General features: G+C 42.6%; 1 protein-coding gene across 1 annotated transcript; it reads right to left on the reverse strand.

The window, feature by feature from the left end:
- Window positions 1–22,870: 22,870 nt before the first annotated feature.
- STMND1 (stathmin domain containing 1) lies at window positions 22,871–44,919 on the reverse strand. Its single transcript, XM_068994198.1, has 5 exons — window positions 44,839–44,919; window positions 35,572–35,752; window positions 31,883–32,034; window positions 23,842–23,973; window positions 22,871–23,155 (listed from the first exon to the last, which is right to left on the reverse strand). The coding sequence occupies exons 1-5, from the start codon at window positions 44,917–44,919 to the stop codon at window positions 22,871–22,873; spliced, it is 831 nt and encodes a 276-aa protein (XP_068850299.1).
- Between the last annotated feature and the right edge of the window lie 27,170 nt (window positions 44,920–72,089).

Raw genomic sequence — 72,089 nt, forward strand, 5'->3', positions numbered from 1 at the left:
CTTCTTTATCACTACACGCTGGCCCACATTTCACATCTTGCTGTTCCCACAACTAGAACGGGACCGGGACTGACTCTCTCTTGGTCCCAAGGTTAAATAAGCACAGCCAGGGAAGGGCTGTGATTGGTTCAACTGGCGCAAGCACGTCACTCCTGGAGGCAAAAGCCCTCAGATATCTGGAAAAGTTTTATCAAATTATATTGAGCGCTTGACTTTAAATCATCTCCTCTTTTGTGCAATGCAAATCTTGATGATTTCCCAGTGCACGTGTTGCCTTCGGAAAAACGGGTGCTTTGAATACGGTGTTTGCTTCTCTCAACAGAACCTTTCTGGTATGAGTGGAAATATCCATTTCAGCAGAGACATCTGCCATTTTTTAAAAAGTGGGTGGGATATTTTGCTTAAAATCCTGTGTTAAATGCTATTATTTAAAGAATATTTAGTACTGCGAATAATCTATAGATTTAATAAGACTACATTGTCGTTTCTAGCAAGAAAAAAGCTGTTTTAAATATACTTTATATTATTTGAGGAATTAAAGCTGAGGTTTCAGCGGGGGAAGTTGGTAACAGCAGCTCTGGGCTAAGTCCCCATATTTTAAAATAGGAATGAGTGCTGGTAGTATATGTCACCATCCTTGAAAAAGCCAAGTATCGATTGCAACAGAAAAGCAGGCTGGATTCTACCATTAGGTTCAGCCTTGTTGCATTCAAGTCACTTCACAGCAGAAATCTTCCTTTATCTTGTCCACTCCCCACTTCCGGTTCGTCGAGGATGACGAGCACTTCATTCGCAACCACTCCTTTGCCTCCTTGGAAGGATGTGGACTAACTGAAAGATCAAGCAGAAAACCTTGATCTCACGGAGGGTGAGACTTAGAGGAAGACAGGCCTGGATTCAAGTTTTACACATGGCCACTTCCTATGTGGGATTGAATAGGATACTCGACATTACAAAGATTTTATGTTCTCATTTGTAAAATTGGGATGATGCTATTACCCAGAGTTGTTTGGGGTATTTTTTTTTTAAACCTTAAAAATCTTTTTACTGGAATATAGCTGTTTTACTATATTGTGTTAGTTTCTGCTATACAGCACAGTGATCAGATGTATGATTAATGTATACCCCCCACTCTTGAACCTCCCCTGCCACCTCCCCATCCCACCCCCCTGGGGCATCACAGAGCCCTGAACTGAGGTTTTAAAGGAGATTGTCGATGTAAGCCACACGGCACATGACGATTTGGTGGGGGTTGTATTTCGTCCCAGCCATGCTGACCTCCTTCCCTTTGCTGGGTCATCTGACTCCCTCTCGGTCCCCTCTGCTCCCCCAGCACGGGATGGGCAGAGGGCATTGAGGGAGAGGCTGACCACACCCACGTTAGCCTGACTTCCAGGGGCACCGTTAACCCCAGGGATCCCTTCCCTCTATGTTGCTTTCACGTAAACTGCAGGTCACTGTCAGTCGGCTGGCCTGTCACAGGGCGAGCATCCCTCTAACGTGGAATGTCCACCTGTCCTGCGAGTCCAGCACCCTAATGAGGTGAGAAGCTGGCCTTGAGCACAAGATTGCTCTTTTAAAACCTACGACTTAAAAAATAACTAAATAAAATAAAAAAATAAATAAAACCTACGACGTGGGACTCCCCTGGTGGTCCAATGGTTAGAACTTCCAGTGCAGGGGTCAAAGGGTCAGTCCCTGTTTGAGGAACTGAGATTACACAGGCTGCAGGGTGAGGCCAAAAAAGAAATCAATAAAACCCATGACTTAGGCGTTTCAGTCCTGTGTCCTCTCACCTTCCTTGTTTACTTTCTCTCTCTCTCTCTCTTTTTTTTTTTCCAAAGAGGAGGTTGGGAGTGGGTAGGGAGGATGTTATGGGATTTTAGTTCCCCAACCAGGGATTGAACCCAGGCCCTCAGCATGTTAACTTTTGTGTTCATTCCAAGTACCCATGTCCTTGGAGAACATTTCTTAGAAGAAAGATATAGCACTGGTATAAAAGTACAAGCATGACTCGAGGGACTTTGCTCTGTGACATGAGAGGTTGGCTGACCTGGGCCCCAGGAGTGGCAGGAGAGAGAAAAAACTAGCTATCAGAAAGAGCGTCATGTGAACACTCAGGCACCAATATCCTCATCCAAGAAGCTGCTACGAATGTCAAGTGCATCGTCTTTGCTGAGGCAGGCTCAGAGACCAGCCAAACTCTGGGCCGTGCCAGTGGAAGGATGAAACACTACTGTCGTTTTCTCTGCGCGTTAATATCCAGTTTCCTCAGGTGACACGGCTCCTGGTGCGAGAAGAAAGCAAACGTGTCGTTGTCCCTCTCTGACTCTTCATGTAAGGCTTAGTTTTGTGACAGATGAGCCCAGGCTCCTTCCAATGACTTATCCATGTCAACAAAAGTGGCAGAAAGAATCTTTAGGGCAGGACCTCCACTTAGACGTGGATGAACACAGGATACACTGTGGCATTGTGACCTCTTGGATGGTCAAGAATCCTACCCTTTCCAGCACAACTGAAGGGATGACAGTGACGGCTGCCTCTGGAAATTCTATGGAGGTTCCTGAGAATGTCCACACGCGCTGTGAGCAGCTCCACCCAGACCTGTCTGCTGCTGAAACTGTATATTCGTCTAGTCCAGGGCTCAACCGCTCAGGCCTGGGGCCAAGGATGGTCCTATTTCTGTTGAGAAGGGTCAGGAATGCTTTCCATTTAATCCTGTCTCAGATAACATTCAGATGCTTTAGCCCACAAAAATAAATTCAATTCTTGGAGGTCTAATGTGTGTTTGGGTCTTTATATATAGACGATGGGGACTATATTTCAATATTGGCTTTAATAGAAAAAGCAGGCCCTGAGTGTCTGTAAAATGAAGCCAATGAAGCCATTTTAAAGCCTATAATTATCTTGATAATGCAATAGAATGGGAGATGCAATAGAATTCAATAACATAATGTAGATTTTTAAAAATTCAAAAGACAATATTTGGATTGATCATTTAAATACAGTTCAAGCAGGCCTAACTTTATTTCTCACTTAGAAAAAGGTAAGAAAATCGTTTCTGATTGCTGTCGATCCAGGCCATGAATGAATAGCCATTTCTGCCACGGGAAAATTGAATTTCTCTGGAGACCTCTGCATTGTGGCAAAGGCAGCGTATGAATTTGTCCAGAGCGCCGCCTAGTGGAGAGAAGCATTGCTTCAGAAACCTCAGCGGGTGATGGTGTCTAAATCTCTTCTCAAGAGAAATCAAAATTTCTTGTTAATAGAAACAATGTGAAACCCTTTTTTAAATCTCTAGTTTGTAAATGTAAATCTCAGTTTTCTCTAACCTGTAGCCTGGAAATGATTTTTCTAATCTGTTTTTGTTGTTCAGTCAATAAGTTGTGTCTGGCTCTTTGTGCGGACTTCCCGGTCCTTCTCTGTCTTCCTGAGTTTGCTCAAACTCGTGTCCATTGAGTCAGTGAAGCCATCCAACCATCTCACCTTCTGTAGCTCCCTTCTCCTCTTGCCCTCAGTCTTTCCCAGCATCAGGGGTTTCTTTTCCAGTGAGTATAAATGTTTTACCTCAGTAAATACAGCATACTGAATGTAACCAGCCATTTCTTAGGTAAGTCAGAATCCGATCATGCTTTTCGAAATGAGGCCACTGGTTGATTAAATTATAGGTTATAATTATTTAAGTGGCACATTCAGCTGTATATATGTGTGTGTGTGTGTGCAAAGGCATGTATACACAAATGTGTGTAGGGTATATAGTCACTTCCTTATAAAAGCATGGAGAATGTGCTTTGCCACCCATTGGAAAATTTGCCACTCATTGGAAAAGACCCTGATGCTGGGAAAGATTGAAGGCAGGAGGAAAATGGGATGACAGAGGATGAGATGATTGGAAGGCATCACCGACTCGATGGACATGAGTTTGAGTAAACTCCGGGAGTTGGTGATGGAAGGGGAGGCCTGCTGTGCTGCAGTCCTTGGGGTTGCAAAGAGTCAGACACGACTGAGCAACTGAACTGAACCGAACTTGCCACCAAAACTGCCCCGCTCTGCGCCCCTGGGAGTGCAGGGGCCACTGCATATGGGGCTTTGCAGCCTGTGGCTGCAGACTTCAAGCTGTGGTTCTCAACCTTGACTGTATTTTGGAATCCTCAGGAGAGCTTTCAAAAAACAGTGATGCCAGGTCGCACCCCCAGAGACTCTGATTTAATTGGTGTATAGAAGGTGCTGCATATTGGGAATTTTAAAAACTCCCCAGATGATTCTAATGTGCCCTCAGTGTCGGCAATCACAGATTTCAGGAATAACTTCTCCCAAGTGCAGGAACGGCATTATCACTCCTCTGAGATAGCAGAAGTCAGCAAGAAGGAAGAGGGTAATGAAAAGGAGGCTGGGAACTTGCCTGCAAGCTCATGGCCCTGGTGGCTCAGATGGTACAGAATCTACCTGCAACACAGCAGACACGGGTTCAGTTCCTGGACATAACTGAGCGACTGACACATTCATAATTACCTGGTTATTAACTGATTACCTAGTGCTGTTAGCTGGCAATTAACTGGTTACCTGGTGCTACTCACCACCCAGTGTGAGAATAGTGTTATGGGTATTCTTCCGGCCTGCCAGTCACAGGTAGCTGAAAGGAAGAACAGGAGGACATCAAAAAGCTCCAGAAACAAACCTCTCATTGGTTTACAAGCTAGCACTGAAAAGTGTTCACAAAAGGGAAATAAATTAATAAAGAGTATATGTTTAATTTCAGTAGTAATTATATGTGTACAAATAAGCATATCTTCCCTCTTAATTACCATAAAAATTATTTTAATGATATTCAGTGTTAACAGGGCGAGAGTGAAACTCATCTTCCATTGACTGTATCCGCTTTGGAAAATAATTGAGCAGCATGGGTCAGGGCTGATAAAAATGTTTCCTGTTTATCTGAAGAGACGTGATACAAATGAGCTTACAAAACAGAAAGAGACTGACAGAGAACGAACTTACGGTTGCCAGGAGAAGAATGAGGAGAAGGGATAGTTAGAGAGTTTGGGATGGATATGTAGACATTGCTGTATTTAAAATGGGTAACCAACAAGGACCTACTATACAGCACATAGAACTCTGCTCCATATTATATGGCAGCCTCGATGGGAGTTTGGGAGAAAATGGATACATGTCCATGTATGGTTGAGTCCCTTCACTGTTCACCTGAAACTATCACAACACTGTTAATCAGCTATATCCCAATACAAAAATAAAAATTAAAAAAAAAGTTTCCTGTTTAACCACCTAATTCCCCTGAGAATCTGAGGAAACATTTTATAATATGAGAAAATCTACATGGATGAAAAGGTTCATCATAGTTATTCTTAATAGTACAATATGAGAAATAGTCAAAGTATGAACAGTAAGAGAAAGGTTAAAAAGATAAATCACATATCCATTGGGTAGAACATTATGCAGCCATTGTAAACATTGTTAGAAATGAAAATGTTTTGTATCAAAATCTTTATGCTCTAATGCTAAGTAAGGGCTTCCCAGATGGCGCTAGAGGTAAAGAACCCGCCTGCCAATGCAGGAGACCTGAGACTCGGGTTCGATCCCTGGGTTGGGTAGATCCCCTGGAGGAGGGCATGGCAACCCACTCCAGTATTCTTGCCTGGAGAATCCCCACAGACAGAGGAGCCTGGTGGGCTACAGTCCATAGGGTCGCAAAGAGTCGGACAGGACTGAAGTGACTTAGCACACAGCACAGGAGATGAATGAGGGGCATGAATGGAGAGTCCTGGGGCTCTGCAGGCACCTCCAAGCTCTGATTCTGTAAAGTGCTCTTCCTCCCTAAAGAAAGCAGGTGTTACTTAACAAAAACTCCCCCAAAGTGCAAGGAGTTAAACAACTTCAGCCAGATGGACAATTCCAGGAAAAAAAAACCCATCACAAAATGCCAAGAAGACGCAGGAGCAGCAGAGAAAGAGGATCCCTGAACAGGATGCCAATTCTGTTTGATGAGTCAGGAGTAGGACCTAGAAGGTATAGTTTTTGAAAACCACCCAGAAAATGTTGGGAACCAATGAAATTTGACAACTGGTGCTCCAGATGTCCTTTGCTTATCTCCTGCCAAGTGTAAGGTTTCACAAAGTCCTCTCTCATACATCCTGCTCTGCCCACACTCATGCCTCTGGCTTTTTTTTTTTTTTTTTTTTCAGAGCTGAGCTATTTGCAACAATCTATTGAGCTTCAATCTGTATTACCCACTGCATCTCCCATGCTGGTACCGGAACAGTGGTTCCTAAACTTAAGTGTGCGACAGGATAGGCTGGGTGCCGTGATACAACATACAGATCCCCAGATCCCATAACCGGAATTTCTGATGCTGAAGGCTGGGATTGGGGATGAAAACTTGGATTTTTCATCAGGTTCTTCGGGGAGGCTGCTCCTGATGGTCTGGGGCCACACTTTGAGAAGCGCTGTACTGGAAGGGTTGTCCTAAAGCAGATGGTGAGTTTGTCCATCACCTGAAGACTTCCGTGTTTACAGCAGAAAGCCCAGCCACTGAGCAGAGTCCATAGACACTGCGGCTTTTCCAGAGACTTGCTTCTCCTGTTCACATCTCTGGCTCAAGCACACCAAGCACTTCCCCGTGTGCACTAAACGCTACCCCATGCTGTGTTTCTTCACACTTGCAGTCTTTGCAGATACAAGTCTCTCTCTGGAGAGATTTTTCTATTTCTATACTGGGTCAACTCCCACTCATCAGTCAAGATTCTGCTGGAATGTCACTTTCTCCACGAAACCATCACAGGATCCTTCAGAAATAGCATTTTTCTCTCTCTGCTTCTCTGTGCCTCTGATTTGGAATACAGCACATTGCATTTTTTTAAAAAAAGATTTTTTCGATGTGGACCTTTGAAAAAGTTTTTACTGGATTTGTTGCCACATTGCTTCCAGTCTTTCCTTAATGTTTTGGTTTTCTGGCCAAAAGGCATATGGGAACCCATACCCCTTGCCCTGGAAGGTGAAGTCCCAACCACTGGACCATCAGGAAAGTCTTCCAGTGCATTGCATTTTGATCCTCTGAATATCTCGATTATCTGCAGAATTCGCTAATTCATCATAAGGATTTCAAATAAAGATAAATTATATTCTTTATTGCTTACCCTCTCTATCCCAAAGAGCTAGCACAAAAGACATGCTAAATTCACACTTGTTGCCTGAAAGATGGGAGAGTCAAGGACACTATTTAGGCAAACAGTTGTTTGATTTTTTCCTAAAGCCTAAAAGTACTTAAAGTGAAAAAGCAGATTCATTCTTTAGATGGCAGTTGAGCTATCAGTTACCTAGCTCTGGAAACTGTTTAAGGCTGGACATTGTGGGAAATACACAAATTTCCATAATGAACATCCTTAGAATACTATACTGTCTACAGAAGGATTAATGTCACATTTTCCATTCCTTACCCAAACCTCCCAAAAAGACTTTAGCGTTTAAAATCTGATGCAAAAGAGTTTGGGTGTGATTTCTCTCTCCTCTAAGCAAATATACAGCAAATAAAAAATTTTCATCTGACAAGAGAAATGGTTTAATAATACCCACCACATTTGAAATATAGGACATGTAATTTAGAGGATAGAAGCCCAAAATCTTTCCTTTTAATTCATATTAGTGCAAATATTTTAGGGCTTAAAGACAAATGCACGGCCACTGGAGAAACTTAGCCTGTTCACAAAAACAAATTACAGTCATCCATTTTCAGGGCTCTAAAATATTGGCTGCTGCTGCTACTGCTGCTAAGTCGCTTCAGTCGTGTCTGACTCTGTGCGACCCCACCAGGCTCCCCCGTCCCTGGGATTCTCCAGGCAAGAACACTGGAGTGGGTTGCCATTTCCTTCTGCAAAGCATGAAAGTGAAAAGTGAAAGTGACAGTGAAGTCACTCAGTCGTGTCCGACCCTCAGCGACCCCATGGACTGCAGCCTTTCAGGCTCCTCCATCCATGGGATTTTCCAGGCAAGAGTATTGGAGAGGGGTGCCATTGCCTTCTCTGAAAATATTGGCTAGACTGAAAAAATTCCAAATTTATAGATGATTCTAAGTGAAGACGTTCTTCTCTCACTGGCTGGTATTTTACAATACATGTCATCGTGTTCAGCCTTGTAGGATTTATGCCATTAGGAGTCATATCTTCAGATAAAAGCTGGATCAAGGAAAGGGGATAGTTGGAAGAGTATTTGTCGGTGAATGATTCACAGAAAATGAGTTCGTTTCTTCTGAGTTTCAATCTTTTTCAATAAAGACCTTGACCAAGGGCTTGGAGATCTGCCCCTGCTTGTACATACTTCAGAAGGGCAAAGTACTCTATGTCACGAGGGTTAGGTGAGACTGGCCAGCTGAGAAATATTCTGGGATTCAACCACTAATTCATTGTAGAGTAATCAGTCACTCACTCATTGAACAAGTTTTTAACAAGTAATCAATCATTCATTCACTCATTCAACAAGTTTTATTGCCTTCCAATTGCTTGCAAGGCACCCATGTTGGCCCTAAAGATTCAGCAGTGACAAAACAGACACAAGTCTTTTCCTATATGGGTCTTACACTGTAGCTGGGGAAAAAGGAGTAATAAAATGTGTGTGTGTGTATGTGCACATACATGAGTGCACATGTGTGTGCATAAATCACCCCAGAATAAAGCTTGGTGCAGGCTAGAGAATTATGGGAGTGGCTAAACTGTAGTTTCATCCAGGGAAAAGCTCATTGGCTGTCCCACCAGGAGCGGGGGGAAGAGTGACCAATCAGCTGTCTCGGGGAGGAGCCTTCCAGGCAGAGGGAACAAAATGTACAAAGATTCTGCAGTGGGATGAACATAGAGGGACTAGCGTGATTGGAGGGAATGAAGGGAAGAGTATTAGAAAATGAGATCCAAGATAACAGGATGGTGAGGTGGGGGCTGGAGTCTGGTCTTACATGGCCTTGTAGACCTCTATTTTGGCTTTTACTTGGTATGAGATGAGGACTTTGTAATGTTGAGTAGCAAAGTGATAATAAGATCTCTCCTATTTTAGAATTGTCAATCTGGCTGCTGTCTTCAGAGTCAACTGAAGGGAGAGGGGGCAGAAGCAGGGAGATGAATTAGAGGGCTATGACAACAATTCAGGTGAGAGATGGCTTTGGCTCAGACAGGGATTTAGTGTAGGTGGTGAAAAGTGATCAGACTCTGGATATAGTTTGAAAGAAGAGCTGACAGGATCTGCTAAAGGACCAGGTAGAAAACGTGAGAGAAAGAGAGAAGTCATGGATGCTGTCAGGTTTTGTTTGGGGAGGAGTGGAGAAGGGAATGGCTTTGAGAAGGAGAGAGCTCTATTTGGAACGTGTTGAGATGCTGATGGCACAGCCAAATGAAGCCTAGACTTAAGGAAGATATAAATTTGGCGATCCTCTGCATGTAGCTGGTATTTAAAGCCATCAGACAGAATGAATGCTATGAAGGTGAGTATTGTAAAGTAATAATAATAAGCAGAAACAACAATTAAGTAGAGTTGGGAAACCTGGAGGAGGAGCTCTCTCACCCTGGGACATGCTTGACCGAGCAGGAAGAAAAAGACTCCTTTCCCGGCAAGGACTCAGCCAAAAGCTATGGACTCTTTGTTTACTACAGCCCTGCCGACTTTCTTTTCCTCTTATAAAAGGCTTCCATTGCTCTGGGGCAGGGTGGGGTGGGGGCTTGCATGTGGCCTGCCATGGTTGCACACCCCAAATTTAAATTCTCTGTTGATCCCAACTTAACCCATTTTTGCTGGAGAAATGTCTGGTAGTCTGTTTGTTTCAGGTCAAAATTGTGTAGCTAGAAAAGAGGACAAGTACAAAGTAAATGTTCTGAGCTCTCTAGTGGAAAAGATCCGGGGCATAAGAAAGTCAAGGAACCAAATGAAGAAGTGAAGGATGTAGGAAGGATCTTCCACAAGGACATTGAAATCATCAAGAATTAAGAGAAGTGTTGGAGAATGTAATAGTGACCCAGAAGCTAAAATATTCATGAGATAGACCATCCAAAGTTTTGATTATTATACAATCAAGTAGAAGGACTGAAAAATGCTATAAACGCCAATAGATTGTTAGTCTACAGTGGAGACACATATTGACTTCTATTAACTATCCTTTAGTGCCATCTGCTGGACACAGACCAAAGCAAATCACTACAGAAGGATGAACCTTTTAAACAAAGTCCTTGTGATTAAGAAAATTTCACAGAAAATAAAAAAGTTCTTAGTGTACTGAGAGTAATTAGATAGTCACTTTGCAATTTCACCAAGCTTTGTTTCTTAAATATCTAAGGAAAAAATAGAGACAAGGGGATGTATAAAGAGGGAAGCAGAATTTGGAGGTTAAAAAGTAGGCACACGAAGGGAAAAAAAGAAGTGGAAATGAGACGGATTGTTTAATTAGTCTATGATTTGTCCTTTGGAAAATATCCACTTTAGAAATTGGGACTTATACTATCCAGTTTTGAAAGTCTCATGTGTACATGTGCTTTCCCCTCCCCAAGAGGTTAAATTTTCATAATCAGGTCCCCCATCTTACATATTGCTAGTGACATGCCTAGCCTACCACTGTATTTAGGACAGGGCCCGGCAAAGAGCAGATGCTTAATATTCAAAGACTGGAGTAAGAAGAAACAACAGTAAAGATATTTTAAACAGACTCACGGATAAGGAAAACAGGCCTAGTGGTTACCAATGGGGAGAAGGAATGAGGGAGGGGCAAGAAAGGGGTATGGGATTAAGAGATACAAACAACTCTATGTGAAATAGATAAGCAACAGGCTTATATTGTAGCACAGGGAAATACAGCCATTATTTTGTAGTAACTTTAAATGGAGTAGAATCTATAAAAATAGTGAATCACTATTTTGGATACCTGAAACTAACATAGTACTGTAAGTGAACTATACTTCAGTTAAGAAAAGAGTGAAGACCGTTGTACAACAATATGAATATACTTCTTACCAAATTGTGCACTAAAACATGTTAAGATGGTGCATATTATGTGATTTTCAACGCACAAACTTAAAACTATAAAATAATCTTATTTATTATTTTTTAAAAGATTTTTAAAAATGTAGACCACTTTTAAAGTCTTTATGGACACACAGTATTGCTTCTGTGTTATGTTTTGGTTTCTTGGCCCTGAGGTGTGTGGGATCTTCTTAGCTCCCTGGCTAGGGATCCCACACTTCCTGAGTTGGAAGACGAAGTCTTAACCATTGGACCACCGGGGAAGCCCCATCCTTGTAGTGATGGAAATAGCCTGGATCTTGATTGAATTGATGTTAATATCCTGGTTGTGGTATTGTATTATACCACAGTTTTGTAGGATGTTACCGTGGGAAAGTAGATAAAGGGCACATTGTATTTCGCTGTATTATTTCTTACAATTGCAAAATAAAAAGTTCAATTAAAAAAGACTATCTAATAGAATGATTTGACATTGACAATAAACTGCCTCAAGACCAGAGCATGAATAAATTAGATGTTGCTTTGTTGTAGACAGGGTTGCACTAGAGAAGTTCCTCTTTCTAGCACCTAATTGGCAGGCCCCTAGCACCTGAAGTCAAGGACTAAGGTCCAAGTGAATTTCTCTACATCAGCTGCAGCTGGTAATTGCTTGTTTGTTTTTTTTCTGTGTGGATTTCCCTCATTCAAGTTGTACAGATTTCAACAACTCTAGAAGGACAGAGGGATAAATGGTCCTTTCTTGGAGAATTAAATAAAATAAATGGTTCCAAGTATTCTGGACTAATCAGCAATTGCTCATTGCCATAATATTCCTCTGGAAATTGAACTTTCCTGCATTGGTGAAAATGAAAATGTTCATTTTATAGAATTTATGAGATGAAATTTAAGACTATTAAGCTGGCATTTTGGTGTTGACTGTAAAATTGTTTGCAATAACTTACTGACAAATTGAAAATAACCAAAACCTCTAACAAACAGGCATTGGTTAAATGTATGATAGCATATTTCAACTTTTTAAAAATTGCTAACTCCTTAAGTGGTTTAAAAAGTATATTTTTATAATTTTGAATGGCATGTGAGGAAAAAAACCCCTCATTTTAAATTTAAAATATGAAACACACATTTTAGGGTCAATATATTAAGGATTACGTTAGAAAATTTCTTAAAAATATAATAGATGAATCATGTGTGGAGATTATTAGTTAGTAAAAATAGATAGGGAGTCTTAAACAAACAGTGCATATGTACCCTAAATATTTTGTTTCAACCTAAAATAATTATATATACTTTCACTTGAAAATGAAAGTATAAATGTTTTACTTTCTCTTGAAAATGGACTTCCTTGGTGGCTCAGACGGTAAAGAACCTGCCTGCAATTCAGTAGACCCAGGTTCAATACGTGGGTCAGGAAGATCCCCTGGAGAATGGCAACCCACTCCAGTACTCTTGCCTGAAGAATTCCATGGACAGAGGAGACTGGCAGGCGACTGTCCATGGGGACGTAAAGAGTTGGGCACAACTGAGCGACTAATATTTTCACTTGAAAGTACTTTGCTGTAACACGAAAGCATGGTTGGAATTCTTACAAAGATCACATTGTAATGCATTACCTATAATTGTAGGTTTAGTTTCCTTGAATTGGAGGGTGAAATTTGTACATTTTGTGAAACCATATGAATAGAAGCTTCAAAGATTTTTTTTTGCAATCTTGTCTATTCCTTTAGATCATATTTAAGAAAAAATGCTTTTCAAAATTAAACGTAAAAGCTAGTAGTTGGACTGGATGCCACAGGCTTATGAGCCTTCTAGACGAAAGAAAGAGCCCAGAGACAGTGACAGAGACATCAACCGCTACTGGACAAAGAGATGCAACCGCTGTGTGAACAACTGCTCTATGTGTCTGAACCAAAAGGTCTCTGTTTCTATGTGTCTGAAACAAAAGGTCGTAGAGTGACACCCCACCTGAACAGCAGACAGACAGTAAGAGCAGGCAAGACACAATCACAACCATCACTGCTTGAGGGACAAGGAGACTGCCCTTTATATGGGGAATCAATGTCAGGTTTTCCCATCAGTCACCAGGGAAACCAGTGTCTGGGGCAAGCACGTAGGCAGTTACTGATTAAGACTTATAATTAAGAGGACCGGATAGGCATGTGAGTGAGGCAGGCACTGACAAAGCAGGAGATGTACAAAGAGCAAGGGAACCGCCGTTTTGAATGGTCTCACCATATTCCAGTACAAATGGCAATAAATTAGGTTTCAGAAGAGATATAATCAACTCTTGGTAGATATTCAGCTTGATCCTTGGGTGCAGGGGTAATTAATTGAACCTGCTGGAAAGTGGTCTTTTAGTCATAAATGAGCAGCTTTCCATGGGCATGGCTGGGTCGTCTTATGGAGTGAATGAAAATGTAGGGTAAACGTGAGTGTGCACTACCCGGAGGGATTGTTAAACTCAGGTTGCTCAGCCCTGTGATTTGATACAGAAGGTCTGGAGAGGGTCTGAGAACCTGCATTTATTACAAGTTCCCAAGTAGGGGGTCACAGGCTGAGAACCACTGGCACGGGTCAGTCCCATCAGTTCAGTTCAGTTCAGTCCAGTCGCTCAGTTGTATCTAACTCTTTGCAACCCCATGGCCTGCAGCACACCAGGCCTCCCTGTCCATCACCAACACCTAGAGTTTACTCAAACTCAGGTCCATTGAGTTGGTGATGCCATCCAACCATCTCACCCTCTGTCGTCCCCTTCTCCTCCCAACTTCAATCTTTCTCAGCATCAGGGTCTTTTCAAGTGAGTCAGTTCTTCACATCAGGTGGCAAAAGGATTGGAGTTTCAGCCTCAATATCAGTCCTTCCAATGAATATTCAGGACTGATTTCCTTTAGGATGGACTGGTTGGATCTCCTTGCAGTCCAAGGGACTCTCAAGAGCCTTCTCCAAAATCACAGTTCAAAAGCATCAATTCTTCAGCGCTCAGCTTTCTTTATAGTCCAACTCTCACACCCATACATGACTACTGGAAAAACCATAGCTTTGACTAGATGGACCTTGGCAAAGTAATGTCTCTGCTTTTTAATATGCTATTTAGGTTGGTCATAACTTTTCTTCCAAGGAGCAAGCGTCTTTTAATTTCATGGGTGCAGCCACCATATACAATGATTTTGGAGCCCCAAAAAATAAAGTCAGCCACTGTTTCCACTGGTTCCCCTTCTATTTGCCATGAAGTGATGGGACCAAATGTCATGATCTTCGTTTTCTGAATGTTGAGCTTTAAGCCAACTTTTTCACTCTCCTCTTTCACTTTCATCAAGAGGCTTTTTAGTTCCTCTTCACTTTCTGCCATAAGGGTGGTGTCATCTGCATATCTGAGGTTATTGATATTTCTCCTGGTAATCTTGATTCCAGCTTGTGCTTCATCCAGTCCAGCGTTTCTCATGATGTACTCTGCATATAAGTTAAATAAGCAGGGTGACGATAGTCTTGACACACTCCTTTCCCGAATTGAAACCAGTCTGTTGTTCAATGTCCAAATTCTAACTGTTGCTTCTTGACCTACATACAGATTTCTCAGGAGTCAGGTCAGGTGGTCTGGTATTCCCATCTCTTTAAGAATTTTCCACAGTTTGGTGTGATGGTTAAGGGCTAATACTCTAGGATTTAACAAGTGAGCACTGCTTTTCCTCCTTAAGGACGATAAAGCAATATCCTCCTTTTAAAGTAATATGTTTGGTTCAGGAATTAAATTGTATTCCATAGAGAGGAAATGTACATATTAATTACTAGAAATGATTATTGCTTTCATGATCCTGACGTTTAGAATGACTGCATTTGGTGCTTAAAATAGCTGATCACTTTATTTTCCTGACAGTAATTTCTTGTTTCTAAATGACAAAAGAAAAATGTATGGATCTTTAACTGCAAACATTCTTCTGTCAGTAACACTTTGCAAAGGCAGGTAGCCTTTATCCCCAATCAATGAAAAGGTCCATGGAGTCAAAACTATGGTGTTTGCAGTAGTCATGTATCGATGTGAGAGTTGGACCATAAAGAAGGTTGAGCACCAAAGAATTGATCCTTTTGAATTGTGGTGCTGGGGAAGACTCTTGGGGTCCCTTGGACTCCAAGGAGAGCAAACCAATCAATCCTAAAGGAAATCAACCCTGAATGTTCATTGGAAGGACTAATGCTAAAGCTGAAGCTCCAATACTTTGGCCACCTGATGCGAAGAGCTGACTCATTGGAAAAGACCCTGATGCTGGGCAAGAGGGAGAGCAGGAAAAGAGGATGACAGAGGAAGAGCTGGTTGGATGGCATCATTGATTCAGTGGACATGGGTTTGAGCAAACTCTGGGAGATAGTGGAGAACAGGGAAACCTGGTGTGTTGCAGCCCATGGGGTTGCAAATAGTTGGAGTCAGCTTAGCCACTGAACAACTACAACAATGAAAAGCCAACTGGAATGTAAGATATAACGGCTGCCTTTTTGAAACATTTTATCTCGTGGACTTTTCAGGCATATTTGAGATCTCAGGGTGCAGAATGCAAACTGTGATAAGGGGAATGCAGCTTCCTGGACAGGGTGAGAATCTCGAGATAAATTTGCAAGACGGATCTTCTGCCCTCTGAGGGGCAGTGACCAAGAATAAGGACAATAGGAAGTAGGGTCCTGGGTGAGCAAGCAGCTGTCTGCCCTCCCAGTGGTGTAGGTTGCTGTTATAAGGAGCAATGTTCAAATTATTTTACTTACCAACTTGCCAAAAAACAGAAACAGAAATGTGTTTATGATCATCTTTAGGGATGAGAGTCCCTAAACACATAACAGGGAAACTAAACAATGCTACATCATTCAGAATGATATAGTGGGAGCAGATTTATTTACATGAAAAGATATTGTACTTCTGAGTTGAGAAATGCAAGTTATAAAACAGTTTATGTTGTATGAGTCCATTTATGGCAGGAAATAAAAATCAAAATACATACAGTCAAATATTTCTAGTAGTTTTCTTGATAGGAGGGGAAAATATTGGATTCTTGGTATGTTTTGGTTCCTATGTTTTTCAGTGCATATTGCCTATAACATATTACTTATGGGATTTAGAAAAATGAAAACAAAGAGGTGGGTATTATTTTTAAGAAGCAGATAGGAGTGACAGAGAGACCATAACAGTTATCTCCCACAGTTTGTTTTAAAATAATGCCTTTATTGATCTCCTGAGACAAACATTCCACCGTCCTACAAGAAGGTTTGCATATATAACTTATGTGGATGCAAAAGTGATCTGTCCGCTGACACACTGCAGCATTAAACATCTTTAGTATGTGGCATTTACTATATAATTACTCCCTCAAATACTAGCTATTTACTGATAATGAAATAACAAACACAGAAATAGGCACAGTCATAAATTACTGGTAGTCACCATAGCAACACCCTATGAGAAATTCTATTTTTGTCCTTGTGATTACAAAAGTACTTTTGCTAACAGTCTTACATGGTGTATATTTTAAATATATGTGAAATATTTTTAAATTCACCTTTTATACATTATTTTAACTAAACATAAATTATCACGTTTTTTTTTTTCTCCCAGAAAAAACTGGAGGATTTTTTGCTTGATATCAAAGTACCTTCTATTAGACACAGCAAGGCCATCTTTCACAAGGAAATCAATATAGGCATTTTTAAGCTGCCTTCAATTAAAATTATTATAAAGACATTTGCCTAATCTCACCTTCCTGACTCATAACTTCTGAAGGTTGTGGTTTGGTTTTAACTGAAATACCCTGGTGATTGTTCAGAACTTCATTATAAGAATGAGAAAACCAATTATGTTACTTCAGTAGATAAAATTAACATTATTCCTAGAGACTATATTTTAGAAATCTCAGTCCTTACTGTTTAGTATGAATCATCTTTAAAAAAGAAAGAAGGTTGATCCTGGTAAAAAGTCATGTTTACATTTGAAGTGGTTGGTTTTGCTTTGTTCATTTTTTAAATTTTGCAGGGATGGGGTTGGTGGCTTATTGGAGGCAGAGTGGGTTCAAACACAAACCTTGTGCCCTGCTGATGCCGGTGGCTCTGGGAAGGCAGGAAGGACTAAGCCTCTGAACCTCCTTCACTTCTTCCCTAAACCATCAGACGGTTTCATGAGTAGTAACACGCCCAGAGTTTTTGGGCTTCCCAGGTGGCACAGTGGTAAAGAATCTGTCTGTCAGTGCAGGAAATGCAAGACACGGGTTTGATCCCTGGGTCAGGAAGATCCCCTGGAGAAGGAAATGGCAACCTGCTCCAATATTCTTGCCTGGAGAATTCCTTGGACAGAGGAGCCTGGCGGGCTAGAGTCCATGGAGTCACAAAGAGTCAGATGTGGCTGAGTGCACACACAGCACATGTCTAGAGTTTTAGGGCTATACCCAGTATCCAGGTAACTCATTGCATCTCTCTCTTTCCATTCTGTTAAAATGAATGGTCTTGCTAAGAAAATATATGGCTTATCATCTAGGGTGTACTACTCCTTGGCATGTTTAACTATATATAGAGAGGTTTCAAGCCAGGATATCAATGATAATGCTCACATCTATATTGTATATATATTTTAAAATAATTTTATTCATTTATTATTATTATTTTGGGACTGTGTTGGGTCTTCACGGCTGCTCGAGCTTTTCTCTCGGTGCTGTGAGCGGGGGCTCTTCTCGAGTTGTGGTGCTCTGGCTTCTCATTGCACTGGTGTCTCTTGTTGCTGAACACAGGCTCTAGAGTGCTTGGGCTTCAGTAGTTGAGGCTCCCCAGCTCTAGAGCACAGGCTCAATAGTTATGGTGCATGGGCTGAGTTGCTCTGTGGCACGTGGGATCCTCCCGGTTCAGGGATAGAACCTGTGTCTATTGCACTGGCAGGCGGACTCTTTAGCACTGAGCCACCAGGGAAGCCCTATAATTACATTTATTTTAGCTCAATAAACATGCCTATAAATAGCATAGGCACAAACATAAGATTTCAAAGGAAAGTATTATTTGGGTATTTAGCAAATTTGAAGACTGATTTAACTTTCAACAATTACTGTAAATTTGCATTGAATGTATTTTTAGTCAATTAAAGTTTCTTATTTGCATAGGTCTGAATGATACTCCAACTCTTCCAAAGTGTCCCAGCACAATCATTTTATAGTAGTCAATCATTACCTACTTTAATATTTCACATGATTAGGATTGGCACATGTCACCGCAAGATCATCTCTGTAGAAAAACCCATGGACAGATGAAAAACATCTTGTAGCCCACATAGGATTTTATGTCAATAATATGCTATAAATATTGACATATACTAGCTTGCACAGTACTTTTAAACACAGTATTTTATCTGGTACAACTCTGAAAAGGGTGATTCCAAATTAACATATAAAGTAAGGTGGATTAATAACCTCAGATATGCAGATGACACCACCCTATGGCAGAAAGTGAAGAAGAACTAAAAAGCCTCTTGATGAAAGTGAAAGAGGAGAATGAAAAAGTTGGCTTAAAGCTCAACATTCAGAAAACAAAGATCATGGCATCTGGTCCCATCACTTCATGGCAAATAGATGGGGAAACAGTGGAAACAGTGTCAGACTTTATTTTTTGGGGCTCCAAAATCACTGCAGATGGTAACTGCAGCCATGAAATTAAAAGACGCTTACTCCTTGGAAGAAAAGTTATGACCAACCTAGATAGCATATTCAAAATCTTTGCCTACTAAGGTCCGTCTAGTCAAGGCTATGGTTTTTCCAGTGGTCAGGTATGGATGTGAGAGTTGGACTGTGAAGAAGGCTGAGCGCCGAAGAATTGATGCTTTTGAACCGTGGTGTTGGAGAAGACTCTTGAGAGTCCCTTGGACTGCAAGGAGATCCAACCAGTCCATTCTGAAGATCAGCCCTGGGATTTCTTTGGAAGAAATGATGCTAAAGCTGAAACTCCAGTACTTTGGCCACCTCATGGGAAGAGTTGACTCATTGGAAAAGACTCTGATGCTGGGAGGGATTGGGGGCAGGAGGAGAAGGGGATGACCAAGGATGAGATGGCTGAATGGCATCACTGACTCAATGGACATGAATCTGAGTGAACTCTGGGAGCTGGTGATGGACAGGGAGGCCTGGCGTGCTGCGATTCATGGGGTCCCAAAGAGTCAGACACGACTGAGTGACTGAATTGAACTGAACTGAAGGTGGATTAGGCAATAAAGAATCTGCCTGCAATGCAGGAGACCTGGGTTCAATCCCTGGGTCAGGAAGATCCCCTGGAGAAGGGAATGGCAACCCACTCCAGTATTCTTACCTGGAAAATCCCATGGTCAGAAGAGTCTGGCGGGCTATAGTCCATGAGGTCGCAAAAAGTTGGACATGACTGAGCGACTAACACTTTCACAAAAGAGGCACAGGAAGCCTATAGGGCTTTCCAAGTTACCATTGTAAAAAGTAGACGCTGATTCTTAAAGTTTTGGTTCTGAAATGAGTTTTGAAAGAAGCCTCCCCACCAGCACCACCATACATCAGCTTAAGGAGTCCTCAGTCCTACAGGCTGTAGGAAGACGTGGTGTCCATCATCCCAAAGGGAATGTACAAACAGGAGGCTCCCAGTGGTCTTCTGCTCAGGTCAGCACTGCCTCCAGCCATGGTTCCCCAGCCACCTCCTGGGCTCTGTTTGGCTTTTGGAGAGTGGATGGGTGTAATGACTCATCCACTGAAGAAATATTTACACAGCCGTATATCATGTGCTAGGCACTTTCCAAGGCACAAAACCACAACCGAGGTCAAGATGAGCCCATCGTCTGCCCTGTTAGAACCGACACATCTGGTGGGGAAGATGGACGTGCATCAGCTAATTCCTACAGAGGTGTGACACTGAGTAACCCAGAATACCAAAGGGCAACTATGAGAGAGGGCCATCAACCCAGACCAGGGGCGTCAGAGGAAGTGGTGTCTGAGTGGAGAAACAAGAGGGTATTAGTCAAGCAAAGCCATGAGACGGGGCGAGGGGAAGGAGGGGGCAGCACAAAGGCCCAAAGGCTAGGGAGTGTGTGAAGTTTGAAGGAAGCAGAAATTCAGCAGAAGTGAATTATGAAAGCGCAGGGTCTTACCAGTCAGAAAAAAAAGTCTGGACTTTACCTCGATCATGGAAGGGAACCAACAAAGGTTTTCAGCAGAAGACCATTGAATAAATACTGATAAGACTCTTTTTTCAGTATTAAAAAAAAGTCAGGCTTTTTTTACTGTCAGAAAAAAATTGCACAATGTGAGAGTTGAGAGTAGAGTTTTACTGGGGACAGATGAGGACTGTAGCCCAGGAGACAGCATTTCAGATAGCTTGAGAAACTCCTCCGAGGCTGCGAGACGAGTAGCTAGGATGTATAAGAGTTTTACAATAAAGGGCAGGTAGTTTGGACATCAAAAGATCACTGTTAATTAAAGAAACTAGATGTGTCAAGTTAAGGAATTTAGTACTTTTCTATGTATGGGAAGATGCAAGAGCCTGCGCTCACGGAAATCATGCCTTTGATATGCATCTCAGCTATCTGGGGCCGTTTCCTGTATTTTCAGATCCTGAGTTTCCTCAGGGCTCATTGTAGGGAGTGGCTTCAATCTGATGGCTGCTCAGTTCAGTTCAATCACTCAGTCGTGTCTGACTCTGCGACCCCATGAATCGCAGCACGCCAGGCCTCCCTGTCCATCACGAGCTCCCAGAGTTCACTCAGATTCACGTTCATCTTCATCGAGTCAGTGATGCCATCCAGCCATCTCATCCTCGGTCGTCCCTTTCTCCTCCTGCCCCCAATCCCTCCCAGCATCAGAGTCTTTTCCAATGAGTCAACTCTTCCCATGAGGTGGCCAAAGTACTGGAGTTTCAGCTTTAGCATCATTTCTTCCAAAGAAATCCCAGGGTTGATCTCCTTCAGAATGGACTGGTTGGATCTCCTTGCAGTCCAAGGGACTCTCAAGAGTCTTCTCCAACACCACGGTTCAAAAGCATCAATTCTTCGGCGCTCAGCCTTCTTCACAGTCCAACTCTCACATCCATACCTGACCACTGGAAAAACCATAGCCTTGACTAGACGGACCTTAGTCGGCAAAGTAATGTCTCTGCTTTTGAATATGCTATCTAGGTTGGTCATAACTTTTCTTCCAAGGAATAAGTGTCTTTTAATTTCATGGCTGCAATCACCATCTGCAGTGATTTTGGAGCCCCCCAAAATAAAGTCTGACACTGTTTCCACTGTTTCCCTATCTATGTGTCATGAAGTGATGGGACCGGATGCCATGATCTTCGTTTTCTGAATGTTGAGCTTTAAGCCAACTTTTTCATTCCCTTCTTTCACTTTCATCAAGAGGCTTTTTAGTTCTTCTTCACTTTCTGCCATAAGGGTGGTGTCATCTGCATATCTGAGGTTATTGCTATTTCTCCCGGCAATCTTGATTCCAGCTTGTGTTTCTTCCAACCCAGCATTTCTCATGATGTGCTCTGCATATAAGTTAAATAAGCAGGGTGACAATACACAGCCTTGACGTACTCCTTTTCCTATTTGGAACCAGTCAGGAATGCCTTCCTTCCTGAATCCCTCAGGGCACATCGACTCACACTGCAGGGCTACAGTCTGATGACTGTGACATCCTTGTTTACTGATATGGCAGGAAATATTCCATTTCTCAAGACCATTGAAAAAAAGAAAGACGATGGTAGTAATCTAGCTGAATGATAGTCGGATGGTCTGAACTAGGTAATGATGGGAGAGAGTATAAACGTGGATACAAGAGATCTTCATAGAATGTAGACTCATCAGTTCAGTTCAGTTCAGTTCAGTTCAGTCACTCAGTCGTGTCCGACTCTTTGTGACCCCATAAATCGCAGCACACCAGGCCTCCCTGTCCATCACCAACTCCCGGAGTTCACTCAGACTCGCATCCATCGAGTCCGTGATGCCATCCAGCCATCTCATCCTCTGTTGTCCCTTTCTCCTCCTGCCCCCAATCCCTCCCAGCATCAGAGTCTTTTCCAATGAGTCAACTCTTCGCATGAGGTGGCCAAAGTACTGGAGTTTCAGCTTTAGCTCACCTTTCTTCCTTCCAAAGAAATCCCGTAGACTCATAGGACCTGATAATTGATTGGACGAAGGTGGTGAGGGAACAGAAGAACCACGGTGTAATTCCAGGAAGATGAGGGCCAGGAAACTCCTCAGGGAAGTCAGGCGCTGGACCTCCTCCCCCACCAGCTCCAAAGTTTTTCTTTTCTCACATGAAGAAAATTCCATACTTCATTTAATTCTGAGAATTGGGTGTTGCTTTCTTAAATTTTGTGAATAAAATGTAATTTAGCCACCATTAGGATTTTGCTTTCATCACAACACAAAGAGAATTAAAAGAGAAAAAAAAAACCCACACCTAAACATACAGCATATGAAGTATACAGATCATGAAAATACTTAACACAAATCCATACAATTTGTCTTAAAGGACCCTCAGAGGGTGGACACAGCCAAGGGGCAGGAACCACAAAGAAGGATTTTATTTGTCACAAACACATTAACGGAAGCTGAAAGGTGTGAAAGGCATTTTCACAATGTTTGAAGCCACACTTAAGGAGAACAACAACTTTATAAAACCGAAGTTGGTCAAACTTTCCTTTTATTTAATTTTTTTGAAAGCCAGACTAGCCGTTTGGTCGATTCAACTGAGCTCCAGCCCTGGCAGCTCTCACAATCATTCCTAAAGCCCAAGGCACATCCCAGAGGGTGAGGGGTCAGGCAGTCAGAGAAAACCAGAGACAGACTAAGAATGTCACACTTGGGGAAATGGATGCCTTTTCCTGAAATTCACATAAAATGGCTTAAGTTCTATCAGAATACGTCGTCCGCTTGATTGTAGGACATGTCTGACTCCACAACCCCGATATTTTCGTAACTGTTGTTTCTATCATCAGAGGTACTTTCACTTTTACTCTTCTTCCTTTTCAGCAGTTTTCCTTCCTGCAGGTCAGATGGTTCAAATTCGGCACAACTCACGGTTTCGAGTCCTTTTGCAAACGGAACCTCCTCCCCAACTGGTTCAGCTGAATCTGAATGATGGGCTGGGGCCGGAAGTCGGTCACTCTGTAGCCTTTTTCTTATTTCTTCTTCTTTAGTCTGAAAAGCAGGATTAAAGGGTGAAAAAAGAGTCCAAGTAACTCTCTCCAAGTTCTCATTAATACTGCCTGCAAGGAACATTCCTGGCATCTCTATTTCATTATGCAGTCATTCAACAGAGGTTGAGGAATTACTATTGAAGGAGACAGACCCCCCCCCGCCCCCATACCCTCCAGACACTCTCAAGAAGCTATGGTCTAGTCCTTGCTCTTTGGGAGGCCAACAAGAGACACGCAAGTAAAGACTATCAGACCAAAGCCATGAAGGCTGGTTCCCAAAATGATGGCGGACAGAGGGTGATGGGGACCACGTGTGTGTGAATGCTGCAGGCCTTGTCTGAGGTCTGCACAGCCTCCGCTCAGCTCCCATCCTCCAACCGAGACCTCCTGCCGCCCGGGGCCCCAACTGATGTTTCTGTCTCTTTTCTTAATAGGAAGAAAATATCATACTTAATTCTCAGAAGCAGACAAAGTTGGCTTTATGGATGAAGCTGTAATTTGACCAAATTCAAGATGGTGCTTCATTTCTTCACCACACAAAGAGAACTTAAAAAAATTAAGTATGCAGCATGGGAAGCATAGAGATCACTAAAAGAATTAATACAATCCATGCAATTTGTCTGAAAGCTGCCGATTAGAGAGAATGGTTCATTCAGAGCAGCGCCCTTCACGTGAGAGCTGGGCTACCTTCCTACGCGCCTCCACCGCCTGCATCTTCTCTTCTATGTCCTTCATCATGAAATCTTCTCCTTCCTTCTTGATCTTAAGTTTTTTCAGCCTGGCTGGTGGCTTTCTCAGTGGCTTCTCGGTCGTGCTTACCTGGAGGAAGACACTTTTTAAAATGGACAGACAAATGTATTCACTGGCAAAGAGAAAGGCAAGAGAGAATGAATAAACCATTATTTAAGGTGTTAGTCCAAAAATCTAAACAGATTTTTGGATAGATTTTAAAAACAATGATGTGAAAACTGGTAAAAACTGAACTCACTCCTAAAGACTTAATTCCTGGTAACAACAGAACTAATTCCTAAAGAAAAAATATCTATTGGATGTCTAGGAAAAAAACAAACTATTATTAAAAAAAAAACAAACCCAAAAAACAAACATGAAAAAATGCAGAGATGGAAGAGGGCTGATAAGAAGGAAAAAAAATCCGAAGAACACAAACAAGATGGGAAAAGATGGCAAATTAATGCTGGACGCATTTGTAATTCAAGGTAAAAAGTTAAACCCCATGATTTTTTAATATTCCACAAGCAACCAAAGACTTTCATTTGGGATTGAGATTAGTGTTAGAACTTTTGGTTTTATGGAGGAGAGGCTTAACAATCACTGATACAGCAACTCTGCTCTGCACTGGGCTTTGATGTTGATGTGGTAAAGAACTGCCTGCCAATGCAGGAGACATAAGAGACATGGGTTCTATCCCTGGGTCAGGAAGATCCTCTGGAGGAGGGAATGGCAACCCACTCCAGTATTCTTGCCCGGAGAATCCAATGGAGAGAAGCCTGGTGGGCTACAGTCCATGGGTCACAAAGAGTTGGACATGACTGTAGTGACTTAGTACGCATGCACTTCTCCTATGACTGGCTATCCTTTATATAGTTTAAAGCAGTGATAATGATTTTGATTATAATTACTAGTTATTAAAAAAGGTTAAACTGCTGTAAAGGGTTTGCAAAGAAAGTTTAATTTTTAAAAATAATATACCTTGGTTATGAAAAATTAAAATGATACATAAATAGTCCCCCAGTCCTCTGTTTAGGGGATCCAACCGTCCATCCTAAAGGAAATCAGTCCTGAATATTCATTGGAAGGACTGATGTTGAAGCTGAAACTCCAGTACTCTGGCCACCTGATGTGAAGAACTGACTCATTGGAAAAGACCCTGATGCTGGGAAAGATTGAAGGCAGGAAGAGAAGGGGATAACAGAGGATGAGATGGTTCGATGGCATCACTGACTCAATGGACATGAGTTTGAGTAAACTCTGGGAGTTGGTGATGGATAGGGAGGCCTGACATGCTGCAATCCATGGGGTTGCAAAGAGTTGGACGTGACTGAGCAACTGAACTGAACTGAACTGAATCCTCTGTTAACCAGTTGGGCCTTGAATGCATTCATCAGCATAAACTATTTTAAAGAGTTTGGTGTGGGTCTTTCCAGATATTCTCTGTGCTCATATTGCCATTCCCTTCTCCAGGGGATCTTCTCAACCCAGGTGTCGAATCTGGGTCTCCTGCATTGCAGGCAGATTCTTTACCATCTGAGCCACCAGGGAAGCCCCATGCCCATATATCTACATACATATATTAATATATTCACAGTACATCTGTCATATTCAACCACTCAATGAAATTATACTATATACAACCCACTCCGGTATTCTTGCCTGGAGAATTCCATGAACAGAGGAGTCTGGCAGGCTGCAGTCTGTAGAACCACAACGAGTTGGGCACAGCTAAGCAACTAACACACTAACTTGCTTTGTTGCAGTAGCCTGGAACTGAATCCACAGTATCTCCAGCCTAGGTAGTACCCCTGTATATAGTTCTAGTTACTTTCTCTAAAGACTTTTAAAGACAAAGGAGCTATTGATATTCATTTTCATATCTGAAAGACTGTGTCTTCAGATTGCAAGATGGTAACTACTAAGAAGATAAATCACACAAAGAGAAACAGTTCAGCACAGCAGGAAGAGCACCAGACCCCGACTCGCACAGCCTCAGGTCTGAATCCTGGCTCAGTCACGGTGTGGCTTTGCACAAACTCGTAACTCCGTAGGCTTTCCCTTCCTCATTTGTAAAATAGGTTTCGTAATACACGTTTCACAGTCTTTGTTTTTATAAAAGGAAAGTATGCAATAGCCACTCGATAAACGGTGATTACTTTTCATTCAGTGAAAGCATGGACTTTGTTCAATGACAGCACACGGAATCACACCAAACACAGTACTTGTCAAGCAGGGGACAAATGAGATTCAGAAGCTTGGGGGCCAGCAGGCAGGGGTCCTGGACTCTATTTCATCCCGGGTCTACCACTGCTACCACTAGGTGACCTGACACAAAGCATTTCGTCTCTCTGGACTCACTTTTCTCAAGATTATACTACAGACGCTGCTCTGCAATCTGCTGAGGGCGGCTAAGGTTCCTTCCAGCTTTAATATCTATGATTCTTGGAAAGCCTTTTAAAGGGAAAACATTTATTAAAGTTTTGGCTCAGTTGCAGCCTTCAGACAGTTTTATGTGGTGAGAAATTGTGCACTGCAGGAAAACTGGGAGATGTTTGTCAAAGCAAGTTCCCCTCCCCCACTCTTGTTTTATATTTTTATCACCATTGGCTTTTAGGCTCCCTGACAGCCAAAGCTATCTGCTGAAAAGACAGATATGCTTGCTATGGGGGCTCAACTAGAGAGACTGTAAAATTAGGAGAAGATAGTGTTTTTAGGGACATTCACTCAGAGAGGGCTAAGGAGAATATGATACAGTCATCTAAAATCCAATAAAGAAAGGTTCCTTCAGGCTTACACAGGATCTGAACCTTGATTTAAGTGATGGGATCAACAGTTTCCAGAGAACTTGGGCTTTCCAGTTTGGGTGGACTCTTCCTGTGGCTTTATCCAAAAATGACTCTTAAGAAACCATGTGCTTCCTACCCCTTGTGGAGGTTAATCTTACCTGGGCAAGCCCTGTCCTTTCTTGAGTCTGACATTTTAAAGAAAAGCCTTCCAAGGCCTGAGAAAATCTATCTGTATTCTTTACGACTGGATTTTATGAAGTCAGGAGTTATCAACTATCATTTTGTACCATTTATCAAAAATGATAGCATTATATGATCATGTTATACCTAGAGAGCTACCCATAGAAACCATACAAAAAAATCAGCTTCAAAACCTATAGAAGTTATTAGTTCAACTATTTTCTTTACGAGCAGCAGCAGGGGATGGCACGCCCAAAGACGCTGTAATAAGTTGAGGGGTCTTGTTTCTAGCCAACCTACCTTGTATACATTACTTCTGGCACCCTCAGCACTTTTCTAGTTAACTATTGACCGACAAATAAACTTACTTTGGCCATACTCCCTTAGTGAGAGTCTTGTGCATAGAGTGAGGCAGATTCTCAGAAGAGATCTGTCATTCCTGCTCATTGTTAAAACCTCCAAGACAGTCATTCTGAGCGTGAACTGCCATTACTTTGTCTTTATCTGGTCAACTTCCTCCCCCTTAAAAAAACTCCCCATGAGGTTCAACAATGTTAGAAACTCGGACACATTGTCAACAAATTCCCTAACAGTATTGAAAGTTATCAAGGACAGGAGTTGGCTTGAAATGGGAATCATCTTGGACCAGAGATAGGAGGACTCAACAGAGGATTCAGAGTCTTGTGCAGGGAAACCCAGGATGGGAGAAATGAGTTTGGGATAAAAGAATCTTAAGTGGATAATGGGTTTCCCTGCTCAGTGGTAGAGAATCTGCCTGACAGTTGAGGAGACCTGGGTTCGATCCCCTGGGTCAGGAAGATCCCCTGGAGAAGGAAATGGCAGCCCACTCCAGAATATTTGCCTGGAAAATTCCATGGACACAGGAGCCTGGTGGGGTTCCTCTGGGATAGCAAAGAATCGGACATCACTTAGAGACTCAGTTCAGTCAGTTCGGTTGCTTAGTCGTATCCAACTCTTTGCAGCCCCATGAACTGCAGCACGCCAGGCTTCCCTGTCCATCACCAACTTCTGGAGTGTGCTCAAACTCATGTCCATTGAGTTGGTGATGCCATCCAACCATCTCATCCTCTCATCTCCTTCTCCTCCTGCCTTCAATCTTTCCCAGCATCAGGGTCTTTTCCAGTGAGTCAGTTCTTTGCATCAGGTGGCCAAAGTATTGGAGTTTCATCTTCAGCATCAGTCCTTCTAATGAGTATTCAGTACTGATTTCTTTTAGGATTGACTGGTTGACTTAGTGATTAAACAACAACAAAGTGGATAATACCTATGTGGATAAATGAGAGCTGATCCCATCTCTTTAAAGAGATATGTACCAAGCCATACACATATTTACATGTGTACCTAAAACCAATTTACATTCATAATACAGTCACTGGAGTCTCATGAGAATGTTTTAAAATGTACTGGACGATTCACTTGGTCTGATAATTTAGCTTCTTAACATTGTATTTCTTACATATAATTATAATTCTGAGTGAACGTAACACCTATTAGTATGAATATGCTTTCAGGCAGGTTATCCAGGAGGACATAGTACTGGCTAAAAAGCAGATGATGGAAAAAATTGAGAAAAAAGATGACAGGGGGTACTTCCCCGGTGGTCCAGTGGTTAAGACTCTACACTTCCAATACAGGGGCAGGGGTTCCATCCCTGGTCGGGGAACTAAGATCCCACACGCCATATGGAGCAGCCAAACAAACAAACAAAAAGACAATGGGGGCCCCTGGACAAAGACAGAGCTGTGGACTTCTAGGAAGAGACTGGGTCATAGGGGAGTCCCCTTTTCAGCATCCTTTATTCTATTTCACTCTAAAGGATGACAGAATTAAAGATAACAACCTGGCTAAGACAGGGCAGATCTACGTCAAAAATTCCCTTATATTTAAATAACTATTGGTCCACAGATGGAAAAAAAAAACCAAACTATTAGTCTACTTAAGTATTATTTTTAAAGTATTCTCACATTTACTGTTTTGTTTTTTTTTTCTCTCATAATATTTCATTTAAAGTTTTTTTTTTTTAAAGCCCCCAGTGAAGAATGGTGTTTACAAGTCTGAATCCAACCTATTGTAGTACCTACTGACACTAACATTGCTTTTTTTTTGGACTATTCCCTTTTTGTTTCCTTTGGCTCTTTGTTTCTTAGTTAAAAGTATTAACTATCTCATGATATTTTCATTCTTAATACGGTTCCCCTTTCAGTCCTGCGATATTCATTCTCATCTTTTTGCATTGGCCTTATAACTTTCCCCCAGATATTCAAGATCTCTGGTGTCTGACATACACGGTCTCAGCTATACATGAATTGAAAGAGACTTCACCCGTGACCCTGAACAATTATATCTCTTCATTTCCATACGCTTCCGAGGTACCGTCTTAGTCCTCTAGTGAACAGATGCTCTATTTTCTGGAATATTTTAGGACTTTCTTTCAGGGTGAATGGGGGAATTTTAGTTTCGAAAGCTTTAACCCTTCCCAGCTTAATCATGAATGTGAGGGCTTGGTGTACACTTTTACTGACACTTCAGAGCAGTACTTCTCAGCCTGGGCTGCTCAGGAGGACCCTGGGAGCTTTCAAAGCACCACATTCTGGGGCCCAGCCTCTGCCACTGGTCCCAGGAGTTCTGAAAGCTTCCTGGGTGATGCAAATGTTCAGGTTAAGGACTGTGCTAGATATTAAGATGAATTACTGTTCTGGCCTGTTGCAAGTCTGGCTTTTGTTGGACGTCTTGGCCCAATTCCAAACCAAAAAAAAAAACAAAAACAAAAAAAACAGACTGTCCTGTCACATTTAAATCCTTCTGAGAACACTCTAACTATGCTCCACCAGCATTCCATTTCTGCATAACACGAATACAAACGCAGCCTTCATCTTTGGCTCTCTTAATGACGTTTTTGAAAGTCAAGCCTGTAGTTTTCATTTTTTAATAGATACGTTTCTTTCACGATGTAGCTTATATTAATTAACCTTGCTGGTGCCCTAGTGTGGTCTGAGTCTGAATTCATTCATCTCTGGCATTGGAATCACTGAAAAATATTTTAATGCTACTCCCACTGGCGTGAACATCAAGGGACAATAGCATCTCTCTTCAGAAGTCATTGCTTAGTTACTGAATGTCCACACAATCTATCTTCCTCCAGATGGCTCTCCTGTCTTTTTTTTTTTTTTTGATCCACCTTTTATTTTCTGATTCCCCAGAGATTCATTTACAGCAAGAAAAAAATCTCTCCTAGCCTTTTTCATATTAAAGACACATCATTTTTTAGTACTTTGAAGTAAGATGCTCCTGCTGCTGCTGCTAAGTCGCTTCAGTCGTGTCCGACTCTGTGCGACCCCATAGACGGTCTGCCACCAGGCTCCCCCGTCCCTGGGATTCTCCAGGCAAGAACACTGGAGTGGGTTGCCATTTCCTTCTCCAAAGGAAAGTAAGATAAGGTACTCCAAAATGCCCTGTATCCTGATAGCTGGCGTTGTTATACAAATGTAAACTGTCATTATGTTGGCATCATTTTTTCCATCATATGGTCCATTTTTACCTTCAACCACTTCCTCTTATTATTGGCAGCTTGAAAATATCATTCATTAGGCTTAACAATCTCCTTCCTTTCGCTGAATACTTTCTGTAGCACCTATTTTTTCCTTCTTCAAAAGAAAATGCCATGTTGGCTTTTATTCATGAGTTCTCAGCAAGTCCCACACACAGAGAAGGAAATTACCTTTATTGAAACACTAAGTGACTTAGTCTTGGTGGCAAACTTGATTTCAATAATGAATCTTTTTATTCCCTATTGATTGTTTTCCCTACAACACAGGAGACTGGCCACCACTGAGGCGGCTTGGATATAATTTCAGGCCTTAATTTCCATCATTTCAGGTTCATTCTTTTCTTTCCTGTTCATTTTCCCTTAGGCCTCTTTTCTGTGTTATTTCTTCTTTTCATCTTCTTTTTTCCTCTGTCTATGCTTTCGGATTAGGGCTTCCCTGGTGGCTCAGAGGTTAAAGCGTCTGCCTGGAATGAGGGAGACTTGGGTTCAATCCCTGGGTCGGGAAGATCCCTTGGAGAAGGAAATGGCAATCCACTCCCGTACTCTTGCCTGGAGAATCCCATGGAGGGAGGAGCCTGGTGGGCTACAGTCCATGGGGTCGCAAAGAGTCGGACACGACTGAGCGACTTCATTTCACTTCACTTCACTTCACGCTTTAGGATTACAGGTACTGCTGGGAGCAGTGGCTTTAAAAGAAACCCAAACAAACAAGAGAACTAACCAAAACAACACCAAGCCTGCTATCCTCACCACAGGTTTACAAAGAACTTATTCAAAAGTGAAGAACTCAAGACTTTGACCACAACCAGTTAAAATCAGGATAAAACGAACTGCTTACACTACAGGAAAACTGACAAAGAAAAATAGGGTATAACAATTTTTATCATTTCATTTTATTTCCTCATGATTGACTTCTAGGTGTGTATATAAATGATAAGCATATCTGCTCTAGCTTTGGTATTTAGGCCTATTTTCTTATTGGATAAGCCAGCGTTCAGTTCTATATTCACATACCTAATACAGAGGCAATGTTTAATAAAAATTGCTGAAAGAAGGAAGGCATTTTATTCAGTGGGTCTTAGGTTTCAAGTTTGGTAAAACCCAAGATATGCCTTATTGGATTCATTAATCATTAATGATCAGGCAACTCCTGAATCCATAGAGAAGGATGGTGTGTGGAGGGGTGAGGGAGTTAATGGGAGGAAAAACCTGGCTTAGATAAATGCTATAGTATAATCTGTATTGTGACACTAAGATGCATATTGCTGGAAAAAATAACTCGCGATCAGTCATATCCTATTGCTATTTTTAACTCTGTAGGGCATGCTGAGTCACTCAGCATGACCAGGGATCAAACCTGAGTCTCATGAGTCTCCTGCACTGGCAGGCAGATTCTTCAGCACTAAGCCACCCGGAAAGCTCATTTTTCCTATAAGTTAGTGTTAATCACAAAATTACTTGCCATGACATCGTATGATTCTCCATTTCTAAATACTTTGCTGTGGCTCTGTATTATTCCTTGAACGATTAACTCCTCCAGAATGTCTGATGACGTTTGTCGCTCTCGATTCTCTAAGGGTTGGGGTTTATGGATTAATCCATTGATCACTAGGTCTTCCAAAGGAAAAGAAAGAGAGACAGTGAAATTTAAGCACAATGATTTTATCAATCAAATGCTAATTACATGCCTTATAAATCATGCTAAATAATTAATTCTTAGTCTCAACACTTGTACCTAAATATGTTTCTATTACAAATCTTTATAATCCTTTGAAGTTCAAATCCTTAATGTTCTTACAGAGGATACACATCAACATAATATAATGTTTACTTAGCAGGTTGGAATATTAACATAACAAAAAAGTCTTTCATGTGCTGCTATATACTACATTTTTGTTGTAACAACACATATACACTTGGGTATGATTACACAGGTTCTGTGCAATAATTATGAAGCTAAACCACAGGCACAAACGAGATAGTCTTTCAGTGACTCTCATGAGTTGCAGTTTGGTTTCTATGCTTTGTATACAAAGGATAAACAGCGTGATGTTGCCAAGAGACTTCTAGTTCTGCAACCCTGAGTTTACAATTATGCCATCTGCTAAATCTACATAAGTAAAAGCGTGCCTTTTTGAAAAGAGTCTTTGAACCAAATCAGAATTGGAGTCAAGTGGTAGCTAAGTTTTTATCAGTTATTCTAAAAATGGCACAGAAACAGTTTATAGGGGAGCACTAATGAGAGGGACCGCCCCATTACACATCACCCAATTATATAAGTAAGCAAGGAAGCATCCCGTTTTCACAGCCTCATAAAATAAAGGTGCAATGAGGGGTCCCTGGAAATGAGCTCTCAGGTGGTCCAGGTGTTAAGACTCCGTGCTCCCAGTGCAGGGGGCACGGGTTCGATTCCTGGTCAGGATACTGTATGCTGCACAGCACAGCCAAAATAAATTAAATAAATAGTCTCTAGCCACTGACACTTCAAAAAAATGAAAGAAAGAAGGGAGCTCTCTTGTATTTTAAGAAGCTCTTTCCATCCAATGGATGAAATCTTTTCATGAAAATTTCTAACATCACTGTATAACGAAGACAATTTTCATGAATTTGTAATGGGAAGATAGGAAAAAACCCCAGACGCACACACACACAAACCAGATGTCTCTCACTTAAGAATATTGACCTTCTTGAAATTTTAAACAAACATACTCTGTAGCTGTGAAGAGCAGGGATGCAGAGAGGAGACAGAGAGGAAACTGTGTACACACTAAGTTGCTTCAGTCGTGTCTGACTCTGCGACCCCATGGACTGTAGCCCGCCAGGCTCCTCTGTCCATGGGATTTCCCAGGCAAAGATACAGGAGTGGGTGGCCACTTCCTTCTCCAGGAGTATCTTCCCACCCTAGGGATCAAACTCACGTCTTCTGTGTCTCCTGCCTTGGCAGGTGGATTCTTTATCACTGCGCCACCTGGGAAGCCCCAGAGGAAACTGGGATGAGAACAAATAGAAAGCTCAGGGCACTGGTTGTTATTCATCCTGTGGGGAGCTCTTCCCTGTAAACAAATTGGTACTGCATTTTGAAAACACCTGCTCTTGTGGCTCAGCCCCTTCCCTGCTGGTCTCTCTCCTGCTTCCCTGGGGCCTCCCTCCCCACACTGCTCTCAACAGTGTATACAGATGGCAGGTCTGCCTGTCCAGAGGCACCCAGGTCCCCGTCCTCCTGATGATCTGTAGTCTGTTAACACGTGGATAGCGAGCAATCGTATTGCAGTCTAGGAGGGATTCTCATCAATAGAATTATCGGAGAGAAAAAAATACATGTGCTGGCCCAACACTGAGGGTGAGGGGGGCATCTCTGCCCTGCTTCCCCTACCCCTCCCTCATCCTTAGAGGTCATGCTACACCCTGTCAGAAGCACAAGACGAGGAGCAATGTGAAACTTGTGATGGACTTAGCGAATATTACACTTAATGAAATATCAGACACAGAAAGACACAGACTGTACAATATCACTTATATGTGGAATCTAAAAAATAACACAAACAAATGCATATGCAAAACAGAAACAGATTCACAGATATAGAAAACACACTGCTGCTGCTGCTGCTGCTAAGTCGCTTCAGTCGTGTCCGACTCTGTGCGACCCCATAGGCGGCGGCCCACCAGGCTCCCCCGTCCCTGGCATTCTCCAGGCAAGAACACTGGAGTGGGTTGCCATTTCCTTCTCCAATGCAGGAAAGTGAAAAGGGAAAGGGAAGTCGCTCAGTCGTGTCTGACTTCGCGACCCCATGGACTGCAGCCCACCAGGCTCCTCCATCCATGGGATTTTCCAGGCAAGAGTACTGGAGTGGGGTGCCATTGCCTTCTCTGAGAAGACACACTAGTGGTTACCAAAGGCGAGAAGGAAAGGAGTAGGGGCAAGAGAGAGGTAGGTGATGGAGAGACAGTCTACTATGCATAAAGTAGATAAGCAACAAAGATGTATTTTCTAGCCCAGGGAATTATAGCCATTATCTTGTAATAAATTTTAATGGCATATATAATCTGTAAAAATACTGAATCCCTACGCTGTACTCCTAAGACTAATACCATTATTGTAAATCAATTATGCTTCAGTTTAAAAGATAAATAAAATGGGCATTAAAAAAAGGAGGTTTGTCATAACCCAAGTTGCCACAAAAGTCCAAGTAAAAGAATATCACTTACTATCCAATTTATTTTCCAACTCTAACTGGTTCCTAGGGAAGAAACTATGGGAATGAGGAATGACATGAAAGCTTTCCCCTTCGAATAAAAGAGAGTACTCTTCCTTGGAGTCTGATAAGTTCAATTTGTTTTAAAGGCTGAAGAAATACAAATAACAGCTCTTAACACCAGAAGGTAGCTCAAGTAAAGTGAAAACACGCCATTTAAAAAAAAAAAAAAAGGCCCACTAACAGTTTCTAAAGAACACACTAGGTCAAAATTATATCTTTGATGTTTTTGGAAGATACTTTTACTATATATCTGCTGATAGCTTTGAATGGGGAGAGACGGGAGAAATAGTTTGATGTAGGTTTTACAGATTTTTCAAATGTAGAACTTTGCCTTGTAAAGATGTTAGTATGGTGGGAGTTTTGAGGAATTTAACTAAAGCCTGGGCGACTGCTATTCCCAAGGCCTTATCCAACCACCAATAAGAGCTCTTAGTTTTTTTAGTTAACTTATTAATTAGGCTGTGCCGGATCTTAGATGTGGCATGTGGGAGCTTCCACCTTAGAGGCAGCATGCAGTTTAATTGCAGCACGTGGGATCTAGCTCCCTGACGAGGGATCGAACCCAGGCCCCCGGCATTGGGAGTTCGAAGTCTTAGCCACTGGACCACCAGGCAAGTCCTAAGGCTTTTAGTTTTAAGTAAAAAAGAAAGTTTTAATTATGTCATCAACAAAATTTTTAGTATCTTATTAGTTCATGATGTGAGTAAGCAATGGTTAGTATTACTCACATAATGAAGGCTTAAGGCTAACTCCTAATGTCTTAGTGATGGGACCTTATCACTTGAAGCACTGCCTGGAACACAAAAAGCAGTGACGTGAGTCCCCAAACACACATTATAAAATGTATCCAGAGAAACAGTATTTTACAGAGATCAACACATACGGGGATCGTTACCTGAATTTAGTCTTCTGTTTCTTTCACTAGGAGATGGGAAACTTTCTGGAATAGTTCCAGGTAAGCTTCCCAACTGGGCCTGCTTGTCCAGGTCTCCGGGGCTGCCCATAGTGTCCTTGGGCAGTGAAGTTTCAATCTGGGGTCTGTAATTCTCCCCAGCATGAGCCACACCGACATCAGCCTGTGAAAAGGGAATGGCTTTGTGAGAGTCAAGACTTCTTAGAAAATGGTTTCTTTTTAAAAATTTTATGGAAGTACAGTTGATATACAATTTTTTGTTTTTTAAATGTATTTTTATTTATTTATTTGTTTGCACCAGGTTTTAGGTGTGGCACGTGGGATCTTAAATCTTCATTGCAGCATGCAGGATCTTTAGTTGCAGCAACTGAAGTCTTAGCTGTGGCATGTGGGATCCAGTGCCCTGGCCAGGGATTGAACCCGGGCCCTCTGGATTCGGAACGTGGAGTTTTAGCCACTGCACCACCAAGAGAAGTCCCAGAAAATTGTTTCTTGGAAAATGAAAATGTTGCAGGGTCTGCTTTATGAATACATAGTCAATTGGTTATCTGTGGGAGGCTGAATAGTACCCAGCAACCTGTTGATGTGGCCTTTTAAGGCAAAAGAGACTTCTCTTTTTGCCATAAATTAAGGACTTTATGATAGCAGGAGTATCCTGGGAGCTCTGAATGTAATCACACGTGTCCTTAGAAGAGGGAGGCAGAAGAAGATACCACTACAGAGAGGGAGATGGTGATGTGACGTCAGAAGCAGGACCCAGTTGAAGATGCCGCAGTGCCAGCAGCCAAGAAATGCAGCTCTAGAAGCTGGGAAGATCGAGGGAAATGTCAGTGAGAAGATGCTTGAGTTGACATGAGTTGACTTGAGTTTATGAATGAGCTTCCAGTTGTTTAGTCGCTAAGTCACATCCGAATCCTTTGCGACCCCATGGACTATAGCCCACAAGGCTCCTCTGCTCATGGGATTTCCCAGGCAAGAACACTGGAGTGGGTTGCCATTTCCTTCTCCAGGGGATTTTCCTAACCCAGGGATCAAACCCAGGTCTCCTGCATTGCAGGCAGATTCTTTACCACTGAGCCACCAGAGAAACCCGAAGTCCCAGTACGGAAAGGGTAAAAGTCATTCTGGACACAGGAAAAGTACAAAGGACGGTGGGATGTGAAACAACACGGTGAGCTCAGAAACTTGAATTATTCCAGGTAAGCAGAAATAGACTGATGTAGAAAGTGGTAGCTGCTGAGGTGGGAAAGTCTTTTGTGACAAGCAGATACATGCCATTTTGCTTTGAAGGCAACAGGAATCCTTTGAAGGCTTTTTATACAGGAAGTGAAATAAAGTGATCAGGTGTGATTTTTAGAAAAATCGCTCTTGGGTTAGCGCCCACGGCAGGAGTAGAGGGAAGGAAGGGACAAAACGGGGTGACCAGTATGAGGACTGCAACTGTCCAGGTGAGACTGGATTAAACAGGAACTGGGACCCTGGCCGTGGAAGTGGGGGAAAGAGTAGGCCCCAACATATTAGAAAGGAGGGATAACAGACCTTCTCAGAGCTTCAGTTTAAAGGAGGGAGGCCCCTTCTGGCTCTAAATTATGACTCTAGGGACCAAGAAGAAAACATTCCCTCTAGGAAAAGAGTCAGAAGCCAGGACATCTGCATAAAACCCTTGGTTGCTGTTCTTCAGTTCCTCAGTCATGTTGGACTCTTTGTGAACCCATGGACTGCAGCACGCCAGGCTACCCTGTCCTTCACTATCTTCTGGAGTTTGCTATGATTCATGTCCATCAAGTCAATGATGTCATCCAACCATCTCATCCTCTGTTCCCCCTTCTCCCCATGCCCTCAATCTTTCCCAGCATCAGGATCTTTTCCAGTGAGTTGGCTCTTGGTACTTTCACAATTAAAAAAAAAAAAGAAAAAAACAATTTGAAATAGTTGAGTCCATCTGACCACTTTCTGGAAGCATTTCAAAGCTCCTTCAGAGGTTAAGGAGGAACCACCATTGATAGGTTGAGGGCCCCTGTCATCCTCACGTCCTCATAATTCTGTTAGCCATTCTTGTATGTTCTATTAGTAGGGAGACTTGCATTGCTTTTCATCCTGTTTACAGAACACGATCATTCCAGCTAAACCAGCATCAGTTCATTATGTTGAGACCTAATTAGTTCTGTGGTTCAGAACTACACGAGAAAATATGATAAACCAAACCAACTGAACAAACAAAGAAGTAAGCAAACAAAAACTCAACGGTCCTGAAATACGACTCAGCTCAAGGATAAAGGGTGAGAACAACTACAGCCTTTTCTCCTTGTCTCTTCATCTCTCTCTTCTCAGACTCAGTTATAGTGCATACAGTCCCTGAATAGTAAGCTGACCCAGGAAAAGAGTCTTTACATATAACATATTCCATGCTATGTTATTATATAATAACAGTCATGTTTTATCAGACAGGGCCTCCTTTTCCTTTGTTGTATGAAATATATATACATAGCTATAGGTATCAGTTCAGTTCAGTTCAGTTCAGTCACTCAGTCGTGTCCGACTCTTTGCGACCCCATGAATTGCAGCACGCCAGGCCTCCCTGTCCATCACCAACCCCCCGAGTTCACTCAAACTCACGTTCATCGAGTCTGTGATGCCATCCAGCCATCTCATCCTTGGTCGTCCCTTTCTCCTCCTGCCCCCAATCCCTCCCAGCATCAAAGTCTTTTCCAATGAGTCAACTCTTCACATGAAGTGGCCAAAGTACTGGAGCTTCAGCTTTAGCATCATTCCTTCCAAAGAAATCCCAGGGCTGATCTCCTTCAGAATGGACTGGTTGGATCTCCTTGCAGTCCAAGGGACTCTCAAGAGTCTTCTCCAACACCACAGTTCAAATGCATCAATTCTTCGGCGCTCAGCCTTCTTCACAGTCCAACTCTCACATCCATACATGACCACAGGGAAAACCATAGCCTTGACTAGACAGACCTTAGTCGGCAAAGTAATGTCTCTGCTTTTGAATATACTATCCAGGTTGGTCATAACTTTTCTTCCAAGGAGTAAGCGTCTTTTAATTTCATGGCTGCAGTCACCATCTGCAGTGATTTTGGAGCCCCCCAAAATAAAGTCTGACACTGTTTCCACTGTTTCCCCATCTATTTGCCATGAAGTGATGGGACCGGATGCCATGATCTTCGTTTTCTGAATGTTGAGCTTTAAGCCAACATTTTCACTCTCCTCTTTCACTTTCACCAAGAGGCTTTTTAGTTCCTCTTCACTTTCTGCCATAAGGGTGGTGTTATCTGCATATCTGAGGTTATTGAGATTTCTCCCGGCAATCTTGATTCCAGCTTGTGTTTCTTCCAACCCAGCATTTCTCATGATGTACTCTGCAGAGAAGTTAAATAAGCAGGGTGACAATATACAGCCTTGATGTACTCCTTTTCCTATTTAGAACCAGTCTGTTGTTCCATATCCAGTTCTAACTGTTGCTTCCTGACCTGCATACAGATTTCTCAAGAGGCAGGTCAGGTGGTCTGGTATTCCCATCTCTTAAAGAATTTTCCAGTTTATTGTGATCCACACAGTCAAAGGCTTTGGCATAGTCAATAAAGCAGAAATAGATGTTTTTCTGGAACTCTCTTGCTTTTTCCATGATCCAGCGGATGTTGGCAATTTGATCTCTGGTTTCTCTGCCTTTTTTAAAACCAGCTTGAACATCAGCTATAGGTATATATATCTCATATTATATTTATATTTCATGTAACAGGAAAAGGAGACCCTGTCTGATGTTTATCTTTAAGGGGCTCACAGTTCACATTGAAGGTAAAGATTATATCCAGCATTCTTGCTCCTCTTGCCAAATGAGCTATTAAAACCCAATCTATGAAGTGATAGTAAAACAGATTTTTTTACAAGTTCCTTTTGTTTCACAGATCCATCGGTTTTTGAACCTAGCAAAGCACTGAGTTACACGTGGGGACTAATTTTGCCATTTAAAATTTTCCAGGGGAGATCCTCAAACGGGGAACTGATTTAACAGCAACAACAACAAAACAAACAAAATGCCCACGTCGGAACTGAAAGCAAGTTTGAATGTTTTTCGTCTAACACATGGATTTTCACAAAGATATCTGTCAATTACAAGTCAGAGTAGATTTAAATTCCACACAACCTCCCAATTGTTTCATCAAAGCAGCTCATCCAGGCCTGAGCAAGAATCTTTCCCATTTATGCTTGTTTAAATACAGTCTGCCTTCAAGCTCTGTCAGTGACCAAAACTCAAATTGTAGCCAATGAAACACAATCTTCCAGCATAAAAGAACATATACCAACAGCCTTCAGTTTCTAGAGCAGAAATTTAAGGTTTTTCTCTTTTGTAAACTAATGATGTCTTTCAAATATCTTATCTATGTGCAACACATTCTGGAAGTTTCAACATTCAATTTCATAATCTAGACTTGAGAAAAGATGTAGTTCAAAGATGAGAGATATTTACAAATTAATTAGATCTATGCCTCATGGGAATATGGTGTAGATAGTTTTGCTGGTCTGTCTATGCATGCAGAGCTTATATTTTCACACCAATGAGAAGTCTAACTGTAATGGTATGGGGGTCGGGAGGTGGGTAGAAGGTTTTATTTTGTCCTTGAGATGAAGTTGTAGCAGAAGTACAGAATCAATGTTTTCATATTTTGTATCGATTTTATTTTATGCTTCATTGTCTTGGGATAAAAATCCAGCAATTTTAGACAGACGTGAAAAGCTGTGAATTCCAAAGTAACAGCTATGCATGGGCATTATCAGCATCCCAAGAAAGGTATTACTTTTAACTATAGAAAGGTATTTTGTTGGTTGGTTGGTCTGATGGCAATTATATGTTGTGTTCTAACGCTTTGTAGAAACAAATCTGATGAACAGTTTGGAAGGAAAGAGTCATCTGTCACAGTTCCCTGGAGCTGAAACCTTCCTATTGGCAGATAACTGATAAATATATTTGTCTGCAAACATATAGGAAGAATTTTTCTCATTAAATTTTGATTCTTTGTAGTTTATTTCAAATAAACATAATAAGAAATAGCAACCCTCCAAAAACATTATCCTGAATATTCATTGGAAAGACTGATGCTGAAGCTGAAGCTCCAATACTCTGGCCATCTGATGTGAAGAACTGACTCATTGGAAAAGACTCTGATGCTGGGAAAGATTGAAGGCAGGAGGAGAAGGGGATGACAGAGGATGAGACTGTTGGATGGCGTCACCGACTTGATGGACATGAGTTTGAGCAAGGTCCAGGAGTTGGTGATGGGCAGGGGAGCCTGGTGTGCTGCAGTCCATGGGGTCATGGGGTCGCAAAGTCGGACAAGACTGAGCAACTGAACTGAATCAAAAACAACTAGAAATATAATTTTTTTTTAAATGCACTTTAAAAAGTTAACTCCCTTTACTGATGACAAACAAGAATTTTCCTGTCAAAGTTTAAGGGAAAACTGCAAAGGATACTCAGAAATCATCTATTCCAATTTAGTCTCTCCCCTTTTATATAAGGCAAGAAACTTTGAGTTGATCACATGGAAGAAAAAAGAGCATTTCTTCTAAGAACAGTTCCCCATGCTTTCTTTATTATGTATTACTTTCTTACCATGTCTTCTTGCCACTTTAAGGTACAGTGAACAGAAATTCGGCAGGCAGATCTCAAGAAGTTAGGTTCAGAATATTTTAAAGTCGAGCTGCTAAGAAACATAAATATTTCAGGCAAACAAACGTGTTCATCTCATTTAAAAGGCACTGCGTAACTAGGGAACTCTGAAGCCCTATGCATTTATGAAGGTTAAAAAAAAGTGCTGTTCTGATAGCCAGAGAGTATTTAGTTAATAATTATATTTTTCCCAGATTGGATTTCCAAAGTCAAATGTTTGGAGTAGGGAAAGAGAGTCAGGTCTGAGCCTATTTTCAGGTCATTTTAATATTGAATTTCCTCCTTGCTGACTGTCATTAGTTCAGTTATGCTCCTCGGAGACAAGAAGAGGCTAAGGAATCTGAGGAGCTCATGTCAGCATCAGCTTTACTTGCAGTCACCCCAAAACATGCATTAATGTCTGCTCTGCACCGGACACCGTAGTGAGCACTGGAGACTAAGACAAAAAAACAGTTCTTTCCTTCAGTAGCAGCTTAGGATGGGAGGCTAGCACGGAAATAAATAAGCACAATAAATGTTTTGAAATATGATGGGAGAAGGTATGAAGTTCAGTCTGCCAGCATGGGGGGAGGGCCAGGGTTATAGAGAAGAGTGGTCTGGAGTCATCTTGAAACCTGGGGGCATATCTGCCTGTGGTCCAGGAAGATGTAGAAGGTAGAGCTGAAGGAAAGAGGATGTGGGGGGCAAAGGCACAGAGGTAGGAACAGAATGGGGTTGGGGAACCTGTGGTGAGGTTTGATTAGAACAGAGGAGCAGGGAGAGATGAAACTGGGGCATCTGACCAGCAGCAGCTTGAGGGTGGCTGGTAAGGTGTGCTAAGAACTTTGTGTTTTATCTCACATAAATAATTATAATAATAGTGATTGTAATAACTAATATTAATAGTGACTGAAATAACTAATTAGTTGTAATAATAGTGATTATGGTAACTAATATTAATAGTGACTGCAATAACTAATAATTGTAAAAACAGTGATTGCAATAACCAATATTAAGTGCTTATCCTGTGCCAAGCTCTGGTACGAGCACTCAGTGTGAACTGAATTCATTTATTCCTCCCAGCAACTCTACAAAATAACTATCATTACTTTCTTTTTACAGAAAAGGAAGCCAGGGCACAGAGAAGTCAAATAACTGGACCCAAGTCACACAGCTGACAAGTGGTGAATCCAGAAATCAAACCTAGGTAGTCACACACTTGACCATCGGTGGATATGCCTACCTAGTGGGTCAGTGACTTTTTTCCAGCAGAGAACGGACATAATCAGATTTTATTTTAGAATGATCCCTCTGGAGGTCATGTGGAAGGTTGGAGCTGCAGGGCAGGTAGAAGCTGGTTGTGAAGGAAGCACCCAGGGAGACTAGTCAGGAGTGTTGTACAAAAATCCAAGCAAAGGGGCGATGACTGTCTTACCCAGGATAGGTCAGGAAGAAACCCAGAACCCTTCCCAGCCTTGGGAATGCTTGGTCCAAAGGGACCCAGTGTATTTGACACTTGGAGATGATTGCTTTTCAGCACTCCTGCTCTATAAAAAAATATATATATATACACACACACATATATTTTTTTTCAGTAATAACCATGAGATGGGACAAATGATAATGGCCATAAAACAAACAGAAATAGTGAAAATTTTCTTCTACTGAAGTCTTCTATGTAATCATGCCAGTGAAAATAAATTTTAAAAGATTTTTGTACCAAAAAAGGGAAAACCAGAATGGATTAGTACTTTAAAGTCACATGAATATATTTGGGGGAAAAAGAGAAAAAAAAAAGTATTCTTAATGTTATTCCCCAACGGTGATGAATAGCAAAGATGATCAAATTGCTCCCAAGAAGCCCATAAATCTATGAGGGCAAAGGAGCTTAAACAAACATCTACCATGGGATAAGGGAGTGTCACAGTGTTTGGGCAGTGGAGCTTGGGCTCAGTGTGGAGGGACAGGTAGGAGTTCATCAGGAGGACCAGGAATGGGGCCCAGGGAAGATATTCCAGGAAGTGGGAATGGCATGGGGGAAAGGCACGGAGTGTGATGAAGCCTGGAAGAACTGGGCACTGCAGCTTCTTGTTTTGGCAGACGAATGCAAAGGACTGGTGAGGAGAGGATGACATCAGAGAGACCGATGAGACCAAATGTAAACTTTCACACAACAAAGGCAACTTTTTCTTAGGAAGACAGGAGGCAGTGTGGAAGACAGCCTGATTAGGGTGGTGATGAGAGAGGCAGAAAGACAAGACCCAGTGTAAAAGGCAATGGTTTCTTGAAAGCAGACAGTGGCAGTTGGGATGAAAAGCAGAAAGCAGTGTTGAAATAGGTGTGCATCTGGGCACAGGAGTCCCCCGGCGGACCACGCTTGAGTCCCAACCTTTGTTTTTGATGTATTTACACACAGTAGGTGTTGTAACTGATACTGAAGAATGACTTACCCACCACCTGCTGAGAGAGTGTTTGCTCTTTAAACTGTATTTCCAAACAAGCCCTTTAGGAATGTGTGTGTGTTAGCCACTCAGTCGTGTCAAACTCTTTGTGACCCCATGGACTGTAGTCCACCTGTCCATGGGATTCTCCAAGCAAGAATACTGGAGTGGATTGCCATTTCCTTCTCCAGAGGATCTTCCCGACCCAGGGACTGAACCCCGGGCTCCTACAATGCAGGCAGCCTCTTTACCAACTGAGCCATCAGGGAATATAGGAAGGGCGACATGATATCTTGATTTGCGGCAGACAGTATGGGCTTATATTGGATTGTCTGGGCAAATTTATTAATAGGGTTGCCTTTCACTCTTAAGAGTATCCTGCTTTTGATGATAAATTATATGGTAACATGATCTTGGGATAACCCCTCTAGAGGGGACCTTGGTGGGTTCCTAGTTCTCTTTTGGAAGTCTCGCGATGGTAGTGACGATGTCAAGAATCATGGACCTCATTTTTGCCTCCACCAGCCCATTCCTCCATGCCCTAGCCTGGGTGGGGTGGGGGGCACGTAAACTGCCCCATCTTGTCTCTAGAAGAATTACGGGAGAGTGGGTGGAGTCCTGAAATGAGACTCCTGACAATTCGGCACTGTCTCCGGCTGTTCCCCCAAAACAAGCTGTACAGCCTCTGGCAAGTGGTCCACCTCTCTGGGCCTCGGGATCCTCTTGTGAGAAGCAAGAGAGCTCAGCTAGACGACTGCGGAGGTCTCCTCCGGGTCTTACTCCCATCAGGGAAGCCGATAATATAGGGCGGCTCCCAGGAAGTCTCATCTTCCCTGGTGATGACCACCAGCCCAGTTCCATGCAGAACGCGCCGTTGTCCCGTTAGTCCCGCCTCTGGCCCGGGAGTGTGACCACCTTCGTGGGCTCTTGAAACCCAAAAGCTAGGCCTAGAGCAACACGAGTCCTGGTTGAGAAGGCAGTTAAATCCCCGCTGAAGCGAGCCGCTCCCTCCCGGTCCGCCCAATGCTCAGGCACCAGGCGGGCTGTGATCGCCCGCAGGGCCCTCTCCAGCCGCCTCCAGGCGTGGGACTCGCCAGGCCTCCCAGGCAAGAGGCTGTACAGTTTGTCTGTTTTGTGTGTGTGTGCTTTTACCTTGAATCCCTCTTCCCAGCCCTTCCTGGGCGCGGGCACGCGTCTCCTTTCTTCATCGGGTTGGGAAGGTCCGCAGCCCATCGTGCGCGGTGCGCGCGATTCCTGCGGCAGCGCTGCCCGTGCGCCCAGCGCCCCGACCGCGCGCCCCGCGCCTCCGCTGTCCCCAGCCTCGGGCGCTGCAGGGCTCGGCAGGAGGCGCTCGACGCCAGGGAACTGTTGCCACAATAAACCACATCACGCGGACCCGGGACCTGAGGGGCGATGGGACCTTTGTAACCGGAAACTGCAAGATCGAAGGCGTTTAAGGCACACCTGGGATGCCCTCTCTCCAGAGAGGAGTGACGGGGAGCTCCCGCTGCCCCGCCAAGTTCGTTTTAAAAGTATCCTAGGCGCTAGCATCCTTCGGGGACGTCTTATTTTTTCCAAAGCACCTTGGAACACGCCCTTACCCTGCTGCCGGAGCCTGGCGCTCTAGCTGTTAGTTTTGGGGTTACAGACCCCGAGGGGAGGCTAGGAGGCGCCTGCAGGAAGGCGGCGTAGGAGTCCAGTCCGCCGAACCCCTGGAGGACAGGTGGGAGGTGGAGGCGGCCCGGATGGCCCCAGAGCAGTGTCACGCGGGGCGACCTCGGAGAGGACCGTGACGCAAACTGAAACTCACACAGTGAAGAAAACCAAACTTTTAGGATCACAAACAGCTCAGCAGCCGCGAATTGGGTCATGCAAATCTTTTTTATGGACGAGGCATTTTCATGAACGGTTGCCTTGTAAGGAAAGAGGGTGGATGAATGTGCCTGATCCTCTCAAAGAATTAACATGGTGTCATCCCCAAACGGCAGACCAGGCGGACTGCCCAAATGAGCAACAAGTTGTTCTTTCCTGAATTTTTTTTCTTTTTATCCTATTTCCAATTAATTTTAATTTTCCAGAATAAATTTTGAAAAGTTAAATAAATTTTAAAAAGCTGAAAGAGATCTAGACATTGTTTACCGGTCCCTTATTTTACAGGCTGCAAACCTTTGCTCAGAGAGGTTAAGTAACTTAGATGAGGAGTGTGTGTGTGTGTGTGTGTGTGTGTGTGTGTGTGTGTGTTGGGATGGGGCGGGGGCGGGGGCGGGGGCGTAGTTAATGAGGGATCTCTGAAGAGGAACCAGGTGGCCTTAGTCAGTCCCATGTATCCACAACGCCGGGAAAATACTAGTATGGATTCTTGGAAATGTAGTAAAATTCTGGATTCGGCTAAGGAAACTAATGGTCAGCTCTGTTATAGGAAACTGATTATTTGCTTTATAGCATTTGAACTCCTTTCTCTCTCCTTATGGCTGTGATGCCTGTCAATTTTCCTTTGACTAAAACTGAAGAAGAAGAAAGATGAGATGAAACTCAAGCCAAGCCTTTATGATTATTGAGCAACAAACATTAAAAATTTGTGAATGAACAGTTGAAATAAGGCTAATATGGTGTTTTAGGAACATCTCTGAAAGTATTAACTCATGGGTGCAGTAAGTCGCATGAAACATTCCAACTGCAAGCTGGAAAATTCTCAACTAGAAGAACTCAACAAAGAGGATGCCTATAAAATGTTCTGGAGAAAGTTTAAGGAAAGTTTGCAGGATGAACCTTAAGAGTGAAATTCTACAGATGTTTTTTCTTTTTTTCCTTTGAAGGCAAGCTGTTAACAGATGTTTGCTAAGATATCAGTGTGAAGAAATGATACCCAAATGCATTGTGCAGGTATCTTTTGAGACTTCCTACGATTTACAGTCCAAATGTGTGAAAAATGCCCGTTTTCAAGGTATTGTGCTGGAGCCTGCTCGTACTGTCTCATGAGAGCCAATTCTCAGGACTGTTTGGACTTAGTTGTTCAACACAGCCATTGCTAAAACTTACATTATATAAACTCACAATTAGTTATATTAAAACAAAGGTAATAAGTACAACTCATCAGTTCCTAACTATTTACAACTTACTGCGTTTCTGAGTTTATTTACGTCTCTTGAATCATGGTGTGCTACGCTGCGTCTGTTCCCAGTGATACCACAGTGATAGTTTAAAATCATCCAAGGTAGGACTAGGTACACTGTGTGCTGTGCTTCGTTGCTCAATCGTGTCTGACTCTGCAACACCATGGACTGTAGGCCACCAGGCTCCTCTGCCCATGGGGATTCTCCAGACAGGAATACTGGAGTGGGTTGCCATGTGCCCCTCTAGGGGATTTTCCCAACTCCTGATCGAACCCAGGTCTCCTGCGCTGCAGGCAGATTCTTTGCCGACTGAACCACCAGGGAAGCCCAGGTACACCATGGGAACTGATAAATGCTACAAATCAAGGCTTTCTCCTCACTACCCCCATCCCACCTCCATGGCCCCTGAGGGACACATCACAGCCTGTTTGTTTTCCAGAATGCCGAGGAATGACTCCGTCCTGTTCACTCTCCTCTGACCCCTCTCTGCAGTAAAGCAGGCTCTGTCACCCGCAGCCTGAGCCACAGACTGTGTGCTGGTATCATTTCCATGTCTCCCTTCACTGGAGCCGGAGCCCTCTTCTTAGGCTCCAGGCTCTGTGTCCTTAACTATCTTGCTCTGCTATCGGAGAAACTTCTTACACTTTGAAGACTGCTAGAGCAAAAAAGGTATGCAGATGACACCACCCTTATGGCAGAAAGTGAAGGAGAACTAAAAAGCCTCTTGATGAAAGTAAAAGAGGAGAGTGAAAAAGTTGGCTTAAAGCTCGACATTCAGAAAACGAAGATCATGGTATCCGGTCCCATCACTTCATGGCAAATAGGTGGGGAAACAGTGGAAAATGTCAGACTTCATTTTTGGGGGCTCCAAAATCACTGCAGATGATGATTGCAGCCATGAAATTAAAAGACATTTACTCCTTGGAAGGAAAGTTATGACCAGCCTAGATGGCATATTCAAAAGCAGAGACATTACTTTGCCAACAAAGGTCCATCTAGTCAAGGCTATGATTTTTCCAATAGTCATGTATGGATGTGAGAGTTGGATTGTGAAGAAGGCTGAGCGCTGAAGAATTGATGCTTTTGAACTGTGGTGTTGGAGAAGACTCTTGAGAGTCCCTTGGACTGCAAGGAGATCCAACCAGTCCATTCTGAAGGAGATCAACCCTGGGATTTCTTTGGAAGGAATGATGCTAAAGCTGAAGCTCCAGTACTTTGGCCACCTCATGCGAAGAGTTGACTCATTGGAAAAGACTCTGATGCTGGAGGGATTGGGGGCAGGAGGAGAAGGGGATAACAAAGGATGAGATGGCTGGATGGCATCTCTGACTCAATGGACGTGAGTTTGAGTGAACTCCAGGAGTTGGTGATGGACAAGGAGGCTTGGCATGCTGTGATTCATGGGGTCCCAAAGAGTCGGACACGACTGAGTGACTGAACTGAACTGAACTGAGAGCAAAAAGTCCTTCAAGTTTCGCCAAAGCAGAGCTATCACTTGCTCGCTTTAAAGTTGGATGTGCTGTGTGTGCTTAGTTGCTCATGTCCGACTCTGTGAACCCATGAACTTAACAGCCCACCAGGCTCCTCCATCTGTGGGGACTCTCCAGGCAAGAATGCTGGGCAGTGGGTTGCCATGCCCTCCTCCAGGGAATCTTCCCAACCCAGGGATCGCACTGCAGGCAGATTCTTTACTGTCTGAGCCAATGGAAAAGCCCAATTTTTCTCATCAGTTATGAGTAATCTCTGGAAGGTCAAGTCTTTACTTCCATTTGGAATCTATGTAATCCTGAGTTTTGTCTTTTTTTTTTTTTTTTTTTTCTGGAGTGATGGGGGTATCATAAGGATTGGTGCCTCTTAAAGTTTGCGGTGCAGGCCCTTTTAAAATGCAGATCATGATTCAGGAGGTTTTGGGATGCGGCCTCAAATCCCAGATTTCTGAAAAGCTCCCAGTGGTTCTGGTACTGTTGTCAGAGGATCACACTTGGAGTTGGATAGGTATAGAACACATCAGAAAATCAAATCATTACTTCATTATTTTTGGTTATCTTTTTGTTTGTTTGCTTAGCTGTGCTGCCCAGCATCTGGGATCCTAGTTCCTTGATCAGGGATCGAACTCGTGGCTGCCTGCAGTGGAAGTGCAGAGTCCTAACCACTGGACCACCAGGGAATCCCCTCATATCGTTACTTCAAAAGACAGGAAGGAGAAAGGAAAAAATGGAAAGAAGGAGAAAGGACTGAGCAGGAAAATGACAGCGAAGAATAAGATGAAGTTCATTAGACAATCAAGCACAGAGAAAAAGCAACCCTGGCTTCATTTCATCAAGGTATTCTCCCTCCAGGAAGGAACTTTATTGCAGCGAATCACCGCTAGGAGCCTGAGTGCTATACCAGCTTCTTCTCATCCTTTTCCCTGGCAGAGACTGGATCTTTGTGGGTTAGTGGGTCAGAGTGAAGAAAAAGAGACAGTCCTTACTTGCCATCACCCAAGCTGTGGAGTTAGTTTTCTCTTCTGTCTGTTCTGAAAGTTATACTTCCAAGAATGATGGGAAAATGAGAGAGAAGGGAAAATGAGAGAGAAGCCCTGGGAACATTAGTATATCAAGGTGGAGCATTATATTTCACACTGAAAACTCTCCAAGTTTAGCTCAGACCTTAAGATTTCCCTGGTGGCTCAGACGGTAAAGCGTCTGTCTACAATGCGGGAGACCTGGGTTCGATCCCTGGGTCGGGAAGATCCGATGGAGAAGGAAATGGCAGCCCACTCCAGTGCTATTGCCTGGAAAATCCCAAGGACAGAGGAGCTTGGTAGGCTACAGTCCATGGGGTCGGACACAACTGAGTGACTTCACTTTCACTTTAAGATTTTCTAGGCAGTGGGACATTAGAGAAATCAACTGTGACCCCATCCACCAAATCCACTGAGTTTACCAGCATTCTTCCTATGCATAGAAAAATTATGTGCTGACTTTCATTCCCAAACATGTCTCAACTGACTGATTATTTCAGGAATAGCTGACATTTTTCTAGTGCTTGCTAAGGATTAGGTAAATGAGAGAAGCTGATGACTGTGTTGGTATTTCTGTTTTATCAGTCAGTTGGCTTAAAGCAAGGATGGGGAAAACTATGGCCCACTGCCTGTCTTTATCAGACACATGGGCTAAGAATAGATTTTAAATGGCTGAAAAAATAGAGGGAAAAAGAACATTAATTAGTGATTCATGAAGATTACATGGCGTCCAAGTTCCAGTGTCCATAAATAAAGTTTTATTGGAACACAGACACTCCCATTCGTTCACATGCTCTCTCTGGCTGCTTTTCTGCTGCGGAGTTGAATAGTTGTGACAGAGACCATATGGCTTACAGAGCGGAGGATATTTATTATCTGGCCTTTTATGGGAAATGTTTGCTGATCTCTGATTTAAAATGATAAAGTAATTCCCATAAGAGTATGAAATGATTCTGTGAGACCCTAACGGCCTGAAAGAGTTTGTACCACTTCCAGGAAGGTGCAGAACTCCCGGGAAATAGCTTCTATACAAGAGGGATTTATCTCATTAACTAACAACTCCCAGGCGCATGAAACATTTTGTTAAGTGGCTTCATTCAACTGCTAAAACCCTCCCCTGCCACATGGAGAGCTCTGTTCAACAGGATGGCTATCGAGTAGGGAAGAAACTCCCCCGTAAGGCTCAGCTGTTTTGCATCCTGAGACGGAGTGCAGGGAGCCTTGCAGCTTCTGAAAAAAGGAAAAGAGAGCACCAGATTGTAAGAAACAGAGTGGTATTTTGAGTGTCATCTTGAATTTAAAGACCTAATTTTAAAACCCGGTATTGTTCTGGTTCTTCATGTCCTTTTGTCAGACGCTTCAACCCAAACACTGTGTTTCTGGAAAACAGTCCTCCCCTTCATGCACACGTTGTGTCACTCAGATGTGAAGTTTCTATCTGCGGAATCCGCTGGGGCAGGTTGCCTCAGTAACAGAACCGAGCGCATTTAGAGACCTCACAAATCGGTCTGTGAGCGGTCATGCGATGAAGGAAACAACTATGAGTCAAGGCAAGTTGTACCAGCGTATTGTTAAGAAATAGACAACATATTTGCATAATCGAGATTTGTGACATCCATGTGCGAAAACTTGCCACGACACCAGTGATGAATTAATGGGATGGCCTAAAATGCAGAGTGCAAGCATATTTTACGCCTCCCTCTAAGGGACTTGACAGGACAGATTCTGGCAGAGAACTCTCAGAAATAAATGAATAAGCCCACAGACAGGGGAACAATTGTTTGCCGAACTTTGGCATTAAGCCACTGATCTCGATGTTGGTTCATTCAACACAAACTGGGTAAATACGCAGAGAAAACACCCATCTCAGAGGAATAGCTCCAAGGATGACAGCGTCACCGGAAATGTAGCCATAATAATCTCATAGAATTATAAGCCTTCTATTGTACATCTCTCCTGAAGAATCAGTTCTGAACCACCTTCAGGTCATATGTGGGTCTAAGATGATGCTGAGGGCTGAACAGGGATGTGTAAGAGGAAAGCCAGTCCTTGCTGAATGGCAGTTGGAAAGGCAAGCTTGCTTTTCAGAAAGCTGTAACAGCTCTTAAGGTTACACATGGTAATTTTCACACACTGATATTCTCACAATTAAAGAAAAGTAATATTTAAATGATTTTCACTGCTTCCAATTTTGGCAGTACGTGGGCACAGAGCTCGGAGACTTTTCGAATGAGTGGTGTGATTTTTCTGCGCTGGCCTTGAACATATTGTTGGACGCTCCAGGGGAGTTTGGCTGCTTGCAAGAACTGAAAGACTAGGGGAAGAACAAAGCTCTCTCAGAGACTTGAATTTTTTCTCCACTGGAATGTGGTGGAAAGAATGCTAGGCCAGCTGGCTTGGTAGTGGACTGGCCTCCAGGAAGTTGCTTAACCTCTGGGGGCCAGCTCCTTGCTCTTCTAGTAGGATTCAACTGGGAATATGCTGAATACTTAATAACCCCTGGAACATCAGTTCTCAAAGTGAGGTATTGCCATGTCCATTTCAAAATAAGCTCTGTGGCATGTCATAAATGCAGATTCCCAGCAACTCAAAGAGATGTGTTGGATCAGAATCTCTGATATGGATGCTCCAGAGTCTGCATTTTTAAGAAGCATTTGGAATTATTCCTGTGCATAGGAAAGCAGAGAGAAGAGTCTGGGCTCAGAGAAGACCAACCAGTTATACCGCCTTCCTAAGTCTCAGTTTACTCATCTTTAAAATAGTAGATAGCAATAATATCAATGTCTACCTCCTAAAGTTATTGGGAGGATTAAATGTATATACATATATATATTTAATGACTAACTAAATATATACAGGCATGGCAAATGCTTCACTTATCCACAGTAATTATAAAATTCATGGCAGCTAAGATGATTTAGACTTCACTTTGACATTTAGAGTTGACTTATTTTTTATTGTAAAGGAGATAAAATTTTAAATTCTGGCTGAAAGCCCACAACTTTATCAGATTAACATCACTGCAAGTGAAGAAAATTGTTAGATAATCTGAACAAGATTTTTCTTTTTGTTTTTTAGCCACAAGTTTGCTTCCATCTCCTTTCTAGACCCACAAGGACAATTCAACTGCCCTCTAGCCCTCATGTATCAGGCCTCAAAGCTCTAGGGGGAAAAAAAGAGTGCAAGTATCACTTGTCATTTACCACCAACTGAAAGCAAGCATTGCCCTTTTCACAGTGGATGCTGCCAATTTTCTTTCTTCTGGAGAAAACCCCTTCTGAGCGGGTGGGGGTCACACAAGTGGCATGACTCCCTGCTTCCCTCCGTCTTGCCTTTGATCAGGCTCTACAATTAGAGCTCCAGCAAGCTGCCTGCTCCTTGTTCTCCGAATAAGCTGCGGTGAGGGCTTGATAGTCAGAATTACTTGGAAGGAAATTATAGCTCTTCTCCCCTCGGAAAGTCTGTTGAGTCTCTCCAGGAGATCCATCACAGGGAGGCTGCTACAGATTTCTCTCTGTGTGAAGACTGAAATTCAGGTACAACAGCTTTGTTGGGAGTTAGGGATGGGGGAAGGAGGCAGAGATAATGACAGAAAGAGAAAGAGAGAGGGAGAGAGATGGAGACTGTTTATACAGGGGAAAGGTCAGGACGACTTTCCCAAAATAAGGAAGTGTGTGTGTCTTGAGTATGCTCTGGACCAGCCTCCACTGAGAAAGAGGAACGTGCGTGTTAAAGTGTCCAGCTCCTTGCGACCCTATGGACTGTAGCCCGCCATGCCCTCCTCCAGGGGATCTTCCTGACCCAGGGATTGAACCTGGGTCTCTTATGTCTCCTGCATTGGCAGGCAGTTTCTTTACCACTAGAACCACCTGGGAAGCCCTTTGAGAAAAAGGAACTCGGTTCTTTGCCTGTATGGGCTGAGTCCACACACCAGGTGGCACCAGTGTCATTGCTTGCAGAAATGGCTTTTATTTAATTCCCTAAACATGGATTGGGCACTTACTAAGTGTCAGGTGCTCTGCTGAGCCGATAGTTGGCCTATGAGAATGTCTGCTTTAACCCTCAGTTCAGTTCAGTTCAGTTCAGTTGCTCAGTCGTGTCCGACTCTTTGCGACCCCATGAATCGCAGCATGCCAGGCCTCCCTGTCCATCACCATCTCCCGGAGTTCACTCAGACTCACGTCCATCGAGTCCGTGATGCCATCCAGCCATCTCATCCTGGGTCGTCCCTTTCTCCTCCTGCCCCCAATCCTTCCCAGCATCAAAGTCTTTTCCAATGAGTCAACTCTTCACATGAGGTGGCCAAAGTACTGGAGTTTCAGCTTTAGCATCATTCCTTCCAAAGAAATCCCAGGGTTGATCTCCTTCAGAATGGACTGGTTGGATCTCCTCCAACACCACAGTTCAAAAGCATCAGTTCTTCGGCGCTCAGCTTTCTTCACAGTCCAACTCTCACATCCATACATGACCACAGGAAAAACCATAGCCTTGATAGACGGACCTTAGTCGGCAAAGTAATGTCTCTGCTTTTGAGTATACTATCTAGGTTGGTCATAACTTTCCTTCCAAGGAGTAAGCGTCTTTTAATTTCATGGCTACAGTCACCATCTGCAGTGATTTTGGAGCTCAAAAAAACAAAGTCTGACACTGTTTCCACTGTTTCCCCATCTATTTCCCATGAAGTGATGGGACCAGATGCCATGATCTTCGTTTTCTGAATGTTGAGCTTTAAGCCAACTTTTTCGCTCTCCTCTTTCATTTTCATCAAGAGGCTTTTTAGCTTCTCTTTACTTTCTGCCATAAGGATGGTGTCATCTGCATATCTGAGGTTATTGCTATTTCTCCTGGCAATCTTGATTCCAGCTTGTGTTTCTTCCAGTCCAGCATTTCTCATGATGTACTCTGCATAGAAGTTAAATAAGCAGGGTGACAATATACAGCCTTGATGTACTCCTTTTCCTATTCGGAACCAGTCTGTTGTTCCATGTCCAGTTCTAACTGTTGCTTCCTGACCTGCATACAGGTTTCTCAAGAGGCAGGTCAGGTGGTCTGGTGTTCCCATCTCTACATTTCAGTGATGGGTCAGTGGGTGACATTCTTTTAGGGACAGTCATTCAGAGTCCAAGGATCAGGCAGACACTGTGGACCTAGAATGAAAAAATGTTAATCATTCTTAAAAACAAAAAGATCTGTGTTCAGCAGGGCAGCTCAGGTCTTCCCTGGTGGTCCAGTGGCTAAGACTCAGTGCTCCCAATGCAGGGGGCCTGGGTTCCATCCCTGGTCAGGGAACTAGATCCCACATGCCGAAATAACGATTTAAAGATGGAAGATCCTGAGTGCTGTAACTAAGACCCAGCACAGCCAAGTAAAATAAATAAATAAATAAATAAAAATATATATATATATATATATATATTTCTTTTTAAGAATGCCAGTTCAAGAGCTAACGCAAAACTCCAGCTCAGTTTTGTAAATTGTCCTGAGTGCAGCTGATGGTCAGTTTTTGTACATGGTTGGGTACTAGCCACCAGGCTCTCTGATGCTAAGATTAAGTAACTGTGAGGGTCGAAAAAAACCAGAGCTGTTCCATTCTCCTTGGAGGGTACGTCAGTCAGCTATGGGATGAATTGCAGCCCCTCTCCTTTCAGACGCTCTTCTTACTAATTCTTTCTTGGGGAAGTGTCTCAGACCCAGTCTGCTCATTTTTCTCATGAATCCTTCACCACCTTCCTGGATTACTCCTTAGGCACCCCAGCTGACCCCATACCTGTAGGCTCCTCATATCTCTACATCTCCAGTTTGGTGTATTAAATTTTAATTTATAGCCAAGCATCATTTGTTACTTTCACCTAGGCAAGCCAGTTTTCTTATCATTCACATACACACACACACACACACGTAGCTTTCCATTTGTTCTACACACTTGCTTATTTATTCACTCAACATATGTTTATTGAGCTCCTACTGTTCACTAGGCATGGTCCCAGGTGCTGTGGGTACAGGAGAGACCAAAACAAAGTCCCTGCCTTCAGGGAGCTTAAAGTCAAGATCAGCAATGGGATAAATGATAGAATAGACGGATACTCCGGGAGGTGGTAAAAAGTACTGTGCAGGAAAATAAAGCTCAGAGAGGATAGAGAGTAACTGGAGGGTGCATAATTTTAGATTGAGGGGTCAAGGGAGGTGGAGAGGAAATGACCCTTGTGGCTGGAGGGAGGTGGCAGGGTCTCAGAAGAGAGAACAGTGAGCAAGGATGCCCTGCTTCAGAGCATGCTTAGACCGTGCAAGGGAGAACGTGGAGTCCAGTGTGGCTGCCTGGAAATTGGGAGAATATAGAGTCCAGGTCAGTGAGGCAGCTCGTGTCAGCATCGTGCCTTACAGGACTGGAACGGGACCCCAGGAGAAGTAGTATCATCTCGTGCTTGATCTTGGAGAGGTCATGTATTATCACACGTGCCGCATAAGGTGCCTGAGGATCAGAAAGGGGCTAATTTGTCAACCCATGGGGCCGGGATATGGTTATACCCAACGATCCTAAGCCCATGTTGCTTGCATGAATCCTACGTGAAACTCTTCTTCCCTTAGCAGTTTTTCTGGCCCTCAGCAGAGGATCATAGTATATTTCATGACACCAATCCTCCATTTTTCTCCAAATGTGTTTTTACTTTTCAAACAGGTGGTGTTGGTAGTGATGGGGACCCCAAGATGGTACCCAGACAGTGGCGTACCCCAGAAGCACTGTAAGAGGGAGCACATTCTCTCCTGACAGGGCTTATTACTAATGGCTCCATCAGTCTCTTTCAGTACATCGCCTGAAGAATTGAAAGAAGTAATTGAAGAACTGTGCACAGTGGGCAAGCCTACAACTTTCCTGCTGAGTTTATTCTTATCCCTCCTCCAGAGTGAATCCCAGCTGACTGTTAATCAGATTGCTATTTACCAGCTAAGCGCTGAAAGGGTGACAGTGATAGAGATTCGCAGCGATATTAGCAGTGATGTTCACCTAGTGGGGAGAATCTTACTTTCAAAGGACACCGCACAATGTACTAAATTGTGCTTTCAGTTTTTCAGAGCAGATATGCTATCCCTCCAAACTGCTAGAGGGAAATATTCAGCTTGTTATCTTCTTCTACCTTTAGCTTCAGTTGAATTCAGTTTCGCAACAATTTAAAAATTCTTTTATTTCCCATTCTATTAGGGAAAAGACAAAGAATGTTTCAACGTTGGCACAGGAGGAAAAAAAAAGAGAGAGAGAGACATCTCCCCTGTCCTCTTTCCTGCTGCTGCTGCTCAGTCGCTTCAGTCATGTCCGACTCTTAGTGACCCCATGCACTGCAGCCTACCAGGCTCCTCTGTCCATGGGATTTTCCAGGCAAGAGTGCTGGAGTTGGTTGCCATTGCCTTCTCCCCCTCTTTCCTGAATCTGCCACATATTTTTAAAAACCAAAACAAAAATTCTCTCAATTGTATGATTATTATGTATCTTGACAGCTTCAAGAAATTTGGTAAAGGGATGCCTCCAAACTTCTTCCCTTTCCCCTGAGGTAACATGATTCAGGTAGACTTGCAGACAAGATCAAATAATAAGGACCAGATGACCCTCCCCCTACAAACAATCAGAAGCAAAATATGTGAAACAGTGACTTAAAAAAAATGATTTTATTAACTTTTGGTTGTGCTGGGTCTTCGTTGCCGCACAGGCTCTTCTCTAGTTGTGGCGAGAGGGGGTTACTCTCTAGTTGCGGCTCACCAGCTTCTCATTGCCGTGGCTTCTCTTGTTGTGCAGCCTGGGCTCAGTAGTTGTGGCGGCCGGGCTCTAGAGAGCTGGCTCAGTAATCGTGGCGCCCTGGCTTAGTGGCCCCGCGGCGCGTGGGATCTTCCTGGACCGGGGATTGAACCTGTGTCTCCAGCATTGACAGGGATTGAACCACTGAGCCACCACAGAAGCCCACAGTGACTTTTAAGACAGTGGACATCAAGCAATAAAGGACAATGATCCCTGTGATGGAAAGCAAATAGAGTGAGGACCTTATCTAACTGCCTTGATAAAGATTCCAGCTGATGGTACAGGGAAGGAGAATCCCAAATAGCCAATGGAGTCCTTGAATTGGGAAGAAGATGCTGGGAGTTCAGGAAGGGAATAGGGTTTGCAGGGCAAAATACGTAAGAGGAGACAGAGAGACCTCTGGGGACTGCACAGGGTCCCCTTGAGTACTCAGCACAGGACTAGTCAACACAGGCAGGTGAGAAAACTACTCAAGACTGGGGAAAGACCCACCCAAAGGGATTAGAGGGAATGGTACCCAGAGCTCTCACAATGCCTATTCTCACTAGTTGGACTAGAAAACCTCAGAAGATATAGGTTAGAGTACTCAGAGGATACTAAGTACATGTCATTGGTAGTGGGGAAAACTAGCCTTTCACTAAGCATCACCATGCGCTTCTCTGGGGTTAAGAACCCACCTGCCAATGCAGGAGATGAGGGTTCTATCCCTGAGTTAGGAAGATCTCCTGGAGAAGGGAATGGCTACCCACTCCAGTATTCTTGCCTGTAGAATCCCATGGACAGAGAAGCCTGTCAGGCTACAGTCTAAGGATTTACAAGAGTCAGATATGACTCAGCGACTTGACAACAACAGCAGCAACAAAGCATCACTACAGTCCCACCTAACAAATCATAAAAGCAATATTTGAAACTGCATCCAAGTAATGGAACTGCACCCAAGAGTTTAGGAATATTTATAGAAACACAGAACTCTTCTGGAGCCAGTGAGATAAAACTGATGATGTTAGAAATCTAATTAAAAAAATGGACCTCAGGCATGCAAAGAAACAAGAAGATACGATCCATAATTAGGTGAAAAATAAGTTAACTAAAACAGACCCCAAACTCACACAGATGTTGGAATTAGCAGACAAGGACTTTAAAACTTATTATTGCTATATTCTATATGTTCAAAGAGCTAGAGGAAAGTTTAAGCAGGTGAAGATTAGAGAGAACATGAGTTTGAGCAGACTCTGGGACGTAATGAAGGACAGGGAAGCCTGCCGTGCTGCAGTTCATGGGGTTGCAAAGAGTCCGACACGACTTCGTGACTGAGCACACACCAAAGATTAGAGACAGGAAAGATAGCTAAAGGACTCAAACTGAAATTTTGGAAATGAAATTTTTAATGTCTGAGATTAAAAAAAAATACTCTGAATGGGATTAATGACAGTCTTAATCCATTCAGGATCCTATTAAAAAGTACCATAGACTGCATGACTTATAAACACCAAGGTCCTACAGGGAACTATATTCAATATCCTATAATAAACCATAATGGAAAAGAATATGATAAACAATGTATACATATATATACATACATATATATGTATAACTGAGTCACTTTGCTGTGCTCAGTAATTAACATAACATTTAAATTCAGCTATACTTCAGTAAAAAATAAAAAAAATCAATCACTTGAAAAAAGGAAGCTCACCTGATCTGGCCAGGTCCACCCATGTGGAACCTTAAATATATCTGCAACCATGACTGTGATGCCCCATCATATTCACAGGGTCCACCCATATGCAAGGAGAAGGGGTTATTCAGGGGGTACACACTAGGGTCCTGGGATATTAGGAGCCAATTTAGATTTCTGCCTGCCCCAGGGAGATAGGAAGAAATGAGTGCAGAAAATGAACATTACTTATTAATTATTTGCTATTCATAATCTCTCCTAAAAGAGATTCATAATCTCTTCAAAAGAGAGTCTTTTCTTAAAAGAGATTAAATACTGCTCCTGAATGCAAACAATTAGCTTTGATTGGCTTTGTGTTATTTTTTCCCCCTCAAGATCATTCATAACCTTCTGAATAACCTTAAGAATAATTACAGTAATAATATCAGCTACTGTTGCTTGAATGCCTAATATGCGCCTGGCATTTTGCACAGCATTTTACATATAATATCACATTCAAGCTTCACAACAAATCTATGAGGTGGGTATATTATACCTGCCTTGTAGATGATAAGAAGATCCTGAGGTTTAGAAATCTTAAGTAACTTGCCTCAAGGAACAAAACTTGTTGGGAAGGAGTCAAGATTCAGACCCAGAGCTGTCTGATGCTAAATCCAGTGCTACAGAGAAAAAATGGGAATGCAAATAATAGGGAAAACTGCATTTCCACTGCTGGTTCTTCTTTTGGAACAGTCAGCCATTTCTCATTGAATTTTTCCATTAATGATAAATGTAGCCATCTCTAGTTTTTGGGAAATGTTTTATCTGTTGGAAAGAGTAATATATCTATCTATCTATATAAATTAAAGTAAGGTAAAGTCACTCAGTCATGTCTGACTCTTTGCGACCCCATGGACTGTAGTCCACCAGGCTCCTCTGTCCATGGGATTTTCCAGGCAAGAGTTCTGGAGTGGGTTGCCATTTCCTTCTCCAGCGGATCTTCCTGACCCAGGGATTGAACCTGGGTCTCTAGCATTGCAGACAGATGTTTTTCCATCTGAGCCACCAGGGAAATCATATATATTAAACCTTGCTAAAACATTTTCTGTCAATTAGAAATGTCATTCCCCATATCCACCTTTCCCCTACTTCATAAAACAAGGAGGTACAATTGTGAGTAGCTGAATTGTGTCTCATGGGTAAGTTTCTGATTTGGAGAGTGAAGATGCATCTGGAAACATGAAACCATGTGTACAGGGGACATGTCCCTATAATACAATTATTATACTTAACTTCGTGTGTATGGGTTGGTAGTACTTGTATTAGTTTTATACATCTGAAAGAATTTAAAGCCTGAGCATTTAGATCCCTGGGAAGACTAGCTTCCACTGGATTGAATATTACTCTCTAAAATAGGGGTCCTCAACCAATTGTTCTTTGAGACCAAATAGCTAATCAATCTGGTGGTTGCCTCCTTGGACAGTGTCTCTGAGGGGACAGAAACGTCTCCTGGACGAAAGGAAAGTAGATGGATGAAGAAATTGCGCTTAAAGAAAAAAAAATTCAGATGGAGTCAACATAGAAGTTTTCATCAAGAAAATTCTCTTATGCCTTTTGTCTCTAGTTTCACTTGGAGAGGAGTGAATACCATGATCTCCAGGGGGAAATCTGTGGACCTCTGTTTAAACAGCAGCATCTTCAAACGGGCAGGGCTAAGTAATTAATATCTCCACCAGGGGGCAATAAAACCACAGCGATGCTGAAATAGCAATCAGCTTGCCTTTATTGTATCCAAATCATCTCCAAGGACAATCTCAGGTGAATGGATTTTGTGCTACTCATGGTCAACGATGCAATTTAAGAACAAATACACTAATTACTGCTTTAAAGTAATAATAGCCTACACAGCTGGGCAGTACAGTTGGGCAGGCTCTGTGAGGGAAACGTTTATTCCCCCAGGCTACTTTCCCTCATAGAAAGAAATCATAGCCTTAAAAGGGATGATGATGGAATCATGGGGTGGAGGTGGGTATAGACAGGAGCAGGGAAGCTTCCAGATAAGGACAATGAGGCCCAGTGACAGGAAAAGTGGCACTTCCAGCATCCTCCTCCTAGAAACAGGGTCAGAGCCCAGAGATTTTGAATTGCACCTGCTAGGAACCCCACAAGACTATGCCACCTTCTCAGTGAAGAACTGGGCATCACTCATCTTTGTGCGCCCTCAGTATTTGACATGGGCTTAGCGAGTTCTTAACACGGGCAAGGCACCGAGGTGTACTGGAGGGAGGGACAATAATAATAACAATAACAATAAGGACATGACCCCTGCCGCCAGGAACTCAGGGTCTGGTAGGGGTGCTGATAATGAGTTAATGATCAGATAAGCATCTAATCACAAGCTGTATTTAATGATATACTTGTTTGCTTTTGGTTGTGCTGGGTCTTTGTTGCTGTGCCGGCTTTTCTCTAGTTGGGTGAGTGGGGGCTCCTCTCTACTTGCAATGTGCGGGCTTCTTATTGCAGTGGCTTCTCTTGTTGCAAAGCACTGGCTTTAGGGCGCGTGGGCTCAGGGCATGTAGACTCGGGAGTTGCAGCTCCCCAGCTCCAGAGCACTGGGCTCAATGCTTGCCCACAGGCTTAGTTGCTCATCTACACGTGGGATGTTCCCAGATCAGGGATCGAACTGTTTCCTGCATTGGCAGGACTGACCCACTAGGGAAGCCCTAACGATCTAAAGGAAAGCACAAATTCGTATGAAATCATATAATGGGATGGGAGTGAGGGTTAGACACTTAACCTGAGGCTTAAGGGAAAAGACAAAGAAACAAACACCTGGAGAGTATTCCAGGCTGACACCAAGATATACCGGATTATATAGAGAGAAGCTGGTGCCATTTAGTGCCAAGTGCCCTCTAGACCATGTGGAGGGTTTGGGACTTCATTCTAAGTGCAATAATAAATGTTGAAGGGTTTTGCAGAGAGGATTGTCATGAATCCAATTATATTTTCATAAGATCAGTCTGGTTTCTATTTGGAGAAAAAAAATGGAAAGAGCACAAGAGTTACAGCGGGGAGAATGATTAGGTTGTTATAATCATCAGGTGATAAACAATGAATGCCTAGGGGTGAAGATGGAAAGAATGAAACAGATTCCCCATGTAGTCTGAGTGAGACTAGATCTATCGTTGTCTCGTATGCTAGAGTTAAGGGAGAACGAAGTATCGAGAATGACCCTCCCCAGATATTGGGCACAGGACAGGGTGGATGGGCGACAGTAACTGGATTGGAGGCATTCAATTTTAGACACTATAATTTGGGAGGTCAGGAATCTGTCCAAAAGGGATAGAAGGTTGGTGGGCAGAAGGAAGATGTAGCCTAGAGATTCAGTTTTAGGGGATCATCCGCACAAACCCCGAGAGTAGATGGGATTAGCCAGGAAAACAGAGTTGAAAGAGAAGAGGGCTGAAAAGCGATCCCAGGAGGACCCTGATATTCGGAAGTCAGGCAGGAAATGGACTTACGCCAAAGTGACTCTGAAAGAGCTGTCAGATGTGTTTAGGAAAAGCTGGGAGAATGTGGCATTATGGAAGCCAAGAAAAGAGGATCTTTCAAGAAGGAGGGAAGCCATCCAGTGTGTCAAGTGTTTCTGAATGATTATGAAGCAAGATAAAGCCTGAGAGGAGAAATGGAGTTTAGAATAACCCATATGGAAAGCAAGATGAAAGTTTGGTTCAGTTGGATGGTAGAAATGGAATCCAGATTACAGGTTTGAAGAGAAGAAGGACACACGATCCTCAAACATAAATCAAAGATGGCTTAGGGACTTAAAAGTGAAAGGTGAAATTAACACTTCTAGAGGAAAATGTGGAAGAATATTTTCATGATTTAAGTATAAGAAACAACTTTTTTGAGCAATACCAAAAAAGGGGCAAATCCTAAAAGATAAACGGATAAAATTGACTATTTTATTGTCAAGTTAATATTAAGAGCTTCTGTTTCATAAAGAATGTAAAAATCCAAGATGCATTGGTCCTATCCCACATCTAGAAATGCAGAAAAAGTCTTACTCATGTGCCCAGAGATATGTATAAGAACGTTCATAGTAATGTCATTTATAAACAGCTCAGATGACCACCCTCAAAAGAACTGCTATCTTTGTTGAACAGAATGTAACACAGCATGACATGTAACGAAAGTGACTGGATTATATGGGTCTTTCTCACCCACATAACATTGAGCAAAAAATTTGATGTGTAGAATATTGCATCGTATGTCCAGTTATACAAAGTTCAAGAATATCATTTAGAAATGTGACTAGCCAAAGAAAAAGCTGGAGAGAATTGAAAGTATTTGTCATTGGTCAGTAGACAGACTGACCAACTTGGGCATAGAGAGTAGGGCAGAAGACTATTTTCAATATATTCTGTAGTAATAGTCGAATTTTAAAAGCTGTGTATGTGTATAATTTTAATTTTTAAAATGTGAAAACAATTTTTAAATGGAGGAGAGGTGAAGAAATGGAAACTATGAGGGACAGTTCAGAACTACATTGGTTCTGAACAGAAACAGGAGAGGATAGTCAGCTCTCATGGGAGACGAAATCAAGTGAGGTTTGTTTGTTTTGACTGTTTTTTAAAAATTATTTTTGGGGGAGTATAATTGCTTTATAATGTTGTGTTAGTTTCTGCAGTGCAAGGAAGTGAATCAGCTATATATATATATACATATATTCCCTCCTTGGACCTTCCTCCTGCCACCCCCCCGCATCCCACCCATCCAGGTCATCACAGAGCACTGAGCTGAGCGCCCTGCGCTGTACAGCAGCTTCCTACTAGCTATCTGTTTTATATATGGTCGTGTATATATTTATATATGGTAGTGTATATACGTGTTTTGATTTTTTTTTTTTTAGTTAAAAAAAAAATTTGACACATTTGCTACTAATGGACTTGCCTGGTGGCTCAGAGGTAAAGAATTCACTTGCAATGCAGGAGACCAGGGTTTGATCGGTGGGTCGGGAAGATCCCCTGGAGAAGGAAGTAGCAACGCACTCCGGTATTCTTGCCTGGGAAATCCCACGGACAGAGGAGCCTGGTGGGCTACAGTCCATGGGGTCGCAAGAGTCGGACACGACTGAGCCACCACCACCACCATGTGACACTGCCGTGAAGAGTGCGTTCAAGAAGGGGAGGTCAAGGATGCAGATGATGAGGGAGAAAATTCAGACCATGGTCCCCGAGAAGGCATGAGGAAGTAGGGATCACATACCTTTGATGCGGTGAGGGTAGACACTTTGTGGGTAATAACAGAAAAATGAGGAAGAGGGTGGAGGCAGACGGAGTTGGTTGGGTAGAGGGGATATGAGAAAGGTCCTATCCAATGAGATCATCGTTCTCTTTACGGGAGAAGTGAAAGTGAAGTCACTCAGTCCTGTCCGACTCTTTGCGACCCCATGGACTGTAGCATACCAGGCTCCTCTGTCCATGGAATTTTCCAAGCAAGGGTACTGGAGTGGGTTGCCATTTCCTTCTCCAGAGGATCTTCCCGACTCAGGTATCGAACCCCGGTCTCCCACATTGCAGGCAGACGCTTTACCGTCTGAGCCATTAGGTAGGAACTTAGGGGAGAAGAGATCACTGAGAAAGGATCATTGGCTAGGAGAATGTTTAGGTAGAGGGAATCAAAGCTTTGAGAGTGGGGACATTACGAATTAGTCACTGTAGAGTTGGGTCATGTCAGGTGTCCACCTGAGGCTGGGAATCATGAGTTTACAGTGATATCAATTCTTTTATTTGTATAATTGCTTTAACAGAAACTTTCAAAACCAGGAAATACGGACTTCCCCACTTCCCCGAGATACATAGCAAAGCACAGTGGCTACTCAAGGCCACGAGATAAACATGGCACAACTTTTGGAAGCTGAGTTTACATGACAATAATTAATTTGAAACATTTTTATTTAAAAACCAAGAACACATATAAAATGGATTAGAACACAAAGTTCCAATAGATTTTTATAGTAAATCAGAGTATTTAAAATTTTTTAAAAATTGTGTATGTATACATATAACTGAATCACTTTGCTGTATATCTGAAACTAGCACAATATTGTAAATTAACTATATTTCAAGATAAAACACCTAAATTTAAGAAAAATTTAATTGATGTATAGTTGATTTACAATATTGTGTTAATTTCTGGTATACATCAAAGTAACTCAGTTGTACATATATATGTATATATCCTTATAAAAATATTCTTTTTCATTATGTTTTATTATAGGTACTAAAGATCTACTGTGCTATACAGTAGGACCTTGATGTTTATCCACTCTATATAGAATAGTTTACAGCTGCTAATCCCATTATCCCACTCTACTGTTCCCCCAGTTTAGCCCTGCCAGCAATCACCAGTTGGTTCTCTGTGCTTCCTTGGTGGCTCAGCGGGTAAAGTATCTGCCTGCTGTGCAGGAGACCCAGACTCAATTTCTGGGTCGGGAAGATCCCCTAGAAGAGGGAATGGCTGCCCACTCCAGTATTCTTGCCTGGGAAATCCCAGGGAGAGAGGATATTTTAAATGGGATATTATGATGACAAGAAGTTGCCCCAGGCTCTCCCTCAAATTCCTGAATAAATGACTTGATTGCTCCCTTTTGCAGATAGGAGTACCCATGTGAAAAAATCTGAGAACTAATGATGTAGGCCACAGTGGGTGTGGGAGTCCCTCAGAGGCCAAGTGGAGGTTAGGAACCACAGTTCTGGACCCCAAAGCATGTGATTTCTCTACCTTCCCACGCACATCTAAAGATTGTTATTAAAGATTGTTCATTTCTGTGTTAGAAGGTTCTGTTAAACTGTGTTCTAAATGATGCATAAAGTAATCCTGTATGTCTTCTATTTAACAGACAATTGTGACTGTGGCTCCAGAATGCTGGCTATAAATAGAATTTTATTGAAACCCGTGGCAACCCCTGCTTGCTGTTGGGAGGGTGGACTACTCAGTTATTTTGGGCTTCTCTTTCGGTAAAATTCAGAGCTGTACACACTGGGCTCAGCATTGTACTAAATCTGGACTCTGTTTAGGGAAATACATTTGCATCTCTGTCATCCTTGCTGTTTGACAGATGAGTAGAAGGAGTCACAGAGGTGTTGCTTGCTTGAAGTCCTAAAACTCACAAGCAGAAGCTGCTAGTTTCCTATTCTGTCAGAGTAAATGGTGCTACTATTTTTGGTTCGGTGTTCTTTTCCATTTCTGGTTATCGTGATCAGAGAGAGAGAAAGAGAGAAATTCTACTTTGTTTCTAAGATACTCTGATCTCTTTCAGGCAACTCACAAGCCTTGCATTGTCACTGAAACTCTCACATAGTAAGGTCCTTGGATGATGGTGGCAGGTGTGGGGGGGGCTCATGTGTTAAAACCCACGCAACAAAATAAAAAGTAAACATTACCTCAAACTCTGAGCCAGAAATGATAATGAAATCTGTGGACTTAACCCTTCTTTAATAACTTGTCAAAATCTGTTATCTCCTTAAACTTATACCCTTTGGAAAGAGCCAGAGGTGAATACATCTCACTGGTAATGAGTAACATTCACTGAAAAAGCATTTAATGAGGGTTTCAAGGGGTTAAAATTATTTCAAGCATTTAGGAAAATCCCAAATTCTATCTATATGCTGAAAAGGATAATATGATAAGAGCCTAATAATACAGTAGTAATCTAATTAGGGAGAAACTCGGGAGATAGGAGACTGAGAGCCAGGGCCATTTTCATCCCAGGAGGAGCTTGGTTTCAGGGATATGAGAGGTGCACCAGTTCTTCTCAGCAGAGACTGAGAAGATAGGGGGGAAAAGCAAATGAGGAGGTTGTTACAGATCCAGCCAGAATTTTTCATCATGTTTTTCAGTTGGGATGGTATTTCAAAATGCAGGGCGTATGGAAAGAAAGTTGCCAGTCTCCTCCTGGATTTGAAAGGCACTGCCTCTGTGGCAAGGAGGCTTGATGTTCTTCACCTTTCCAAATCCCCACCTTCTAGTACATTTGCTTTTGTGTAATCTTTTCTCCTTGAGTGTGAGCTGGTTGAGTAACTTGCCTCTAATCAATGAAATCCATCAAGACAGAGGGTTATCCTTCTGGATTAAATGATCTAAGATGGTCCCTTCCCAGCTGCTGGCAGACTCTCCATGGCTGGCTTTGATGAAGTAAGTGGCTGTGTCAGGGAAGCTCATGTGATCTTGGAACCTCAAGGCAGCCTTTGGCCAAACACCTAGCAAGGAACTGAGGCTGCTCAACCAACAGCCTCAAGGAACTGAATCCTGTCAACAACCACATGGGCTTGGAAGTGCATCCTCCCCCAGGCAAGCCTTAAAATCAGACCCCACCACCGGCCAACACCTTGAAGGCAGGCCAGGGAGAAACTATGAAGGAGATAAGCCAGTTACTCCACGCTCAGACTCCTGACCATGGCGTCCTAACTGTGAGACAACAAAATGTGTGCAGTTTAAGTTGGGAAAACAAATACCAGCTTATAAGTGCATGAATTCATCATGCCCTCTCAGACTTAAGTCTTTTGTCCATTTATCCCTTCCACCAAGAGTGTCCTTCCTTATCCTTGCCCGCCATCTGGAAGACTCCAAATCTTGTGATAGCCACAACACTTCTTCCATGGAACTTTCTAGAACAGTCGAATTTTTTTCCCTTTCTGCCTTTATGGTATCTTGTACCCTTTCTTGTCACGCTTGTTGCATTTTCATTGATGAAATACGGGTGTGACTGTTCATTGGACTGTGAGATCCTTGAGAGCAGGGGCTGAACTTCTCCGTCTATTTCCCCAGCATCTACCAGAGTGTCCACCCCTGTGTGTATAATATTAGTATCTGCAAATTGGATAAACGGTGTCCAGAAGAAAATTACCCAGACTATGCCTTTGTAAACATGCCAAAGATCACAAAATCATCCTGGTTAAATCTCACTGTCATAGAGGTTTAACTAAGCAATTTCCCAGTTTGTGCTGCTGGCCACTAGTTTTGAAACCACACTCCTTGTGGTTCATTGCGTTAACATTTCAACATAGAGAACAGGCCTGGGATACTCAGATAATTCATTTATTTTATGTCAAGAACAGAATGAGACCTGGATGCCTAAGGCACCTTCCTGATCTTCAGTCTTTTCCAGTCTCTTACCCCACTCGGCATCCATTCTGGCTGTCCTACTTCTACATCCCTCCTCGTGTTTCTTACTTGCCCAATCCTCTCCCGCCATGGCCTCCATACTAGGCTGTATGCAGAATCACTCATAGGGCACCTCCATAGTAAAAAGTGGCCCCTTACCCTACCAGTGAAACTGCCATCTGTGGACACCTCTTGTACGATAGCTCTTACAACACTTCTGTCCATAAAAATAGGAACTTTATACTGGCTCTTCCTTTGCTTGGCGGTACGTTCACAATGACGTGCTGAGAGATTTCTTTACAGCTTGAAGGTTAAGTGCTTGGGCTCCAGTCAGACTATCACTGCTTTCATTCATCAGCTGTGACACCTTGGGCAAGCTATTTCTCCATACTTAAGTTTCCTTATTAGTGAAACAGAGTGTTAATAGTACTTACCACACCAAACTGTTTCAAGAGGATTGGGCTTATTGATACATCCCTCAAGCTCTTGAAATAGTCCCTGGCACTAGATAACTGCTTGCTCTTGCTGAAGATTTCAAAGTTTGCCAAATAATAAGAAATGTGTGAAAAAAGATTGACATGCTAAATTCTGGCCAACACAAAGTTAGAGAAACACCATACAGGAAGCATTCAACATTGTGCCATTGGGCAAGTCCAGGTTGTGTCAAAGGATGTAATTGGTTCAGTTTTTTTAAAAGTTAATTTACTTTAAAAATTTTCTTGGCCATGCCATACAGCGTGTGGGGTCTTAGTTCCCCAAGCAGGGGTCAAACCTACTGCCCCTACTTTGGGAGTGCAGAGTCTTAACTACTGGACCACAAGGGAAGTCCCACAATTTGTCCAGGTTTTGATGCCCATCTTTCATTTTCTTGCCTTTTCTGTTTGGTTAATGGAGAAGGCAATGGCACCCCACTCCAGTACTCTTGCCTGGAAAATCCCATGGACAGAGGAGCCTGGTAGGCTGCAGTCAATGGGGTCACCAAGACTCAGACACGACTGAGCGACTTCACTTTCACTTTTCAGTTTCATGCATTGGAGAAGGACATGGCAACCCACTGAAGTATTCTTGCCTGGAGAATCCCAGGGATGGGGGAGCCTGGTGGGCTGCCGTCTATGGGGTTGCACAGAGTCGGACACAACTGAAGCGACTTAGCAGCAGCAGCAGCAACAGGATGATATCGTTCCTTCAGATATCTTTGCGTCCTGGCACCGTTACTCCAAGGATCTTGGGAATTATCCCTTCCAGCTATGAGAAAGGACAAATGTTACCTCCACTTTTTTAAATGTGAAAACTAAGGCACTGAAAGATAAAATAGGGACTGATGGATATACTTTGGTCTATGCTTATTTAAACCCTTTTAGGTGCAAGGCTTCCTGTTACAGCTTCACAAAGAGGGTAGTCCACACTAATTTCTCCTTTTTCTAAAGCCTATAAAATGCGTCTTGCTCAACTAGTTACTATTTCTTTGTTCTCTGTTTCATGCATATTATTTATGTTTCATCAAGGATACAAGAAACTTCCTAAGGATGGGGACTAGATTCTGGACCCCTCTCTTCCTGCCCTAATCATCCCAGGGCCAGATATCAGATGACTAGGGACAGTCCTTATGTCCCAGAGTGCACTGACATTATTCAGTCTAGCCAACCCTAAGTCTGCTTTGCCTGCTACCATGCCAGGTCCATTATTTCCCTCAAAAACCACAATAAAGTAACTACCCATGGTTCCCTTCTCTGTTTCTCTCTGCTCGCTCATCTTGCAAAAAGGGTGGACTGTGGTAGACAGTACTGTTCTTGTTGATCTCAATATCTCCTTTCTACCAAATTCTCCAAGTGTCTGTCTCTTCCAATCTAATCCTGCAAATTCTGCTAATGAATGACAAGGGCAAGAGAAATGTTTGCCAACTAGGTCCTGCATGAGAGTATCTGTGATCTAGTCTCTGTTTAAGAGGCTCAAAATATTTGATAATCCAAATTAGAACCAGGGTTGTTCAGAGGGTTCCAGTTACACCAGGCTTATCCCAAAGGAAGGCCAATATTAGCTATGATGTGGGTGTACGTGAAATCTACCAAATTTCTTTCAGCCATCTCGAAAGCAGACTGGTACTTCACGATGCCAAATGTGTATTACCATAGCATCCTGTGAGAGGCAGAAACCCTGTGCTAAAAGGTAAGGCCAGGAGCCAGATCGATGGAGCTTTTTTTTAAAGATTTCTTACTTTTTTTTTTTAATGTGGACATTTTTTTTTTTAAGTTTTTATTGAATTTGTTACAATATTGCTTCTGTTTTATTTTTTGGCATTTTGGGCCATGAGGCATGTGGAATCTTAGCTCCCTGTCTGGGGATCAATGACCACCAGGGAAATCCTCTGATGGTGCTTTGAAGCCTGATATTGCTGAATCACTTTGAGCAACATCCACGCCTTCCCTCACATCCGTTTTTTTCTTCTGTTGGTTGTTGATAATAGGATCACGGTAAAGGGCAAACATTTATAAAATCCTTGCCTATTATAGTGAATGCTATGGAATATGTATTTGATCAATGGAAGATGTTAGTGCTATTACGGAAGTGTATACAACTTAAGCCACCACTTCCTGGTCTTCATTAATTGAGTAAATAAGTTTTCCTTATTTTTCACTCCCCTAGAGTGAATGAATCTGCCCAGAAGACAGAATTACCTAGAATGCCTCCGTCAATACATTCCCGTTTTGAGATTAAGATCTGGATTTATCATTTTGTTTTGTTTTACTTGTGAACATAAAAAATTCCTAGCCATTTAAACGAAAACATTGGCATCTATATATAAAAATCTATATCATGGGTTAAAGTATTAAAAGTGACAGCTAGGGTCAGAATGATGTTTCAGTGATATCTTACTGGTGCACTAAAAAACTCCAAAGTGTTTGCTTTATCCTCATCCTCAAGTCATCAGAGTGGGCACTGGAAGGATTTTTATTAATAATACATGGGGCACCATGTTAGACTGACAGTGGTGACTAGCTGTCTAAAATTCTTTCTGGGACAGGGCAGATATAAACAAAGCAACCAGTAAAAACTGTAACTAGGGAGACTTTCTCCCTGGGAATATGGTTTCAGGTGGAAAATTCCTATGCACCAGTTCAATAAACTATTTTAAGTTTGTTCCTATGGCATAAAGGCCATTTTTGTGTGTTAGTCAACATCCAAATGGCCCGTGCTAAACATGGACTTTTCCATAGAACATCCAGACGAGGCACTAATAGGTGTCCTAATAATGGGAACCTGGATAATTTTAGTTTCTCTTGATTTGTTTTCCATTTAAATATGATAGGATCACAGTATGAGAGGGCAAGGCATCTGAGAGATTATGGCTGCACAAATATTGTATGAACTGAAACCTCAAAAATATCCCACCACTCAAAGATAAATGACCAGAAGACAGTTTACTTCAGATGCAGAGGAAATAGGGCTGCAGACCAGGTGCCTGGAATGCTTTGTTCTCCTTCTAAAGCTGCTTGACACTTGTAAAACATCATCACAATTTCAATACAGTATTTAAACACTCTTATCCTTACAGCAAATATAAGTGTGGTTAAGTGGTATATCTGTTAGAATCTTCTGAAATTGTTGCAAATCAATGGTGACATGAATGGTTCAGAAATGAATGTGAAATGAAAGGATTCAGGTATGAGAAAATAATGGTATCTATGGAGTCTTATGCGAATACACTTTAAAACCTATGTTTTGTGTTATGCTTTTTTCTCAAAGAAAAGTGCTTCAAGGTCCATCTTTAACGGCTGTTTAAACATCTTGCGTCTGAATTAGCAGCTTCCTGGTACTGAAACGTGACCACAATACGTTCTCTGTTGTTGGAAGACGTCTCCATGGCCTGTTAATTTCTTTCAGGAACTGATATTTACTTTGAGGGGGATTGTGGAAGAGTCGTGATGATAATTCAGAAGACAAATAAGCCAAGGAACAAAATAGCTCGAGATAGTAGTCACTCGGGTTAGGCTGAGGCCAGGAGTCTACATGTGGAATAAAGTGAGGAAATGATTTTGGACCAGCTTGGGGAACCTTTGGACTTGGAGCTAAATCGATTCTGCAACTTCAATTTAATCCTCTGCACAAGACAAATAAGAAGAGCCAGTATTCTCCCCTATCTACGGTTACCCAAACACAGTGACATCATACAGG

This window comes from Capricornis sumatraensis, chromosome 22, assembly GCF_032405125.1.
Source record: "Capricornis sumatraensis isolate serow.1 chromosome 22, serow.2, whole genome shotgun sequence".
Classification (NCBI taxonomy): Eukaryota; Metazoa; Chordata; class Mammalia; order Artiodactyla; family Bovidae; genus Capricornis; species Capricornis sumatraensis.

Coding starts and splice junctions, on each gene's coding strand:
- STMND1 (XM_068994198.1), bottom strand. CDS start 44,919: ATGGGCTGCGGACCTTCCCAACCCGATGAAGAAAGGAGACGCGTGCCC. Junction 32,035..35,571: donor AAACAGAAGACTAAATTCAG/GTAACGATCCCC, acceptor TTCCTTTGGAAG/ACCTAGTGATCAATGGATTA. Junction 23,156..23,841: donor CGGTGGAGGCGCGTAGGAAG/GTAGCCCAGCTC, acceptor CCTGCTTTTCAG/ACTAAAGAAGAAGAAATAAG.